Source organism: Durio zibethinus, chromosome 28 (genome assembly GCF_047325235.1).
Source record: "Durio zibethinus cultivar Kanyao isolate XHJ-2024 chromosome 28, ASM4732523v1, whole genome shotgun sequence".
Taxonomy (NCBI): domain Eukaryota; kingdom Viridiplantae; phylum Streptophyta; class Magnoliopsida; order Malvales; family Malvaceae; genus Durio; species Durio zibethinus.
Genome location: NC_143189.1, coordinates 4,737,718 through 4,793,604, shown reverse-complemented (window position 1 = coordinate 4,793,604; position 55,887 = coordinate 4,737,718). Strand labels below are relative to the sequence as shown.

General features: G+C 29.0%; 5 protein-coding genes and 1 pseudogene across 18 annotated transcripts; 4 read left to right on the top strand and 2 right to left on the bottom strand.

The window, feature by feature from the left end:
- Window positions 1-11,850: 11,850 nt before the first annotated feature.
- Window positions 11,851-13,911, bottom strand: LOC111280712 (protein ELF4-LIKE 4 pseudogene; annotated as a pseudogene). Of its 4 annotated transcripts, none has more exons than XR_016335159.1 (2): window positions 13,281-13,911; window positions 11,851-12,511 (listed from the first exon to the last, which is right to left on the bottom strand). The product of XR_016335159.1 is annotated as a protein ELF4-LIKE 4 pseudogene, transcript variant X3 (transcript). The 4 variants fall into 4 exon arrangements; XR_016335157.1 differs by having other exon boundaries at window positions 13,353-13,909; XR_016335158.1 differs by lacking the exon at window positions 13,281-13,911 and adding an exon at window positions 12,685-13,257.
- Window positions 13,912-19,253: 5,342 nt separating this feature from the next.
- LOC111280840 (transcription initiation factor TFIID subunit 12b-like) lies at window positions 19,254-25,537 on the top strand. 6 transcript variants are annotated; one of them, XM_022868354.2, is made up of 9 exons: window positions 19,256-20,087; window positions 21,044-21,250; window positions 21,973-22,494; window positions 22,604-22,678; window positions 23,315-23,393; window positions 24,032-24,093; window positions 24,446-24,481; window positions 24,571-24,819; window positions 25,254-25,537. In XM_022868354.2, the coding sequence occupies exons 1-8, from the start codon at window positions 19,353-19,355 to the stop codon at window positions 24,751-24,753; spliced, it is 1,899 nt and encodes a 632-aa protein (XP_022724089.2). In that variant the 5' UTR covers window positions 19,256-19,352; the 3' UTR covers window positions 24,754-24,819; window positions 25,254-25,537. The 6 variants fall into 6 exon arrangements, with proteins under 6 accessions (XP_089612997.1, XP_089612998.1, XP_022724089.2 ...); XM_022868353.2 differs by having other exon boundaries at window positions 21,955-22,494; XM_022868352.2 differs by having other exon boundaries at window positions 21,925-22,494.
- A 3,427-nt stretch (window positions 25,538-28,964) lies between these two features.
- LOC111281192 (transcription factor MYB1-like) lies at window positions 28,965-31,010 on the top strand. The gene is made up of 3 exons (XM_022868839.2): window positions 28,965-29,309; window positions 29,405-29,534; window positions 29,825-31,010. The coding sequence occupies exons 1-3, from the start codon at window positions 29,177-29,179 to the stop codon at window positions 30,435-30,437; spliced, it is 876 nt and encodes a 291-aa protein (XP_022724574.2). The 5' UTR covers window positions 28,965-29,176; the 3' UTR covers window positions 30,438-31,010.
- A 2,540-nt stretch (window positions 31,011-33,550) lies between these two features.
- LOC111281193 (ubiquitin-like protein ATG12) lies at window positions 33,551-35,755 on the top strand. 4 transcript variants are annotated; one of them, XM_022868841.2, is made up of 6 exons: window positions 33,555-33,697; window positions 33,873-33,931; window positions 34,196-34,264; window positions 34,353-34,415; window positions 35,232-35,331; window positions 35,454-35,664. In XM_022868841.2, the coding sequence occupies exons 1-5, from the start codon at window positions 33,664-33,666 to the stop codon at window positions 35,289-35,291; spliced, it is 285 nt and encodes a 94-aa protein (XP_022724576.1). In that variant the 5' UTR covers window positions 33,555-33,663; the 3' UTR covers window positions 35,292-35,331; window positions 35,454-35,664. The 4 variants fall into 4 exon arrangements, with proteins under 4 accessions (XP_022724577.1, XP_022724576.1, XP_022724575.1 ...); XM_022868840.2 differs by having other exon boundaries at window positions 33,556-33,697; window positions 35,457-35,664; XM_022868842.2 differs by lacking the exon at window positions 35,232-35,331 and having other exon boundaries at window positions 33,551-33,697; window positions 35,457-35,755.
- Window positions 35,756-35,988: 233 nt separating this feature from the next.
- Window positions 35,989-38,266, bottom strand: LOC149510676 (transcription factor MYB114-like). 2 transcript variants are annotated; one of them, XM_089757190.1, is made up of 4 exons: window positions 37,610-38,266; window positions 37,399-37,528; window positions 37,097-37,293; window positions 35,989-36,878 (listed from the first exon to the last, which is right to left on the bottom strand). In XM_089757190.1, exons 1-4 carry the CDS (start codon window positions 37,773-37,775, stop codon window positions 36,853-36,855), a joined length of 519 nt encoding a protein of 172 aa, XP_089613316.1. In that variant the 5' UTR covers window positions 37,776-38,266; the 3' UTR covers window positions 35,989-36,852. The 2 variants fall into 2 exon arrangements, with proteins under 2 accessions (XP_089613316.1, XP_089613315.1); XM_089757189.1 differs by having other exon boundaries at window positions 35,989-37,293; window positions 37,610-38,258.
- A 12,613-nt stretch (window positions 38,267-50,879) lies between these two features.
- Window positions 50,880-54,796, top strand: LOC111280994 (AP2-like ethylene-responsive transcription factor AIL1). Its single transcript, XM_089756981.1, has 8 exons — window positions 50,880-51,299; window positions 51,566-52,199; window positions 52,309-52,391; window positions 52,692-52,780; window positions 52,892-52,965; window positions 53,076-53,126; window positions 53,361-53,437; window positions 53,780-54,796. The coding sequence occupies exons 1-8, from the start codon at window positions 51,140-51,142 to the stop codon at window positions 54,346-54,348; spliced, it is 1,737 nt and encodes a 578-aa protein (XP_089613107.1). The 5' UTR covers window positions 50,880-51,139; the 3' UTR covers window positions 54,349-54,796.
- Window positions 54,797-55,887: the final 1,091 nt, after the last annotated feature.

Sequence of the window (55,887 nt, the reverse complement as noted above, 5' to 3'; positions counted from 1 at the left end):
TGTGTGTGAATTTTTTTCTTTTTGTTTTTGAGTTTTTTTTTACTTTTTTTGTTGAAAATGAAAAATAAAAATCTAAAAAACTGATTATAGCTCTTTAAATCAAAATTTGAGGATAACACAGTTAATTTTGGCCTGACTCTCAAAAACAAATGACATCTCCAGTGGAGTCGTCAAGTTGTCGTAACGATTTTGGAATAGCCCGACGAATTTGGAAACGAAAATAAAAGAACGAAAAATAGAGTCGTCACCAATCTTTTTTGGCTAGGGGCGATTGGCCACTTATTAAAATTTATCTTTTTAATAAGATTTTAAAATTAATTAAAATTTATTAAAAAGATAATTTTATGATCTGCGAAACAGTCTGGATTCGAAAATCGATTACACGTGGGGAAGGATTAGCACCCCCACAGCACCCATTTAAAAATGGTACCACTTAACTATGTGTTATCCATTGATTTTAATAAAAACATTCTTATTTTCGATGTTTGAAAAATAATTTTCTTAATTTTTTTTATTTATTAGAAATTGGTTTTTTTTTAATTTTTTTAAAAAGTCTATTATTCAAATTTTATTCGAGAAAAATAAATCAAAACATTTTTATTGAAATAATTTTTAAAATGTTTCAATATGTTGGTAACATTGAAAGAACTCTTTCTCACCTAAAGATTTTTTAGGCATCGCTTCTCAAAATACCATAAAATCTCATTTTCAGAGGTTTAAATTTATTTTTCATAAAAAATTTTATGTCGTGCATGCAATGCAAATGATAATACGTTAATGCACACATTTTATTTTTTTATTTAGAAATTTTATTAATTTTTATTAATATTTTCATTTAAAAAAAAAAAGAATTTTTATTATTTGAAGATTTTCTATAAATATTCCAATACATTGGTAATATTTTAAAAATATATTCTCACCTAAGGAGTTTTTAAAGCATCTTTACTCAGAATACTTTTATAATCCCATTATTTGATAAATTTTCTCTTTTTTTCATTTTTTATTACTTATTCTTAATTTATTAATTAATTTTATTTTTTTATTATTAAAAAAAAATTATTGTATTGAAAATTTTTTATAAATACTCCAATACACCGGTAGTATTTAAAAAAATCTTCTCACCTAGAGATTTCGTAAGTATCACTACTTAGAGTACCTTTGAAACTCATCATCGAATAAAAATTTTATTTTCTAACAATTTTTATTAATTTTGTATTATTATTAAGTTTATTTTTTTATTTTTAAAGTTTATTTTAAAAATAAAAAAAATTTAACTACATATTTCATCATTTAATCTAACAAACATAATTATTTTAATATGCATAAATATTATAAAAATAATATATAAAAAAATTCAAAAAAAAATTTTTTTTACCTGAACCAGACCGGTCAACGGTCAGGTCAAAGCGAGTTCAATCTGATTGGTTCGATGGTTTGGGTCCGATCCGGCTCGATCTAGGTCGGTTCAGCTGGATCGATCAAAGGTTAAAAGAAAATGGGCCATCGGGTCAGTTGCGCGGACCTTGAGTCGGGTCGACTAGTTGACGCGTAGATCCTGGGTGCTTAAAACGATATTGTTTTGGGCCTTTATTGAAACGACGTCGTTTTGGCTTTGGTAGTTTCTATAAATGTCCAAAAAAAATATTTTTAGCTCATTTTTCTTCTCCCCTAAAAAAAAACTCTCTCATTCTTTTTTTTCAGCCCAATTGGGGCCGGTGGCCGTTGGTCGTGGCGATCGCCGTGGTCCTTACCGGGGGCAAGCTTCGACCACCGTCGTCGATGTCGAAAAATTTTAAAATCCCCCAGGAAACTCATTACAGCCTTTTGAGTCCAGATCTAAACTCAGTTCTACGAAAAAGGGCTCCAAATTACATAGATCTAGCCTGAAAAATTCAGCCAAAATTTTGTTTTTTTATGTATTCTGACCCTCTTTTTATTTTACTAACTTTGCTTTCCTTTTTTGCAGGTGATCTCAGCGTTGGGTTTCTTGTTCCAGGAGACTAAATTGATTTTTTTTTTGTATATTTTTTTTGTTATTTTTCTGGCAGAAAAGCTTTTCTTTTTTTTTGGCAGGCTATCTTCTCCTCTTTCTTAGTCTGGCATAGAGCTCTATTTATAGAGCTCCGATCATGCCTCGTGCCTGGCTTGGCAGAAGGTTTGGCAGGGGGTGTCGTGTACAGTACCCCAAACACCAACCCCTTCTCTCTGCCCCCTTATCATTATATGCTATCCAGTCTTGGAGTATGATGGCAATGAGCATAGAGCGTGGGTGTGAACAGGGATGAACAAGAATGAACAAGGGGTGGCAGTGGTGTCGTGCACGGCACCCACTACCACCAGTCATTTGTTTTTTTCCTTTTGTTTCTTAGCTTTTGTTTTTTCGTTTTTATATTTTTTTTGTTTGTTATTTTTTCATTTTTCATTTTTTTGGTGTATTTTGTTTAATTTTAAAAAATAAAATAAAAAATAAAAAAAAAGATAGGCTGAGCCTAAATAACAAAATAGGCTTCAGGCCCGATCAAATTTGGCCTTCTAGCCCAATCGAATTGAAATTGGACCTCAGCCCGATTGAACTTGGGCCTCGACCTTAAATTTCGAGGATCTTTACTTAAATTTTGTATAAATTTGGTGTTTATATTCTATATCGTTGAACATGAAAACATCTATATGCAAGGTCCCAAAACTATACTAAAGCTCTTATTAGCTGGTTTTTCATTGGCATTTGAAGGAGGGAAGCAATATAACCATATTTTTCCTCAAAAGCCATATTCCTAGGAGTTGTTACACAACACCAAATTTTGACTAACTCAGAAATGTCATTTTATTGAAGCCTCAGTTTACTTTTTTCAGGCAAAATTTCCTCTTTAAATTATTTCATACATTTTTTTTTATTTTAAGCTTCAAAGATAGAGTTATCACCACATAAGTCTCTTGACACACAATGGGCTTCGAAGCTGAGAATATCATGATAGTGTTTTCAAAGCAAGACTAAAAATCTTCTTACTGATATTAGCACATTGACAAGTACATCCCATATGCAAATGTTTATGATGATGTATGATCATAAAACAAAAAGAAAGCAGAACATATTAGGGTTAGTAATCGTATTAAAATAAATATTTTTCTCATGTATCCTAATTTAAGGTACAATCTATAAAAATGGTATAGCTTTATTTAAGGTTGTCTTTTTAAGGTTCACTATATACAAGGTTTGATAATTAACACAGGCTAAAAAATTCCTAAATTGATCCCCATTGTCGTCTATTCTGTACTAGTAAGGCCTTCGATCTTCAATCATAATGAGTTATAGAAAAAAAAGGTTCAACTTGAGTGAAAGTATTTTGCTAGCCCAAGTGGAGGCATTGCAATCTTAGGAAAGCATAAATACTTTACTCCGTCTTAAAAAGGGATAGATTTGAGAGCTGGGGTATAAAGTTCATTCATAAATGCAAATGTATGCGTGTGTGAGGGAACGTGCCAATTATTAATTAAAATAAAATCAACAATATAATTAGCAACAATATAAGACAAGTAAAATAACATAACAAAACTAAATGAAACCATCAAAATTTTACCTTTTTTTTTTCTTATTTTTGTTCTAAGATAAGATAAGAAATTAAAATTAAATATAAAAAAAATCATAAAATCGAAGTTTGGATTACACATATTTAATTTTACCTTAACTCTCTAGCATCTCTAGCGAAGTCGCCATGCTGTCATAATGACTTTTCATCGGGAGGACTTGATAACTAGACTTGGTGAAAAATTTCGGAGTTGTTACCAATCTTTTTTGGAATATGTGATTAACCACCCAAAAATATCATCTTTTAATAAAAATCTTAAAATTAATTAAGATTTACTAAAAAAAATTTAAATCTACGAAATCAGGGTTGGGTCAGAGAGTACGATTACAAATCAGAAAAGATATTAGTACCTTCACATCACTCGTTCGAAGAACGGTACCAATTAAACGTATGTAATCTTTTAATCTTGACAATATGATTTTTTTATATTTAAATTTAATTTCCTTAAATTTATTTAGGAAAAATATTTTTTATTGTGAAGTTAATATTATTATTATTTTCGTATTCTTTTAATCTTGTCATCATTTATTTATTTAAATAAATCTTTATTCAGCAAAAATATAACTATTTGGATTATCCCAACTCTTTAGTAAAATTCAAAAATATTTTTTTTAATAATTAAGAGATTTATTTAATGAATTATTTTTATTTTTTTATTATCATTTAAAAATATATATATATGTATGTATGCAGAAAAGAATAATTTTTAAATTATCATGACTCACCATTGAAATCTAAAAATATTCTATTTATTTTTTTACTTGCATTAAGAAAATTTATTATTATAATCAATTATTATTATTATTATTATTATTATTATTATTAAAACTGATTTTAGGATTATCCCAATTCTTTAATGAAATCCAAAAATCATTTTTCTAATTAATTTTTTTTTTTTACTTTTAGAATTTTTTCGACTTTATAGCTAGATCCTAAAAATTTTAAACTAATTTTAAGATTATGACAACTTTTTGGCAAGATCCTAAAAAAACCTTTCTCTTTTGTGATAATTGAATTTTTCTTGTAATTTTTCTTAAAATTCTTACTTAAGATATTTGATTAAACAATTAATTTATTATTTATTATTTTGTTTTGGCCAAAGTAGGTGTCCACATTAGTAATTAAATTAAGACTATGTTATTTGTTAACATTTTAGTTACATGAGTGCCCATTATTTTATTGAAAAAATATTTCATATATGCAAAATTTTTAAGTCTATACAGGGAGAGTTATTACATATTTTGTCAAGATGTATTTAAAATATTAATAAATTAATATAATAAGTAAAAAAATTTATATTTGATGTACTGTAGTTAATCAAATGATGTCATTTCATTGACGAATATATCATTTCATTAACGAAGTACATCAATAATACCATTTCATTAATAAATAAGTTTTTAACTAATATTACTTTTTTATAAATTTATTTTAAGGAATGATATTTATTTATTAATAAGATAGTATTATCTAATTAATTAATAATGTATAGAATCTATACATCGATAATGTATCAAATATAAATTTTAAATAAAAACACATGATAATATTACAAACTTACTTATAAAATTTAAAATTTTAATCTAGAATAATAATCCTATTTTATTACTTATAATAATTATGGGAGAAAAAATCCAAAAAATCAAAAATTAATTCGAAATCGTAGTGTTTGATTGAATTTAGATTAATTTTTTTATTCGGTTCAGATTTAGTTTAGACTTTAAATATATATAAATTTGAATATTAATATATATATATATATATATTAAATTCGAATTGAATTTCGGATCGAAAAGTAAAAAAATAAAAAATAAAAAATAAAAATAAAAACTAATTATATATTTTTATTAGCTTTTATATATTTTAAATTTTTACAAAATTCGGTTCGAATCGAATCAATTTCAAGAAAAAGTCAGTTCGAATTTGGATTAGATTTTTAAATTTCATAATACTATATATTATCTGAAAAAATTGAACTAAATTCGATCCAATTTGAACCATTATCACATCCAATATTAATAATTGCTTTAAAAGTTTTAGAATTAATATAATGAATAAATTTTAAAATATAGTGAAATATTCATTATGGTATCTTAATTTTAAAAATCAATAATATGATATATGAATTATAAATCTATTAATTAATGTGGTATTTAAAGGATTGTTTATTCATCACGTATTATCATTTAAAGTTAGTCATGTTAAAGGTGATTATACTATTAATTCATAGATTTATAAATCATGTATCATATTAAAAAAATTTTAAATTCAAATATCATATTAAATATTTTATTATAATTTAAAGATCAAAAGTTTTAATTTGAAACATTAAGAGTTTTACTAATAGGTACTCTTAGGACATTTTTTAAAATTAATGAATGTTTATTTATTTGTAACTTCAAAAATTCTTTTATTGTAAAATTCTTTCATTAAATGTTGTAGTTGATAATTAATAAACTGATTCCTAATATATTAAAAAAATATTTTTTAATATTGTAATATTAAAAAAAAATCCTAAGAACAGCTTTAGCAAAATCCAAAATTTAAAACAGTTTTTTTTTCCAATCCCAATTTGTTGTAAACTTTAATTCATTCTACTTATAGTGTATGATAAATGCAAATAGAGCACTAGAATTTCATGGTGGAATGTGTTCTTCATGCCAAGAAAAGTTTGTTGTTGGGATTCGTGAGAGTTGACTGAGAACAGAGGTAACTGCGGGAAGCCCACAAGGAAAGCCCAATAAAGGCCAAAACTGTCATCGAAAACAATCCAAGAAAATTAGCTGAGAAAGATGAATCACTGCTGATGGCTTTAGGAATTCCATACACCATAATTAGAGCATGAATGGTGCAAAACTGTGGTGGAGAAACACAAGGTTTCAGCTTTGAAGAGGTATTTGTAGGGTCGATAACACAACTCACTTATGAAGGATTTTAATCCGATCCAATTTTATAGAATCAATTTTTTTTAAATAAGATTTTAAATCGGATTGGATCAAGTAAGGTTATAAAAATTGATGTGAAATTGAGCTCGAGTTTTAGATAAACACAATTTGATTCGACTCGATATTATATAAAAAATTATTTTTTAATTATTTTATTTATATATTTATATAATTATATATTTAAATATTTATATTTAAAAAATAATATTTTATATTTAAAAAAATAATATTTTATTAATTTCAAATCAAGTCAGATCAACTATGATTTATACAGTATTGAGTCGGATCGAGTTCGGATATAAAAAAATAAAAAAAAAATTTTTAAGATCAAGTTTGAGTTTGATGAATATAAAATCAGAACAAATTCGAGATAAATAAAAACTCATTCCATCCCGGTTCGACTCAACCTCTCATCATCCCTAAGTATTTGTTTAGTCTTCTCATAGGCCGAATACGCTACGTTATATTATTGGTACTCATCAGTATGGGTGTAAATGATATATTAGTACTCGCAAGTTACTCGGATTCGATTCGAAAAAAACTCGAATTCGGTTCGATTATTATCGAGTCGAGCTCGAGTTCGAGTAGCTCGCGAGCCTAATCGAACTTTTATATTTAAATATATTTTTATTATTTTAATTAATAAAATATTTCAAGTTCAAGTTCGAGTTCGAGCATGAATAATCGAATTTTTGTCGAGTATACGAATCGAGCTTATTTTTACATATTAATCGAGTTTAATCGAGCGAGCACGAGTAGCTCAAATTCGATCACGAATCGAGCTCGAGCTTCAAAAATAAAACTCAATCAAGCTCGAACTGAGTATCGAGCCCCAAGTTATGAGTCGAGCTCGAGCTCGAACTTTTCACTATTCGGTTCGACTTGGCTCGTTTACAGCCCTACTCACCAGTAGTCTTCTTGCAGTTAACTAGAAATTTGCAGTAGTCAGTGATTGGAAAAAGCATGGCCTTTTGCTTTATCCTTTTCGCATATTCATATGTGTATTCTTTGCGTTAAATATATGTAAAATATAAAAATTTTTATGTTATAATTTGTATAAAACTCGTCAAACATAAAATATATTTTTAATTTTTATCAAATTTATATGTAATTTTTATTAAAATTTTAAATCAAACATTGGACACGACTTTCGTATATTTTTTATATTATTTTTATATTATGATAAAATATCATATTTAAAATTAATAGATTTAATAACTTCGTAGCTAAGACTTTTTCCTTTGTAACTTGTTCCTAGAAAAAGGCAATTCTGACAAACTTAAGAGAATCTAGAAGCAACTGTTGAAACTTGAAATTGAAACAATTTAATGTCAATACTTAATAGTAACTGGATTCAAATCTTTTTACTAACCAATAAATAGAAAAGAAACTTTAAAAGGTTTATCAGATGCTCATTTTCAATCAATTTTAGTGAAGCTTGTTTCTTGACTCTGTTTGCTGATTTTGAGAGCGCAAAAGAACAACTTTTTCATTGTAATAGATTCAGACGGAAGCACTAACAATTCGTACAAAGCTACCATTGACAGGGTAGTGCAGCAAGTGGAAGCCATGGAGGATACTGCATCTACATGTCTGGCAGCACTTGAAGTAGTCCCACAACCAAGATTCACATTGATTTGAAGTCTCTGAATAAGCATGTCTGCTTCTGTTAAGGAAAAAAAAACATACCCATAATATATCTAGTCATTCTCTGAATAGTTCATACCACTGCTACTTCCTAGTCAAAGGTTCTGAGACAACTCTCTGCTATTTTTCATCTTTTTTATTCTTGAAATTCTCAGGATCTGAGTTTTGATCACTAACAGATCATAATCTAGTATTCTAACAAGAGATTTTTCCTTTTATTTCAGGAATAAAGGCAGACTGGTTTGAGCTCTCCATCTTGGTATTCTAGAACAATTAGTGATGTCCAATTTATTCTTTGTCATTCATGATTTTACAGCTGTTCTTTCAAATGCAGAGATTCCTAAATTCATTAAAAACAAAATAAAAAGATTTAGTCATTGCAATAAAAAAGGTAGTCATCAACAAGACGATGTCTGAATTGAAGTGGGAACAAATAATATCTGTACAATGTGTGGTGGAATCGTTCAAAAGGCAATGCAAGAAAAGCAATGGAATCAGTGATTATTTATGCACAAACATTTAAATTTCAAACCACCTTTTTCTTTTTTATTTTCTCTTAATAGGCTGTAAATGGAGGAGACAAGGAATCAGATTGGAAAGAGTATTTGACTATATTGATGGAGAAAGCAGAGCTGTAGCTGCCATAAGCATACTCAAGCTCCTGTGATGTTTTCAGGCTGGTAAATTTGTTTCTCCTGAATTTGAACTGCAAAAGTTTACATTGAAGTTGATCTACTGAAATTTTTACATGGTAATTTTCGTAGTAATTTTCATACCAAAATGAATGCTGATTTTGAGGGCAAACTGAAAGGCTTGGCCTAAAGCAGCTACGATAATCTCATGGCAGGTTCATTTCAACATCATAGTTTTCATTTTCATTTATTGCTACAATTTTGGCTTGAAAATTTTAACTTAAATGATAGTTAATTTCTTTTAAAGAATCCTATGAAACTTTTCAATTAGAAATTGAAAAGCTCTCACCGCATAAAAAGGATACAATTATAAATCGCATCTTCTGATATTAAAATAGTCTTCCCAAATTTTGAAACGGACCCTTAAAAAATATGTTAACAATTATGGATTTTTTCATGGGTTAATTAAAATCTTTAATTAGAGTTTTATTTTTTACTTTTGACACTGTTCCAATTACAGTATTGCCAAAATCAAACTTTTATCATTACAACTAACATTCACCAAAAATGAAGTCCTCTTTTAGTGCGATATATAAAATTAATAAATGAAGAAAAAAATGGAAGAGAACAGGGACATAGAAGGATACAATGGAGTACGGACGCAATCTTTCATTCTTTATTGTTTGATTCCTCCACTGTAAGTGCAGAGAGCATGCCCAACTTTTTAAAACCAAAAATCCTCATGTCTTCTCTCTCCCACCTTCCTTTTCAAAAGCCCTTTAGATTCCCACATTTGGGTCATTTACCTTTTTCTTTTCCACAATGCTGAAAAGGAAAAAAAAAAAAAAAAAAAACTATGTTATCTTTGGAATATAATTTATTCACGTTATCTGTTTTTTAGCATAAAATTGACTTTGATTAGGTTAGGAGGAGACCCATTGATTTCATTTTATTTGAAGTCCACAAAAGTTATTACCCCCATTCCTTTTTCTTTCTCTAGGTGAGTCCTTTGCAGCATTAAACCTTCAATTTCATATTTATATTTGATATTTGATGCATAAGAAGTCAGCTAAATGAACCCTTTTTAATCATATCAATAATGCAATATTTCTTTTAACTGACCGTGAAATTTTATTGATATACTAATAATAAAATTTTTTTAATTTTATAAATGAGATTAAAAAAATTATCACATGTTTTATTTTTTAATTAAATTTTTATAGTTTAAAATAGAATTTAAGGAAAATGTATCTTTATGGACGTGATGGACGGGATAATTTCACTGCAAACAAGGCAATGCATGTCCTGCTTCAGAACGTGATTCAAGCTGAGTGGATAGAACAAATATAGGCAATGATTTAATTAAGTTTCCTCAGAATGGACAGCCGCAAAAGTTGAAAGTAAGTTCCCCAAAATGGGGTACCAGCCTGATGAGCCTGACAGATAGTGCTAATCAGCCTAATTTAATGTTCAGGATGCAGCAAGTTTTTTTTTCTCTGTGATCCACTATCTGCAAAAACTTTATAAAAGTGATCAAAGGATGAAGGCATTATTGTTGTGCCAATCCAGATGAAGGAGCTCATTAAAGTAGTATTAGTAGTAGATTATCTATTCTGATCACATGTTTTGTTTCAGACAGTGCTATCTGGTTTTGTCCTAGCTGTCACCAAGCATAACTGATCTAATCTTTAATGATCACCTTAAACAAAAGCAATATGTGATCTGCTTTTATTGTATGAGCTATGGAACCGGTGCAGCTTCCTGCAGATGCCAGAAAAGAGTTTTCACATGTTGCCTTGATTGGTGGCTGGAAAATGGATGTTAAGGTCAATTAATATGGGTAGAAAAAGTTGTCAGGAAAGACAAAGATCAAGCAAATATCCAAGGATTAAACTTTAAGTCTTTAACCATTGTACAGCAGAGCCCACAAGCATTGGGATAGTCTCATTTGTTTTGATTTACAAGATTTCACTTCACTTGAGCACCAATAATTGGAGTAACACCTATGTCAACAATGTTCATTTCTTCCTTTTACTTTTATTTAAAGGCAACAATGTTCAAAATTTAAACAAGAAACTAGCCATTCACAGCAAAACATTCACATGGGGTCCTCCACCCAAATCTAGGAAAGTGATAAGTGGTTCTGGGAAAATAACAGAAAGGAAAATGCAACGAAAGTCCAGGGCTCCACTAACAAACGTGTTTGTTCTATCAATTGCCTGTGTCTGTGGACAGAAGATGGATAAATGAAAACTGTAATGACATCACAAAAAATGCAATAGAAATCAAGTAATCACTTGACCCTGACCTTTGTTGTCTGATTTTCTCTTTCTCTAAGTGCTGGTGCTTTCTTTTATACCACCTAGGGTGGAGTCTTCTCTATTATTAGCACTTAAGTTTCCTTTTTCTCAACAGAAAGGATGCGTAAGACTTCCAAGTGATTGCCATTGATTAGGACAATATAGTAGTCCAAAGGACAGTCATCATGTCCAATTGGAGGTTTAAGCTTATGGTGTTTCAATCAAAACAAAATGAAATAAACCCAAAGCTAAAGCTGCTTTCTGCACTTTGTTCCCCATAGCATCTTCAACCGAAAAAGGCATATAATTCTCAAGATCATTGCAGAATTGTATGTTAGTATTTTACTCAGTTCCCCGCAGGGACACAAAGCTGAGAGAATATGAACACGAGCTTCTAAACTTAAAGAACCTGCAATCTGAGGGATATAAAAACAGTATATACCAACCCCTTCACTGCAATCTACAATACACAATCAAGAATCTCTTTTGACAGACATCGGGAAAGAATAAAGAGGGGTTGTTGAAAGTTCCCATCAAAAGTAGATCAGTGGAACTGAAAATGCTTCAAAACTGTTTTTAATGACAGTTAAGCACTCAAGCTAGGTCCATTAAACAATAATTAAAGATGCAGACTGAGTACGGATAAGATAACCTTATACTAATTTATTAAACAAAGGTACACGTAGCAAAGAAAAAAAGAAGAAAAAAAAAAAAAAACAAATCCACAGTAACATAGCCAGAATTTTGCGGATGTTGAACAAGATAATGCTCGATTTCAACAAGATAGCATAGTTATACATGATTACAAGGGTAAATTTCTAGGATGTTATTTCAATGGAAAAGGTGAAGACTGAGGATTATTTTGATGCTTCAAAAACCTCAGATGCATTTCACGTTTTCATTGAAAGAGTTACAGAATACTATCAAAAAAAAAATTTTCCAGTTCAGTATAAAAAATACTCCTCTTATTCCACGGTGAAAGAGAACAGAATTATACCAAAAGCTGAGTTTGATCAAATTTACCCAGATCTAATTCTCTTCTGAGTAGCTTTTCCATCAGATTTGAATGTCCCAGCTGAATCGCCTTCTGATGAAGCCGCCATAGATCTGGTGAAAGAGCTGGAGAGATCTGCATAGAGATCAACAACTCTTCTAATGTTGTTATTCAATTCTTTAATTAATCCCACGTTCCTGCTCAAGTTATCAGGGATCTTAGACTCATGGTTTTGGTTAATCTCGTTGATTAGCAACCTGTTTTGACACAGGATGTCTTGAACTTGCACAAAACTCTTTTGAAATGTCTGCAAAACCTTGTCATCTACTTGAGTTCCATTACCAAATCCTGAAAACATATCACCTTCCATTCCAAAGTTACTTCACTTCAATCAAAACCAGACTTATTCCTGCAACAACAACAACAATGGTGCACATCCAAATTAGGAAAGAGAAAAAGGATGAAAGTTCGGATGGCACTCATTATTGTTTTATCTATCTCATCTCTATTCCTTCTAAAAGATAAAATTATTATACGACAATACATAAAAATGCAACATGGAAAGGCATGGAACAATCTAACCTCTATTTGTTTGCTGAAGAAAATGAATGTAAAAGAAAGAAAATCAAAAGTTTTAACACCTTGACTTTTCAGTTTGGATTATGGGGGCAGAAAATCTCACCAAAGTTAACAAAGTCAAATAGTTTAACAGTTTGGCTAGGATAAAATCAGTGCTAAAAGATTTTCCTTCGCCTTTCTCCACCTTTCCTCAGCAACCAAGCAGAGGACTGTGAGTGTGTGCATAAGAGACAATGTGTTAACACACACACAAACAGAATTTGGAACTGTTTTGTGTCGAAAAAGCAAACTCCTTTGCCCATAAAAAGCAACCTTATGTTTTCCTGTTATCTTCTTAAAAAAAAAAAAAAAAGAAGGAAAACCTAAGTTCTCATTTTGAAAGACCCCCACAAAATCATTCACCTAAATCTTTAAAAAAACAAAAAAACTGGAGACAAACAAATCTTGGTGTAAAAAAGGGAAGCATATTTCTTTTTGCTGTTGTTCATATATAGAGTTATAAAGAGATATCCATATCCCTTGAAGAAAAGAGTTAAAAAAAATGACAACTTAAAAGCAGGTAATATATAGTTGATTTATCAGGGAAAAAGATTAATTACCTTAATTACCATTAAAAGAACACAAATATGATAAAACAAAATCTGGGTTGCTATGCATTTTCCATCTCTTACCTTGAAACAACAAGACGTGTAGGGACAAGACACAGAAAAAAGCAGCAGAACTGAAATCTTAGAAAAAAAAAAAAGGGGATTTTGATTTTGATTTATTTTTTCCCAAGAAAAAAAAAAACAGATATGAATAGTTTTACAAAGATTGGAACGGAATCGTCTATTGTTTCTGGAGATGGATGAGAAAGAGATAGATTATATTCAACAGACAGGTCCTGAAATCATGAAACCACCAAAGAGACAGACAGATAGACAGAGACAGAGGGAGAGAGAGAATATAAGAAGGAAGATTTTATTGACACGCTCAGAAAGACACAACTATAAAATCGATGTTGTTGTTGTTGTTGTTGGTGTCTCTCTCTGTTTTGTCTCTCTCAAGAATTTCTAAGAGAAGGGCACGGCAATTCAGAGGCATAGAAATTTCTTCTTTTTTTTTTTTGTGGTTTTTTTATCTTTCTTCTTTACCTAGTCCTCTCCCTGTTTAACTTTATCAGGTGCAATATTTTTTTGGAGGTTGCTTTGGTTCATTGATTGTCCTGCGTCTGTTTTGGAATGCTGAGTTTTATACCTATAAGATTGGAGTAGATCCATATAAATGAATGATGAGGTTGAAAATAATAATGCAAATGAGATTAAGGATTCTTTTAAATAAACGATTAAATTTAAAATAATGATAAAAATAAAATTATTTATTATAATAATAAAATTAATAATTAATAATTTATTTAAATATAAAAATAATAATAACGATGAATTATAATAAAAAATAAATTAATTATTAATTATATTAAATTAAAATATATATAATTAAAATTTTAAATTATTTAATATTTATAAAATTTATTTATTATATAAAAGTTGCTAATAAATAATAAAATTTATTAATAAGTAATAAAATTTATTTATGATATTAAATTAATAAAAAAATTTATTTTAAGACTTTTAAATAAAAATTCATAATAAAAAAAATTTATTAAAATTATTTCAAATGCATAATATGTATTCATCTATTTTAAATTATTAAATACGATATTTTTTATCTTGATTGAAGGGATCGACCAATTTATTTACTTCAAAATTTTTCTCCAGAAAAAAAGATAAATTGAAAAAAAAAAATCAATAGCCGATCATCGACTGTGGTAAAAATGACTAGTTGATGACCGACATTTCAGCAAACGCACCATTAAATCATTTGGGGAAAAAACCTCGAGTGAGCACATCTGCCCATGGCAACTGCTCCTCACTTCTTCTTCAACTGCATCCAAGGGCCTAATTATTTTAGCTTTTGAGATTAATTCTTAAAGTGATGAGATTAAATTTAGTAATGAATTTAAACACAATGATAAAAGTAAAGTAAATTATAGTGAAAAAAATCATTAAATGTATTAAATTAAAATTTATATGTAATAAATATTTTAAATGTAATAAATATTTTATAAATGTAAAATAATTTAAATTTTTTGTTTTATATAAATTTTAATATAATATATTTAATATTTATTTTCTATTTTCATTATACTTTATCTCACTTAATTATATCCAAACACTTAATTTATCATTAATTTTAATTACATCATTACAGTATTTAATTTTATTATTATAATAATTAATTTCATTATTTTTATTATTTTCAAATTCATCGTCTATTTAAATAATTCAAAATTAAAAATATAAAAAAAAAAAAAAAAAGTGCAGTGGGCCACATGCCTTTTCCCATCAGTGGAGTTTAAGTTTTTCATTTGTGCCACGTACGCATGATTCAACCGTGCTATTGTTGCCCAAACAATTAAATATGGCGCAATTACACTAAAAAGTTGCCTAAATGCACTGAATAGTAGCTTCAATTCATTCCAAATGGGGCCTCAAACTTGTTTTCCTGCCGACGCGAATTCTTCGAATTGTTTGGGGCTTCATCTTCACCACTCGTTTAGATTTAGGTTGCATTTGTATATGACTTGAGTCCCGTTTCATTATTATTTTTTTTTTTGTAATTATTTGGATATCATATTATCAGTGTGATTGAAAAAAAAAAAAATCTTATCGTGCCTCAAAATTTTCACTGGACAGAAGGGGGCCAAGTAAGAATTTTCATTCTCACTGCAGTTCCATTTTCCATAAAAGATCCTATTTTATTTTATTTTTTACTTTTGAAACCACAGCGCACTCAAGCTTTTTTTTTTTAATTTTGTTCATTCTTTTTTTTTTAATTTTATTTTAAACTAAAAATAATTATTATTTTGATATAAAAACAATAATATTAAATTTTAATTATTTGTTAACTTTATAAATACCAAATATATTACAAATTTTATTATACATCAATTTTAATCTAATATCTATAATGATAAATTTTTTTATTATATTTTATCTTACCATCATCGTTACATTTACATATAAATATATATTTTATAATTATTTTTAATTATATCATTATAATATTTAATTTTATTATTATAATAATTAATTATATCATTATTATTTTTTTTAATCTTATCGAAATTAATTTTATTATCTATTCAAATAAACTTTTTAAAGGTTTAAGGAGCTGTTGGATATGCTGCGGGGTGGTAACAATGATATCATAGGTATCAAAGCAAGGATGGATCTAAAATTCTTTTTGAAAATACCCACTAGTGATATATATATATATATATATATAGTAACGAATTTATTAATTTTGTTAATAAAAAAGGTGTCCGGAATAAAATTTTAAGAGTGTTTGGAGGGAATTTTTCTTTAAATTATCTTATTTTTTTATTTTTAAAAGTATCTAGAATAAAATTTTAAAGGTGTCTAAAAAAATTCTCCTTTAAATTTTTTTTATTTTTAATTTTTAGGGTGTCCACAACTCCATTTACATCTGCTCTTATATTAAAAAGACGAATTACCCATTGAAACTCGAAGGTTTCTTCAATATTTAACTATTTTTTAGTTAAAATATTAAATTCAATAAATAAATTTAAACAAAAAATAAAATTCATTTAAAATTAAACTCATCCAGGTTCAAATCTAACTCGATCTTATTTAAAATATATATTATTTTATATTTATATATTTTGTATTATATAAAAAATAAATACATAATATTATAATGTAAACATTAAAAAATATTTTAAATTATCAACGTTTCAAAACTTAACAAAAACAAAAATACTAAAATTTAAATAAAAATTATATTTTATCTTTTGCTTAAGAAAAAAAATATGAATAGCCTTAAACAGGCCCAAACTGACCATTTATTAATTTAGGCAAGCTTAGGCACAATTTTAAATTTCAAATTATCTGGTTGAGTTAAGCTCAACAAACATAAAATATTGATATTATGCTTAAGAGTTAAGTTTACTCAAATTTGACTTAATTCGATCACGAACACTTTTATATATCATTATATATCAATACGTAGTTTGTTAATTTATTTTATTTTTATTGTCTAATAATATTGTCTTTAAGAAGACATAATGACATAATTTATAAATAAATTAAAATGAAAAATAATTATATTTTGTGTTTATTGAAATACAATATCAAATAATAATTATACTCAATTTTTGTACACGTGGAATTTATTGAATTTTAAGTAATGTAAGAAATTTCATAAAAAATCATTACTTAACAAAAATAACTCTCTTATCTATAACATTTATATGTCCTCATTAAGTCCAATGTAAACACTAGTCTAAAACTTTTTTTGTAAAAAAAATAGTAATAATATAAAATACTTTTATTATTTTAAATATATTAACAGGTCTGGGCTTACCAAAATATAGGGCCAACAAAGTTCAGTCCAAACACGGCCCATGGCACATCTTATTTAGAAGACCAATTATCAATTCCGGACCAAGCTGGCTATCTAACGACTGGGCCCAGTTAGAAGCTGCAATTTTGTTTGCTTGTCATCCCGTTGAAGCAGCGGTATACTAAACAACCAGTGGCGGTGGCCCCCCATTCCCCCCCCCCCCCCCCGAAATTTTAAAATTATTTGCTTATACAGGGTGTTATGTGAATTTTTTTTTAAATATATCTTTTAAAATAAATAAATGTACCTTAAAATATAATTGTTTTCAATTAATTTAACTCATTGAATCTTAAAAAAAAAAATTAAAATTATCATAATTTTTTTCAAATTTTAATATTTAAACTTTGTTTTATCTAAAAATGAAAAATCTATATGAATAAAAGGAAGGATTGATTTATTTCAGTGTAAAACTAAAAAATATATATATTATTTGAATAATTGATTTTAGTGTATCATAAAGATAAAAGAGACATGTGAAAAAGAAAAAAAAATTAATTTCATCAAATATATTAAAATCAATATTAAAAAGTATGTAAAACATTTTTATGTGAGTTGATCCCTCCTTTATAAAAAATAGCTTTTAAATTTCATATTTTTATAAGTTGTAAGGATTTTTTTTACATAAAATGATTTACTCATTTTTCTAAAAGTATCAATAAATAAGCTAAACACTTTTGATTTTGAATGAAGTAATTAAAATTGGTGAAGAATTATGCAATAATCATTAAGTTGAATACTCGAGTAACGTCTCAATCCCACATTAAAATAATATATGGATAAAAAATGATATGTATATAAAGATTTAATTCAAAATTTGTGAGATATCTTTTGTGAGATAAATTATGAGACTTTCAGATCAAAACAAATAATACATCTCAAATTAAATACGAATTTTCATAACTCGAGTGTAAATAAATTAAACATTTTAATAATAAAAAATAAAATAACAAAATATATAAATTTTTAAGTAAAATTCATGAAGTTCACGACTAAAAACAAGTTATTTGAAGATTATGGATGAAAATCAAAACTAATATTCATACAATAATTTAAGAGCTTTGATTAAGTTATTTGCTTGATGATTTTAAAAACTTTAAAGCTACAATGTATTTATGTATTTATTAAGTTCTATTAATCTATCCATTTTAATCTTTAAAATTTTTTACATTATTTTTATTAGAAACTCCCAATATTTTATGAAAAGTTATATTTAATTAATTTATCTTATAAAAAACATTTAATATTAATTAAAAAGTCGACTTAAATAATTATTTTGAATTGATAAAAAAAATAAAAATAGAGATAAATAACATGAATTGATAAAAATAGATTTTTACTTAAATATTTGCTTTTATTTTAATTTTATGTATAAAATATATCCATAATATATATATATATAAATGATTATGTACTCGTATATATATATTTGCCTCCTTCTTAGTAGAAATCATGGCTCCGCCACTGTAACAACAATGGCCGGAATTTTCCAAATTTTAAATCATATTTTATATAATTTTCAGATGTCAGAAGTAATTACAGTTTCTTGTGTTTATAAGAAAAACAAAGCTGGGTAATTGATGCAACCACGTTAACATTTTTCAAAAATAGATAGAAACTTTAAAATGAAATATAATACTGTATTTCTTTCTCTTTTAATTTGAATTTAATTTAATTAATTTATACAATAATTTTTATATGTGATATTTAAAAGATTTAAATTTTAAATTTATTATATATAATTTTTATCTTATAATTAAAAAAAATTAATGGACTAATTTAAAATCTAGAATTATGCAATAAACTTATCATCAATAGATTCAATACTCAATGCCCTAATATTGTATTCCTTTTTGTTTTCTTTTTATTTTTTAAAGATTCATGAAAGATTCCATGAAAACAACCAGGCCTAATGCCTAGTCCTACATAGAAAGTGGAGTGTTGTGGACAGGCACAAAATCTATGCTACTTGACTACTTATTACAGATCTTGGCTGTTCCTCAATCTAACCAAAGCCACGTGTTTTTGACCTCTGACTTCTTCTGCCAACTAGATTCCACACGTGTACAGTCCAGATTCCCTCTCTTCTCTTGAAATATCCTGCAAATTTCACCAAAAGAAATTAAAAGAAAGAAAATTAAAATTTGAATTCCTCCATGGATTAGCAATTCGAGCACCCTATAAAATTCACCCCAAAAAAGAAACAGAGCATGGCTGAAACTACATCTTCAACATTATCACCCCTTCAGTCGACAAATCCCATGATGATGGACCCTTCATTATCAACTGCGACACCGATATCATCATCGGCGACGACAAATATTAACCCAACGCCAACACCAACACCACCACCGACGACGACGACAACGTTAATGCCAGCACCCTTAACGAATACCTTAATACTTCCTCAAAGTAACAACCCTTCTCTGCAAATCCCTCCTCCTTCTCCTTCCATTGAACCCTCACTGCAAAATCCACAGCAAAGTTTACAACAACAACAACAGCAGCAGCAGCAGCAAATCTCGCAAATTTCGTCTCCACCTCTCCTACCTCTTCCCCAACAACAGCAGCAGCAGCAGCAACAACAAACGCAACAAAATGTTGCTGTTTTATCCAATTTCCAAATCCAACAACTTCAAAGATCCCCATCTATGCAACGCCTTAACCAACTCCAACAACACCAAAGCCAACAGCAGCAACAACAGCAACAGTCTCAATATGGCAACGTTTTAAGACAACAAGCTGGGTTATATGGGCAAATGAATTTTGGTGGGTCAACTTCAATTCAAGCAAACCAACAACAGAACCAGCAGAATCAACCGATGGGCAATCCCAATTTATCAAGGTCAGCTTTGATCGGGCAAAGTGGTCATTTGCCTATGCTCAGTGGTGCAGCTGCAGCTGCTGCTGCTCAGCTTAGTTTGCAGTCTCAGCTTTTAGCTTCGGTATGAATCTTTCTGGAAACCTTTTTGGGGGAAAATGATTTTTTTAGCTTTTAAAGGCATTTCCTTTTGTTGATTTTACAGTTTAAAAGTATAAATTTTAATGAATTTGTAGCTTGAAAGTGGGGAAGTAGTTTATAATTATGTAATTGCAAATTTGGTTCGTAGTTTTGCTATGAGTTGGATGTGTTGATGCTCAATTGTTGCTTCATTTGATGATTTGGGTTTTTATTTTTGGAAATATATTTTTTTTCCATTTTGGATGCAAGTTTTTCCTATTGCTTTTATCGTGTAGAAGTAATGAGTTACTAAAATAATTAGTATGTTATAAAAACCAATGGATTTATGCCAGTATGAACTAATAAATTTTTCGTTATAAATTGTTATTGAAGAATTTTGGAGTGCAATCCGCAATTTTTAAGTGTTATTTTGTCTCCTTTCTCCTTTTTCCTTCCCGCAGTGTTGGGGAGGGAATTTGAAGAGAATTATGTATTTGTAAGTAATTTAAGTAAGTTAAAATTGAACTTGAGATCTTACTGATAGCTAAAGTTGGAATTTATCAATCATTGCCAATGTTTCTTTTATTTCCAAAAGATAATCGATACCTAGTTAATGGTTATTGTTGATGAACATCTCGAAGTCAAGTATATTTAGTGCTAATGAGTGCTTTCCTTGCTTTTCAAAACTAACAATTGCCTGCTTAAGCAATTTGGATTTATTAAAGGGTATATTTTTTCTGATATCCTTTTTTGCTCTTGAGCAATTTATATCATGTTTTAACTTTTAACCATCTAAAGTTATAATGATTTCTTGAAATAGATCTAGTTTTCATATTAAATTCCTTGTAATTATTTTTTAATGGTATTAATAATCTGATTATTGCAGAACAGATTACTAGATATGGCTTGCTTATAGATATGATTATTCTTTACTATGAACATTTGAGGTTTTTTATGTAGCCGAGGCAGAAAGCTGGCTTGGTGCAAGGGTCTCAGTTTCATTCAGGAAACCCAACCGGCCAATCTTTGCATGGGATACAGGCAATGGGGATGATGAATCTGAGCTCACAACTAAGGGCTAATGGAGCTCTTTCTGCTCAACAGCGGATAAATCAGGGACAGATGAGGCAGCAGTTATCGCAACAAACACAACTCACATCTCCTCAGGTGTTCTTTTTCTTCTGACGATGCTGTATTTACCACTTTCCCCTTGATAGATCTGTAAACTAAATGCTTTTTTCCTATTTTTCTTCTATTTTAATTGTTCAATTTGAGAAATCATTTTCATCTATAGGTGGAATTTGTCTAGGTTATCTATAGGTATGGAAGTTAAATTTGCACTGATATAGAAGTTACTGTATGTTTTAGTGGACTCGTTAAGCTATGATGTAATTTTGAGACTTCAATCTGCTGATGTTAAGTTTGAAGGAGTAGAGTATTTTCTTACATCTCAATCCTCTTTAGTTTTTGGCAATGTGCAATATGATCCTCAGCCAATGATTGCACTTCTTTTGGTGCATATTTATTGTATTGAATTTTCTTAAAATGCTTTTATTTGGAAATGGCCTAATATCCCTTTTGCTATACTGGGAACAGATGCAAGATTTACCCATGGCATGCTATTTTAGGTCCATTAATAAAGCAAAAGTAAATCCAAATAGTTATGTTATCCCTTTAAATTGATTTCTATTTCTCAATCTCTCATTATGCCATTGCTACCTTTGATCAAAATTTTCTGGGGGTAGGCAATATTTAAGAGATTTTGTCATGTTTTAATGCATTTCTTCAAATTAATTTGTTTGCATGATCTCAGTGTGCGATATCTCCTATGTAAACCACAGGTTCAAAGCTTACCTAGAACATCTTCTCAGGCATTTTTAAACTCTCAGTTATCAGGGCTGGCTCAGAATGGACAACTGGGTATGATGCATAACACTCTCTTGCCACAACAGTGGTTGAAGCAAATGCCGTCAATATCTGGTCCAGGCTCACCTTCCTTCCGCCTTCAGAGGCAGTCACAGGTCCTCTTGCAACAGCAACTGGCTTCTTCTTCTCCTCAGTTGCAGGCCTTGAACCCTCAGCTAGTACAACAACAGTCACAAATGGGACATCCTCAAATGCAGCAGCCACAGCAACATCAGCAGCAACAGCAACAGCAACAGCAGCAGCAGCAGCTACAACAACAACCTCAACAACAATTACAACCACAACAATCACCATTGCATCAGCCACAACAGCAGCAGTCTCCAAGGATGCCAGGACCTGCAGGCCAGAAAACTCTCAGTTTGACAGGATCACAGCCTGATGCAACTGCATCTGGTACAACCACACCTGGGGGAAGTTCAAGCCAAGGAACTGAGGCAACCAATCAACTTCTTGGAAAGAGAAAGATACAGGATCTGGTTTCACAGGTTTTCCTGCTTTTAACTATGTGTCTTTTGTTCTTCTTCAGTTAGTTTCCTATGGTTTTCTTCCTTCTTTTGTGATAAATTGTGGCATTCATTGTTTGGCTGTGCTCAGGTTGATTCGCAAGGAAAGCTGGAACCAGAAGTTGAAGATCTACTTCTGGAGATTGCTGATGATTTCATAGACTCTGTAAGGCTCTCCTAAGCTAGAATGCATCTTCTTTAAAGGCTTTTCCTTGTTGTTATTGCTTTTCTGTGTTTGGGGTTTTGGGCATGTGCATGTGCCACTCATGTTTTTTAGTTTCTGGTCATAATTAACCACAAATTATAATAAATAATCTCAGAGGCTGAGCTGTTACAAATAAAGATATTTTAGCATTAGGGTACTTTTTTATGTCAAATATAGCTTGAATACTGCAGAATATTTTTTAAGAACTACGTGACATTCTTCCTGCAATATTTTGTTCTTAGCCTGAAAAGAAATTGAATATTTTGGGCTCACAGTGGATGGTTCAGAACCCGATGAGTTTATTTAAGTTATTTGATTTCTATAACTACATTTAGAGAGGGAAAATAGTGTTTTAATTGTTATAACCTAATACTGTGTTATAAAACTATAACTTTTCCTTCAGTTAGTGCTAACCAACCATTACTCCTAAACTGTACAATTAAACAATCCCTATGTATTGATGTATTGTCTTTCTTTATTTCTTTCTTTCAATCTTTCTTCTTATTTTTCACTGTTTCCTCCGACTTCTGGGTACTCATCAGCAGTGAAGAAATGGTCTTGTTGGTTTAAAACTTATATTGTTTCACTGGTTTTCAGGTGACTACTTTTGCATGCAGTTTGGCCAAGCATCGGAAATCATCAACATTAGAGTCCAAGGATCTCTTGCTACACTTAGGTTGATGCTTCATTATTTTGCATTTCTTTGGAATAGTTAAACATAATGTAAGGATACAAAACATACATTCAGTTAGTGCTTTTATTTTTTTATTTATATGGGGTAAAATTCTGGAATCATACTTAATCAAGTGAGCTACTTTTTGCCATCATGAAATCTGCATTCTCTGATCTTTCTCCTCTCTTTACAAAATTCTGAAAAGTTGCTTTGTGCATTCTTACAAGAAAAAAAAAAAAAAAAAGAAGTTTTAAGTTTAAATTTAGAACTAAATATATTGCTGGTGTTATGGGCTGAGACTAAAGCTTCAGGCCTATGTGGTTCTTGAACCATGGAATTGACTCTTCAGAGATCCAAGATCAGCCCTCCGGGTGTGGACCATGACACTGGCAGCCAGTAGAATTTCTGAAACTTACTATAATATATGTATAATTTTTTTTCCTTCCCAAGATTGGCTTCCTATGCACTTCCTATGTTGTATATATTATGTTAAATTATGTATTACTTTACAGCCAATAGTGCTGCATTGCAAAAAGTTTTTCATGTTGAATCTGTGTAAGATAGCCCGTTATAGTTTCTTCTTTAATTTTAAGTGAAACTGATGGAGCTTTAATGAATGCTGTACATGGGATTATGTGCAGAGAAAAACTGGCATTTGACTATTCCTGGATTTTCAAGTGAAGAGTGGAACCGAACAAGACCTGTGAGGATTTCTCTTTATCATTTTTTGAGATGTCAGTGCACAAAATGTCTTAGAATCTTGACTTTAATGTATGTGAATTCAAATTTCCTTTTCAGGATATTTTTTCTTTATTTAGGAACTCTTAGCTCAACACATATCTATGGTTGTCAAAAGCTTTTCTCTCAGTATTAATCTTTTGCATTTTACATTTAACTTTGCATATTAAATTGAACCTTTTTGAGCTATCTTCTCCGGTGTATCTTCTGATGTTATTAGCACAAGCAGCTTTTATTGTATATGGAAATCTTTGGTTATTTGCAAAATAAGAAAGAATACAATTGATGAATTTGAATCCTGTTTCTAAAACATGCAGTCATCAAGTGACCTCCACAAGAAGCGTCTTGATATGGTAAGTGAAATTTTCAGTGCAAAGTATATCTAATGTCCTACTCTACTAAAGCATTAAAACTTTTACTTCTATGCAATTTACTTGATTAGATACGGGCGCTGATGGAATCATCACAGCCTGAAACAAATGCAAATAATCCTAAAGAAATGATAAGACAGGGGCTCGGCAACCCAGTTAGTGCAAACCATTTAATGAGACCTTCGCCAAGTTCCGAGCAGTTGGCTTCACAAGCAGCTGGTTCACAAATGCTGCAGCAAATAACTCGGTATTGATGGAGAGAAGTTGCCATTCATAATTTGGAGCCAAATTCAATGTTAATGGCTATCTGGACATTGCAGGTGAGCAACATGGTTCATTTGCATTAATGATTTACTGTCTACTCATCTATGCTGTATCTTGAGCTTATAGAATCCATGCTAGAATATATCCCATGTCTATTATCTGTATATCAATGAGACACGTTCTTCACATGGTAGGGTTATAAGCTGAAGAAAAAATCCACATGCATTATTCAATTTTGAAAGATGAAATATAAATCATTTCATTGCCGGGCAATCATGCCAACCTCCTTTAAGCATTATTATTAAAGTCATTCTAACATCATGCTTTGGTCTAATGAGCTGAGTAAACCTACCAGATACCACCTCTTAAAAGTGGCTGCATTAACTAATTGAGTTAAGACTTGGTCCATTTTTTGGCATTTGTTCAATATAGACTTTCATTCCCTATTTCATACTAAATTAACTACCCTTGTCAGCTGCCAACTTTGCAGGTTATGGTAACTGAAGCTTAAGCTCGAGTGGATTGACAAAAGCAAAAGCTATAATTACTTGGTAAGTATCAGAGACTTGGAACTAGGGGAAAAGATTACACCATTTGAACATCTAATTTATCATTTTCTGTTCATGATATATGTTGTAAGTGAATTTATCAGTGAGGTCTATGCGGAGAGTCTGTTCCCCAGTTCAAGCTTCTCTGCCTCGATGGCATATAGAGCTTGGCCTGGATGCGCGCAGATTCTTCTTTATTATTTATTTAAAAAATTATTTTTCATGATTTTACTTGATCCCTCATTTGGGTTTTAGACATAAACTACTAGGCTCTCAAAGCACATTGATTCAGTGATTGTTCTGTTAGGGTAAGTTCTTGTCATAGAATGGTGCATTCTTGCAGCATGTCTTGATTTATGGGATTGAACTACTGTTCATTATTAAAACACTATCTCAAGCTTTAAAAAATTAATAATCATGAAATTATCATATGCATCCCATTAACCAATTTCTCCATAAAACATCAAGTGTTTGCTATGCATCATCCTGCACAAAAACCACCTAACTATGTTAATGGGATTTGTTGAGTTTGGTAAAGATCGAATATTTCGCTTATAAAATCTTGATCTTAATCGACTGTTTTTTTTTTTTAAAGACATCCTGATCTTAATATTAAATGAACCATATATAAAATTGTCAACGATAATAATTTTCACAATTACAATTAATTTATTCCAAAAAATAATTCGATGTAGAAGTCATTATCAATTGATTATTACCCTCCCATCGACAATCACGCACACCTTTCATCTCTTAAGCTATTGCAATAGCCAACTACAATAACAAAATAGGGAACCATGGTCATTAGAATTTTTTTAAAGCCATCAGGACATATATATATTTTTCAGATTGGATTTGGATTTAATTATTTTTCACAAGAACAGCAATTTTAAGATGTATTTTTTCACATCAATTGATGTATTAAAAATTTTATTTTCAAAATATTTTTATGAATCTAACCTTATTGGCAAGAGAAATTTTTAAAACGTAAGCAATTGGACCGATATTTTATTTGCTACAAATTCTATATACAGACGAGCAAAAAGCATAAATGGCCTTATTTAGCAAGTTGGATTATATTATACTTAATTAACTAAGAATAGCTTCTGGAAAGCATACGCACTAAAGGAAGAACGAAGTTGGAGAGTTAGTAAGAGGAAAGAATTCAACTAAAATCATTTTTTAAGTTCGGTTTAATAGATGGTTTTATATTTGGTTTATTTTTTATTTATTTTTTTTCAAAAATATCTATCAAATGAATTTTAATAATCAAGAATTTAGACACATAATGTCCAAAAAGGTTGTGGAAGGAGATGACAATTAATATTCTAATTAACTACTTATAATTATTTTTAAGGCTAATCATGAGTATGCATTTAGTATTTTTTTTTTCAGAATTGCTTTTAGTATTTGTTTGAATTAAAAAAAAAAATTATGATCAACCTTAAAATCAATTATTAATTTTCCGTGTCAAAGTGAATGACATTGTCTGCTACCAATTGTCATACTTGCCTTCTACAATTAAGTTACCTAACATTTTTGTTGTCGGTAAACATCATCTTCAATTAATTTACTGTAATTTGAGGCTTCATATAATCTATGTTACCTGTGGGAAATAACCCTGCAGGAGTTTGAGTTTAGATTTGATCCAACAATAAGAAAAAAAAAAAAAAAAAACAGATCAAAAGGTTGAAGAAAGTCATCATCATTTCCTTAATCCCTGGGATAAGAAGATTAAAAAAAAAAAAAAAAAAAAAAAACACAGAAACGTGATCGAATTAAGGCTGTGACTGTGAACATGCAGTTGATATTCTACATAATTTAAGGGCATAATTTTTGAGCCCAACGAAGTCTCTGCCATTCTGGAGATTGGCTTTAGTCTGGAAGTATAATATATTATATATTATTGTTCATGTATTAAAATAATAGTTAGGTTTCCATGCACCAAGGTTGAGGTTTGGGACCATTGCTTTTTCTTTTTCTTTCTTTTCAATATTTTTATCAAGTTGATGTTCATTAATATTTAATAGAAGAGATTCTCTACTTTATTACCTTTGTCCTATGCCCCAATTTTCTTCCATATGCCAGTTAGCATATATGTATTAATTTCAACAGTAGAACTCTTTCGATGGTTACTTTTCCAATATATTTGCTAACTTCGTAGGGTTTTCGAGATTTCCCAAACATTTCTGCGAGTTGTTAGAATCAAGAAAATAAATGAAAAATGATAATTGGAGAGAGGGGCGGGGGGGGGGGGGGGGGTTGCTGCAGCTATAGATTCAATTTCAGAGACGAAGCACATAATCTGATTCTTAATGCTATTCAGTAATCATGGTAATATTAATTTTTCAGGTTGTTAGCATCAGCTGATCATCAGCATTTGTTTCTTTACAAGGATCGATGGATCCATCAATTATAAATGAAAGTTTCTAGAGATACATGGCAAAGGTGTATGTTAGCTTTTATTTATATATTTATTGCGAGATGGTTTAGTTTTTCAACAAACTTTCAAGCTCATGAAAGAAAGTTAGATTGGGAGGTAAGCAGCCAGGACCTGATGAAGAGAAAGGCAGATGAAAAATGTAATATAGTACAAGGTCAAGTGGAAGGTCTATGGATATATCATTATCATCACCAACATCCAATTAATATGCAAATACATGCTTCATGCTTGTATTTACTTATGTAATTTAATAGTCTAATTTTTTAATTGAAGTCTCGTAATGTGAATGTTCTAGAATTTAATTATTAGATACAACATATATGCAATCATCATCAAAATTTTTTTTTATTTAAGTGTTATTGGTTACATAAGTGAATTTATTTTTTTAAAAATTATCTTAAACTTGACTAATGATTTTTTTTTATCCTAATCTTAATAAAAAGTTCTTAAAAAATATAACTGAGTTCAGGAATTCGATTATATATAAAAAAAAAATTATAACACTCCCACAATTTTCATTTTAAAATTGTACCAATTAATCTTAATTTATCTTTTTAACTTTAATTGACATGGTCTTTAACTTATTCTTATTATTTATTATTTTTATTAATTTTAATATTTAAATATTAGAAATATTTTTAACTTTTCTCTAACATCTTAATTTTTTTTCTGTATTTTCTTGCTTTTCTGCTTTTCTTCCTATTGTTGATTAATCTCCCTGTTGCTTGATTAAGGTTTTTAAATAGGCATTCAAACTTAACCTACACAAAACAAGATTTCCAACAGTTTTTTTTTTTCCACCAAAATTTAATCATAGAATCCAACTTCAATTCTTGTTCAGCTATTTCCTCAAAAATAAGGCTAATTGCATTAGCCTAGTATTTCAAGTCAACTTAATATAACAATTTCAATCTAACATCCTTTCGGGAATTTTAATCCTTTTCTATTTTTTTTATTTCAGGTAAATTCTATTTTTTTTCTTTTTTTTCATAATATAATAAATCAATAACATAAATAAAATAAAAATAAGAAAAAAAAAACCTAAAATCTAAAAATTTAATCGCAAAATATGAATTGAAAATCGGATTAAATAGGGTGTTTAAAAAGGTGATTTGATTTTGTCATTTATTATAATACTATTGAAGCCCCCTTTGCACATGCAACTAAAGCCATTCAATCGTATATAATTTGATAAATGAAGTGAGGATTTACAGATCCTGCACGGTCTTATATAAATAAGAACAACGTATCAAGTGTTAGCAAAACCAGATACACACTCTATCTTTTCTCTTTTCTGTCGCCGCCCAACTCCTTGGAAACTAGTAACAAAAATCACTGAGAATTGTCCTTGCCCCAACTCCTTGGAAACTAGAAACAAAAATCACTGAGAATTGTGTATTCTTTGAAGGGTGTTGCTTGGATATGGGGAGGAGTCCTTGTTGCTCAAAAGAAGGGTTGAATAGAGGAGCATGGACAGCAATGGAAGACAAAATTCTGACAGACTACGTTAAAATCCATGGCGAAGGGCAATGGAGAAACCTTCCAAAAAGAGCAGGTGAGGGAGCATTTTAATTGATTAGGTGAACTTTGAACTAATCTGAAGCTTCAACTTAGAAGAATTTGTTAAAGCCAATATGGCTGATCATGCAGGTCTTAAAAGATGCGGGAAGAGTTGCAGATTAAGGTGGCTAAATTATCTGAGACCTGATATCAAGAGAGGGAACATTACTCATGATGAAGAGGAACTCATTATCAGGCTTCACAAGCTCCTGGGAAACAGGTTTGGAATTCTTTTTTCTTTTTTTTTTTTTCTTCCCTTCCCACCCATTTATTAGATGCAAATATTTAGTATATATTGCAGTATTGGGCAAGGCAATCAAACTTCTGGCAACTATGAGGAATCTTGGAAAAAGTATTGCACTTTGCATGCATAATAACAATAATACAGATGCCTTCAAAACAGATCTAAAAGCCTAGTCTCTTTTCTTTCTCTTCTCTTTTTGTGCTATAAGGAAAATGGAACAACGCACATTAATTGATGTATGTTGATGGAAATAGTTTTGTGTGCAGATGGTCCCTTATAGCTGGGAGGCTTCCAGGGCGAACAGACAATGAAATCAAAAACTACTGGAACACCTACATCGGCAAAAAGTTGCAAAACCAACAAAGCCACTCTTTAAGGAACCATAAACCATCAAATCAATCCCAAAACAAGGCTAAGCCCTCCATTGAAACATCCTTTAGGCCGCCTTCTAAAGCAAATTCAAATTCATGCGTGATCAGGACCAAGGCAACAAGGTGCACAAAAGTCTGTAGTCACAGGCCAGAACCACAACTTGAAGACTATAAGCTATCACAGCCACGACCCTTTTCGTTACCTGAGGAACCCGAGTCATCAGAACATGTTCCCAAGGAGGATAATGATCCATCGAATTTCTTGATCGATTTAGAGGTGGATGAAATTTTTTTATCAGAATTTCTCAACTCTGAATTGTCACAACTACAGCCATCTCATTTTCAAAACAAAGGAGATCACAGTGACAGTAACACTGTCAGATGTGAACAGGGCCAATATTCATCAACACATGTAACCACAATGATTCAAGACGTGGATTTTACAGCCATGGCTTCTTTAATGGAGTCTGAATTGGATTGGCTCCAAGACCAAGCAGATCCAAATTAATTTGATAAACTACCAAAAACTCTATCTGCAGAATACAAGCATGTTACTAGAAGTATTATTAAATATATCATGTCAAGTGGTTTTCTTGATTATGATCTGGCCCCTGAGACCATTCCTGGTTAAACTATTCGTACAAGGAATCTTTCTTTTGGTCCCACTCTTTCTTAGCTGTTACTGGCGGCACTTTAAATCATCATTGCAAAAATGGGAGTCGATTTTGTGTATGTACGATTCCAATGAAAAGGCTTGCATGACATCATATCTGTTTGTTTCCTTTTTCTTCATTTTTCTCTTTTCCTTGTCCTTTGGATCTTATTGTTGGTTGATAATAAATGTGGCATGGACACAATTAGAATTAATAGCTTAAGGTGGAGCAAGGTTAATTTTGATAAAATTGAAGATCCATAACTAGTATGATCCCGGCGAATTTGATCAAGAATCAAACCCCTTATAATACATGAATCAAAAACTTAATTAGAAGAAAAGAAAAAGGAAGCCTATAATGTACAATCAAAAAGAAAAAATAAGATAGAAGGAAAAAGCATAGTTAATAGAATATAAAGTTTAATTCAATTAATTTATATAATTAATCTTAAAATATAATATTTACATATTAAATTTATTAGTCAAATACCAACATTTATAACCTCTTATCCCATTCTAAAAAATTTACTTATAAATGAAGAGAGATTTAAACTCGATCATTTAGGCTAACATACATGTATGTATCATGATGGCATTTAACAATAAATTCAATTCACGGGCAGAACAGATTATAAGGGTTTGGCCTACTAGCAATGTTACCAAGCATTCACCCCACCCAAAATGTGATAGATGTCCTTTTAAATTTTCCACTCTATGTACATTGCTTGCTCTATTGTGATTCAAAAGTTCAAAATCAGACTAAACTATTATTTTATTCTAAAAATATTTTTAAATTTCTCGAGCTCAACTCTTTTTTATTTTTAATAATATTTATCTATTACATGATAATATTATGTATTTAGCATATAAACCGCATGAATTAAATCATACAGTTATTATAAATATTGATGAGAAGGAGATCCAAAGCACCATAAAATTAATTATTTCCCAAGCAAAAAAAATTGTATATATTTTTCAATGTATAACAAGTATTCGTAAGAGTACTCAATAATAAAATTTGATAGGTGAGATTCTGCTAATAATTTTTGTGCATATCTTTAAGGTTTAAATTATTAAGAAAAATTAAGGACATTTTATATTCTATACTATAGTTAATAATTTACAAGACCATATCTTTTCCATTTTTAAATCTTTATTAAAAGAAAAAAATATTTTGAAAATTCCAATCTTTTTTTTTCTAATGTAAATAATTTCATGTTTGATTGTCTAAAGCATTTATATCTAGAGGTAGGTGCATCGAGCAAATAATAATTTTTTTTATTTATCAAACTAAGTATATAATAACTAATTAAAGCTTTATTAGACACGAAATAAAAAATATGAAAAAAGATGGGTCAAATAATAATTTTATTAAAAAAAATTGAGTATTATTTTTTGTGGGATAAAATATTCTATTATAATGGTGTAAAAAATATTTTTGAGAGGACCCTAGCCCCTGCTAACCTCCTAGCTATGCCCCTAAACTTTATGATATTGTCGGGAATAGTGGCTCAACCTATCATTTTCATGTCACCAAATCTTCTAAATTTGGTGGAAATTTATATGATAAATTTAAAAAGAAAATTGATTTGTAGAAGAAAGCTTGTAATTATATATATTTTTTGCTTTGACAAACCCTAAACCTTAATTAACCTCTAATGAAACCCAATATACTAAACTTTGGAAAACAGTCATAAACACTATCCTTACTAATATTTATTAATGTTTAAAAAGTTTTACATCAATATTACAAGCAAGAGACATATAAATTTCTTTAATTAATTTTTTATAAGAAATATTTTTATTATATTAATTTCATTTATAAAATTTAAAATTTTCATTAATAATAAATAAAATAATTGCTTATCTATCTTGCTTTTATTAATATTGTTTAAAATTTTTTACAATTGAAACTTTTTTTATCAAAAGAACTTTAACATGCATTATTGCCCTTTGTTTCCCTTCCATGCTTACTTATATTTATTTAATGCTTAAAATGTTTTACATCGATATTACAAGCAATAGATATATAAATGTATATTAATTTCGTTTATAAAATTTAAAACTTTCATTAATAATAAATAAAATAATTGCTTATTTATCTTTCTTTTATTAATATTGTTTAAAAAAAATTTTACACCAATATGATTGACACTTTCTTATCAAAAGAACTTTAACATGCATTATTATTCTTTGTTTCCCTTCCATTATTATATCATATGTGACAACATAGGCTAATTACTAGGCAAATGATAGCTTCATTTAGGATTAGGTTTTGGGGTTAGGTAAGTATCCTTTTTATCTCCACTTAATTAACTTTTGAATAAAAAAGTTAATTTTAAGGTAATCAATGAAACTTAGAACTTTTTTCCCATTTTCTCCCTAAAATGGGACTCACTTTTATATATATTTTTTTATTTTGATGTCTTTTTACATTTTCACAAACATCATATCACACAAGGTAATCTAATTGGTGAAGAAAAAATAAATCACTAATAGCTTTAGGATATCCTTAAAAGATGCAAACAAAAAGAAATATTTATCTATTTTATATAGTTATTTAATTAAACTAATGATTTGTTATTGGAATTCATAACGATAATTATTTCATTGGACATGCTTTTTTTGTTTTTTAATGGATTTATAATTTTTTATTAATGAAAAAGTTTGGATGTAATGATTAATAACTCAAGTGGGTTATGCTTTTTTCTATCATTTAAAAAAAAAAAACTAAAATTATTATTTTATATAATGAATTTTTAAATTTTACAAATAAAGTTTGAGAATTAATACATATTTTTTAATATAATTAATTTTTAAAATATATTATAATGATAGAGAATGGATTCAAAATTGGAGAGGTTAAATTTAATAGTAATTTTTAGGTTTAAAAAAAAAAAAAAAAGAAAACCTATGAAGTGGATAAAATTGGGCGGGCTTACATTAAGCTCAGTTTTGTAAAAAAGATCGGCCCAGTTTTCCCCTTGGAAACTTCAAAATCTACCCTGGAATTAGCAATTTCTTCAATTCGCCCCTTAAGGGCTAAAACTCGTATCCTGTCTCATGTTTAGCTCATGTAAACATGGCAGCTGAGTCACCCAGTTCTGTTCGAAAAGGTCAATCATCTGAACCATTCTTAAAAAACCCATGAACCTTAGTTTTCCATCCCATTTCAAATCTTGAAAACACTTTAATTGCGCTTAAAATTTTGAGTTTCTCGGTTTTCTTTTTTTTTTTTTTTAAATCACATTTCCCTAATTTCTTTTATTTGGGTTTTTCAATTTGATGCAGTTGTTGTTCATTTGAGAGCAACTGGGGATGCCCCAATTCTAAAGCAAGCCAAATTCAAGGTATTTCTTTGATTTTTGTAGGATTTTTAGTTGTTATAATGAAGCATGGGCATTGCAAAAGTTTTGTACATCAGTGTGAAACCATTCCTTAAATCATGTTCTTGAGTGTGTTTTTGTCCATTATTTTCAGGGTTTCCATGTGAAACACTTATAATAATTGATGCATGTTTTAAGCCTGATTTTTTCTTTTAATCACTTAGTGCGTGTAATTGTTTTATTAAATGAAATGTATCTTTCTTTTTTTAAAAGCTTTTGACTTGACAGATACTTGGAGCTGATAAATTTGCTAAAGTTATTGATTTTTTACGCCGACAACTGCACCAGGATACACTGGTAATTAATTTATTTATGTTGTAGTTTTGTCAAATTACTTTCAATCTGTTGTTTGCATAGTATTGATTTCTTATCCCTTGTTTTGTAGTTTCTGTATGTCAACAGTGCCTTCTCACCAAGCCCAGATGAATTGGTGATTGACCTGTATAATGTAAGTCATAATACTTGCACACTTTTTCTTGCTGGTTTTAGTTCTGTGAATTACTCTTGTGGGAGTATTTGTAGATTTCTGTATTGTGCAATTGATTCGGTGTATCTTCATTCATGACTAGATGTTTGTCCAAAAACAAAAACCTGAATAGGAAAGAACAAAGATGTTTAGCTTAGAAATTTACCTTTTTTATGCAAATGTGTCATCCTCAGAGACACAACATGTTTTTCATTTATATGGTGATAATGTCAAAGAAATTTATTTGGGCATAGCATATTTAACTACTGACTTAGATGGGATGCTTTTTCTGAATGTCTGTATTGTTTTCATGTATAGAGATAATTATTTATCTTAAATTTGCAACTACTTCCCTTTATTTAGCATATCATTTGGGCCCTGAATGACAAAATTAGATGAGTTTTCACATGAAATGGTCCATTGCTTCACGGGCTCAGTAGCTTGGTCTGTGTACTCTGACAGAAATGTTTTTTCCATTGAAAGTAGATTCTTTTTTACACGTCTATTCTATTCACCATTAAACACTCTAGGTATTTATAAGAACTCCTTGAAGATGATGACTGCTATATATCAGCTGCTGCGTATTGGAATTGAAATCAAGAGAAGTTTTCTTCTCCTTGTTGCATGATCACTGAAAAATGGACTGAAAATTTTTCTTAGGGAGGATGCCACTCCATGACTTGCTTGTGTCTCCTAATAGAGTTGAAAATACACAAAAGCTATGTGGAAAACTTAATTGGTTATCTGGTCTTGTCTATGCTTATCTTTTGTCTAACTATTGCTGCCTTTGCATTCCAGAATTTTGGTTTTGATGGTAAACTTGTGGTTAATTATGCCTGTTCCATGGCATGGGGATAACTCTCGATGATGGATCTACTGAGATAAAACTGTCAACTCTGTAATACCACCAGTTCATTTGTGTCCTTCAATTCTCCATTACACAGTCCTTGTAGAACCATCCTCTTAATCTCTGCTTTTTTTTTTTTTTCATTTATCACTGAAACAATGGTGCTTGTATAGCAGATACTAACTTCTTACTTCCACACGAGCAAGGGAATGTTGTTGCTGGTATTATGAACGTTCTGATCAAGGAGACGATTGGAACAGCAGTACACGTGCATCTATCATTTTGTTTTTTCTTCTTTTTTTTTGTTGTTGATTTCATTGACTTATGCATGTTGTACATTCCAATTTGTTTATAATTCAAATATAGAAAACATATCTTGGTTCACATGCTTCAAGTACGTTCTGTAAATCTTGGAGTTATGCATCTTTTGTATAATTGGCTGCACTTGTTGAATATGTTCTGTTGTCAAGACAAATTGTCCTTGGAATTATTGCTGCTTACCTTTGCCCCCTTCAGAAATTATTACTCTTTAGGGCTTGCCATGTAGAACTTTATAAAATCTTTGCCATGCATTAGAAACTTCATCAAACGTGCTTCGCATGCGTAAGATATGTACCCATCATGGCTAACAACTTAGTAGTTCAGAGATGCCATTTTTAAGCAGTAGATGATTCTGAGAGGGAATTCAGTACTTCATTTACACTTGACCCTATGGGGCTATCCTAGCAATTTATGACACTTATACCTTATCACCTGCTTAATTGATCAGGTTTTTTTCGGGTGGGAACCGTTAAACTTTGGGGGGAACTCTTTTGTTATTTCATTCTCATGGTACAGAAGTAAATGGCTAATGAATATTTTTGTTGATTTTTTTATGCTGGAATCTGAATTCGCATTGCATATAAACAATGACTCAAAAAGAGAAGCACATGAGTCTGTAATTTAAATTCGTTCCTTTAGATTAAAGGGCCGAGTAGTTTTCAGGAGATTGGGATGGAAAGAAGTTTTCAGGAGTAAACTATGTCGTCTTTTTTGAACTCTGAACATTTCCTTCCAAAGCACGGTTTAGGTCTCTGCAGGACTGCTTATTGCCAGGCATTAAGGCAATCTAGTATCTATGGATCTTGCCCTAAATCTTTCCTAAAGAATTTGGGGGGCGAGTGGGGGATGGAAAATTTGTAAGGTTAAACCAATCGAAATCAGGAATCTATGCCCACTATTTCTGTACGATATGCAGTCTTTGTCGTCTTGGAACTTACATTTTAGCACGTTTGAGGCAAAGTTCAGTTCACTTGGTTGAGTTGGAGTAACGTGTATCACATAGCTTTGCCCTGGTGGTCGGTCATAACATTCGCTTTAGCTGGACGACTGATAAATAGAAATCAACCATGGTCTGTCTCAGCCTTACTTTTTGGTCTGTTTTCTTGTCTGCCTTTTCCTGTTTTCTTTTACTTTTTGGTATGGTGAGTTTTCAAAATCAGGTTGGGGAAAAAAAAACTGAAGGATATTCCATTCACTAAAGTGATTAGGACCAATCAAAAGAATCCTGCTGCAGTTTCACCATTTCAACAACTAGGAGAGCTGACACAACATGAATCCTGCCAAATTCATGAAGAGATAACAATGTTTTACAGATCAGTAAGGATTGCATCAATTCATGATAGTGCAAGGAGATAGAAAACAAAAGGTTGCATTTCCATAAAGTTTCAATTAAAACCCTCATTAAGAAATCTGTTCATCCACTCCAAGTTCTGGGGATCCTCATTGGAGAAATCAAAGAACTCATCCACATCGAAGCTGATATTTGAGTCCTCACCTCCAGTAGATGTATTATCTTTTTTCATTTCCTCTTTGGCATTCTCCACTAATCTCTTTTGAGCTTTGCAGTTTCCTCTTGCTGAAGCACCAGTCTGTCTATCTTTTTGGTTTATTTTCTCGCTCAAATGAGAATTCCAATAGTTCTTGATCTCGTTATCTGTTCTTCCTGGTAATCTTCCTGCAATCAGAGACCACCTGAGGGAAAGCCATCAGATAAATAAAAGCTGTTCAATCACTGATACCAACTTGGAATATATCGATTGCAATAATCCAAATTCATATTTATAATTCTGAATTAACCTGTTTCCAAGGAGTTTATGAAGCCTAAGTATCAAGTCCTCTTCTTGGTCTGATATATTTCCTCTCTTGATGTTAGGCCTCAGGTAATTCATCCACCTCAGTCTGCAACTTTTACCACACCTACTCAAACCTGCAAAAAAAAAAAAAAAATCGGCAAACACCCCCTCAAGTCTTAAATCAATCAAATAGGGTACATCAATTACTTAGTTACCTGCTTTGATTGCAACTGTTTTCCACCTTTTAGCACCATGAACTGCAATAACCTCAGCCAATTGTCTATCTTCTTCTGCTGTCCATGCTCCCTTGTTGACTAATTCTCTCTTACCAGACACATTTTCTTCCATTTTAATGGTCTCATCTAATGTCACAGGAGCCATGATTAATCTTTTTTCTTTTGTTCGAGCACCAGCTATATATGATCAGAAGCTAGTAAGAGAGAGGCTGTTGCTTGCTCGAGTTCACTGTGTTATCTACCCTTCTTGGTGTTCGAGAAGAACCTCAACTACCACGTATATATATATGTGAAAGATATAAGCATTGAGAGCATTTCACTTTGGCAGCAGCAGCCATCATAAAAAAGGACAGCGATGATGATTGAGTAATGAGAATGCCGTAAAGTTTGCACAAAGCTGCAGATTACTACAAAGGCTGCTGCTAGCGGCAAGGCCATTTAATTTTTTTTTTTTGACAGATTAATGTATTTATATAATATATAATACATAGTGCCCTGTCACTGCTTTTAACAAAATAAGAAAAAAAAAAAAAAGATGGCTTTGGCATTGAGTAAAAAATGTCTACAGTTGATGGCTATGGAATAGTAATCAGAACCCCCATGTACAAGCAAGTTTTGTCATGTAGTTGCAAATGGATGGATAATAATTTAAATTTGACAATTTCAGATAAAAAAAACCAGAAGTGTAAAGCTATGAATAAAAAACTGAGGTGAATACAATTATTAAAATATTAATTAAAAGATAAGAAGAAGTATAATTGTCTTTAATATTATTTATTTTTCAAACCCATGAAAAAGAAATACCAAACCTTAATAAAAGTGAGTGCATAAAGAATAACTGTGACTGGCTAGCAGTTGGACTTAGCTAGCTAAGCTACCTTTTATTTTATGTAATTTTCCTTTCAGCAATGCTTCGGAGTATCTGTCCTGACTGTTGATTACATGTTTCTAGACACATATATCCGACAATGGGATATATATCAGAATTCAACTTAATAATTCTTATATTTGTGTCGTTTAAAATATTAATAATTGAATAAAATATATAAAAATAATTTATGATCTAAGATGAATTAAAAATATTTTTTGAAATTTAAAAAATGACACTTAATTATTTTATAATTTATGTTATTATTTTTTTACTCAAAATCATCAATTTGTTCTCTCTCTAAAATAAGATAAATTGTCTCTCTAAAACCAAACAAAGGAAATTCTTCATCTTTTTTTTCATCTTTTCCTTCATTGTTTCCAACATTCATAAATGTTTCTTACTCTCTTTCTACCTCCAAACATTTGCAACTTGTTTTTTTTTTTAAAAAAAAATTTTGGTGAATCCCAAATCATACCGTATGCATTTGTGATGAAATTCTAAATTCTAATCTTTTTTTTTTTCACATCTTTTTAATTTTTTCACTTTGTAACAACAAAATGTATATTAATCATATCTTGTTGTCTCAAAATAAAAAAACTTGCATATTAGAAATTTCAAGACCCAATTCAACGATTCATTGAAAAGCAAAGTAATTGAGTTTGGTGGAAATAAAGATGACAGCACAATTAAGCAATCCATTATTGTTGTTTTATTTCATTAGTGATAGTAAAAGAATCGAACCCATCTATCTTAATTTTGTTTTGTTTTTTAATTAAAAATTTATCAATACATTAGGTTCTATTAAAAAAAGAATTTTTAATTTTTAATTTTGAAGAAAAATAAATCTGGGTAAGATTATTAGAAGAATAAATTATGAAAAATGAGATTCAATAGATGATTTTTAATTGTTGGCCGTTATCAAATTTGTAAAATGAAAAATAAGAGAAGTGAAACAAAGGAAAAAAAATATTTTTATTCAATTTGCTTAGCATAATAGTATTTTTCCTCGTATATTTGTAAAAAAATTTGATGAGTATGGAGGAGGTGTATATGAGTGATGGCTTGATAAGTAAAATTTGAAAATGGAAGGAGAGAAAGCTTGAGAGGATGATGATGAATGGTGGGTTGGTGGCCTCATGGGTAAAGTTAGGAGAAGAAGGAAAAGAAAGGCTAACGGAGCTTAAGATAATGTTAACGGAGTAAAATACAAGGGGGTTAAGTATAATTTTTTAAATATCAGGAGATAAAATTATTTCGGCTTGATTAAATGTTTATATATAATTTATCTTTAATAATTTATAAATTTATATTATATTTTATATGAAAATTATGTATCATAATTTATATTCATATAAAAAATATAAAAAAAATTTTAAATTTTTTATAAACTTGTATATAATTTTTGCTAAAATTTTAATATATCACTTTCATATTTTTGTTATATCAATCCTGATCTGGTAGCTAACTGGTTGCAAATCTTGTGTTTTTCATTTTCATGATCAGGTATTACCTGCTTGGACCAAAAATATAGTTATTTACTTGCAAATCTCTTAGCCTAGTATAAGCTCGTAGTTTGGAACATTATGGCATGCTGGATCTTTTACAGATTTCCATGGGACGTGCTCGTCTTTGATTCATAGGAAGAAAGAGACGTGTTAAAATAGTGGTTGTAAAGTCTTTAATGATTCGGAATCATTCAAGTCAAATATGGCATGATTTGTCACATGCATGACAACATTTTCTTGGTCCTTTAACACTTAAAAAGAGAGAAATATCACATGCAATGTGAAAGGAAAGAGCTCATATATAATCGATTGGGTTTGAATAGATAAATATTAAATTTGAGTTTGAGTTTGGTTTGAAATTTAAGATTTGAAATTCGATTTAAATTTAATTTAATTTTTATTTTTTAAATTCGAGCTTGATTCGAGATAAAAATCGATTACTCAAGTTCGCTCACTCGATTAATATATAAATATAAAACTCAATTTTCATATTCGATAAAAATTTGATTATTTATACTTAAATTATAGCTCAAGTTTGAGATGTTTTTTAATTAAAATAATTAAAATATATTTAAATATAACAGTTCGATTAATTTTACGAATTATTTGAGTTTGGTATCAAAATACTCAAATTCAACTCGATCGACAAGTCGAACTATTCAAACTCGAGCTTGAATAAATAATAATTGAACCAAATTCAAATTTTATTCGAATCGAATCTAAATAACTTATGAGTACTAATATATCATTTATATTTTTAGAGCATATTTTCATCATTTTTTATAAGTTTGATTAAAAGACATTCATATATATGGGTTAAATAAAAAACAAAAATTAACCTATTTTCTTTTTTTTTTTTTTTTTTGCATTTTTAATATAACGGAGGATAGTGCAGCTTTTGCAATGATGTCACCATGAACCATGTCCATGTTTTGCGATTGGGAATTTGGGATGTTGGGCTGAGTGGTTTAAAGTATTGAAAGGCTTGCTGGCTGGGTAGTAAAAGAGGGTCCAATTTATAGCAACCAAATAGCACAAAACCCACAAGGTATAATTTTATTATGCTTCTAAAAATAGAAAAGACAATGAATTACACCTTTCACTTGAGCACTTGTTGATATTAACGTAAGATCATAGAAGCTCGGCCCAATGTACTTTTTATCGATGAGAGCTCTTGGACATGGATGCCAAAATTTTGCTCCTCAACGATTTTTTATATGGACATAATAATCTAATCTAGAATACGATATTATGGTATAAGATAAAAATAATTTAAAAATATAAAAATAATATAATTTAAAATTTTTGTAAAAAAAAATTATATATGAATTTAATAAATTCAAAAGATATGTTTTATATTTTCATGTCGATATAATTTTTATATAAAATATGAGATGAATATATAAAATTTTAATATTTTACATTATATTAATATAATAATTTTTATATCTAATTTTTTATATTGGACTAAAGATTCGAACTTAATTATTTGAAAAAAAAATCATCAACAATTAAATTAAGATGTGTATTTCATAATTTCAAGAAAAAAGAATGAGTATTCTATAGGTAAAATATTAAAATTTTTTCTATGAGATTAAAAGATTGTCATATTTTTTATTATATTGATTTTTAATTTTTTACAATATATCTTAAAAGATGCCTCCATCTAATCATAAACTTCAACTATAATATATGTTAATAGACGTGAGATAATATTACGGAACAAGTCCCGTCATGCATAAGTAAAAAAATATGAGTTTATCACCTAACAAGTTTGGAAAATATAATTTTTTAAAATCAATTAACATTATATCATATTAAACATTTAACTTAAAATTAATTAATTAATTATTTTAAATTAACAATTATATATTCTTAATAATTGTTAAAAAAAATAATTTTTTGTATTTTAAACTCTTAATTGTTTGTGAAGACAATATTATATGCTAGAAAAATAACCCGGCTACGTCCAAGTTGTAAATTTTTTTATTTTGATGAAATTTAAATTTTTAAATTTTTTATTCAATAAATTAAAAATTAAATAATTTTTAGTATTTTGTTGGGTTTTTATTATTTATTTTTGAAAAATATAATCTCTTGAAAAAAAAATTGATACTCTAATTGTATCACTCAAATATAGTTGGATAGGTGTTAGCTTCTATTTTAAATGAGGGAGACAACTTTAAAAAATTTATATATATTAAATTCAAATCCAATAATAGATGCATGATAATCTAATCTATCGATACAATATGTACTTATTATCAATATTGATTGATAATTAAATTCAAACTCATTTATCCATGAAATTAAAGGCCACTAATATCATCACCCATTCAATTTAATTTTTTTAAAGAAAAACAATCAATAATTTTACTATGGTAGGAGGGGTTCTATAATAATTTTGACTAATGATAATAGGAAAGCATTTTCGTAATTATGACTAGAAGGGTATTATAGTAATTTTGATAAATTATGGTATGAAGGTATTTCAATAATTATGATAGGATAAACATTATAGTAATTTTAATTTATTATAGAATAAGGGGCATTACAGTTACTTTAGACATGTGTCGTTCAATTGCCAAGTAATCAAAAAGGCAATATGGTCATTTCTAAATGAACTACTTTCATATTATTGTATAAATGTTAAAATTTAACATGTAATTATGAAGTAATTAAAAGACATTTTTCTAATTATGATAAAAAGGGTATTATAGCAATTTTGACCAATTATAATATTAAGGGTATTTTCAAAAATTTTATAGATTATGCTCGGAAGTCTTAAATATTATGCACGGAAGTCTTACAAATCGTAATATCTTTAAGTGCTCCTCATATTAGATGCATTGAAACTTTGAAAATTTAAAATCTTTTGCCTGAAGGTCTTATAAATTATACCAAAAAGTCTTAAAGATTATGCTTAAAGGTTTTATAAATATTAACATCATTGAATGCACCTCATATCAAAGGAGTTGAAACTCTGAAAATTTAAAATTTCTAAAGAAGAAAATTAAATGTGTGCATCAACATATTATTATTCACATTGCATACATATTTTTACAAAAAACATTTCTGAGCCTCCGAGGATGAATTCTAAAGTATTATGAAAAGTAATACCTAAAAAATCTTACAAATATTACTAACGTATTGAAATATTTTAATAATTGTTTTAATTTTTTCAAAATTTTTAAATTTTTTATTATTTTTTTGTTATTTTAAATATTGTTAATGATATTTATGCATGATAAAATTTTAAATTTGTTAGAATAAATATTTGATTTTTTTACAATAATAAAATAATAAAAATAAATAAATAAATAAATAATGAAATAAATTGTTAAAATTTTTGATAATTTTGTTAATTTTAAAATAAACTTAATAATAATAATAATAAATGTAAGGGAAGAAAATTTTTATCCGACGATGAGATCAAAGGTACTTTGAGCAGTGATACTTACAAAATCTCTAGGTGAGAAGTTTTTTTTTAAATACTACCAGTGCATTGGAGTATTTATAAAAAGTTTTCAATATAATAAAAAAAATTTTGTTATAAAATAGTAAATAAAAATTAATTAATTTGTTAAAAATAAAATGATAAAATAAAAAAGAGGAAAAAATTTTTTTTATGACGGGCTTCTAAAAATATTTCAAGTAGTGATATTTTATGAAATCCCTAAGTGAAAAGATTTTTTTAAATATTATCAATGTATTGGAGTATTTATAGAAAATCTTCAATATGATAAAATTTCTTTTTTCTTCAAAAATTTAAATAATAATTTAATAAAAAAGGCAATAAAATTTCTAAAAGTAAAATAAAATATGTGCATCAATATATTATTATTTGCATTGCATGCCTAAAATTTTTTTCGAAAGGTGAATCCAAGCCTCTGATGATGAGATTCTAAGATATTTCAAAAGCAATGTCAAATAAATTTTTAAGTGAAAAAAATTACTGTCAATGTTACCAACGTACTGAAATATTTTAAGAATTATCTCAATAAAATGACTCTAATTTATTTTTCTTGAATAAAATGAAATAACACAAAAGGAACAATAAATACAGAATAAAAATAAAAAAAAAACAAAAAAATTTTGATAAATAAGAAAAATCAAGGAGTTTTTTGGAATACTTTAATTTCATCCTCAGAGGCTCAAATTTACCTTTCATAAAAATAAACTTGCAATACGAATAATAATATGTTGATGCACATATTTTTTTTTTTTCTTTGGAAATTTTAGTTATTTTTTTTTATTTAAATTTTTGAAGAAAAGATGAATTTTTATCATATTAAAGATTTTCTCATACATTAGTGGTATTAAAACTTTAAAAATTTAAAATGTTTTACCCGAAGGTCTTAAGGATTATGCCCAGAGATCTTATAGATTGTGTCTAGAGGTCTTAAAAATATGTTTGGGTGACAACATAATTGGACTTAACTCTTATCTTGTATCATTTCTTTTTTTTTTTTTTCATTTTTTCAACAATCCCTCTGCTTTTTGTAGATCTTTTTTTTTTTTCAACTTTATACCTTTTCATTTCTTTTCACAAAAAAAAAAAAAATTCAAACAATTTGGAACCAAATGAGCCCTTTTGAACTATGCGATCATATTTGAAACATCCTATGTAACCTGATTTTTACTGTCATAAAAACTTTGAGTGAAAAATAATAAAGGGCATCAGTCACAAAAAAATAAAATAAAAAGATGCCTTTTATCTCATTCTCCAATAATTTACTTTTCTAACCAAGTGATCATGTTTAAAATAATGAATGATCATCTTTTTTTATCCTTTTTATATAGAAAAATTATCCACTTATTACCCATTTTGAGCCTATTAAATTTTTTGTTCCAAAATAAACCCTGACCAAGGATCGTCTTCTACATTGGGGGTAGAATAAAGATGTTTTCAAAAGTCTAACTTCAAAGAAAGTGTTTGATATTGAGAGCATTTAACATACATCTAAAATATGAGAGTTTGCGGTAAATAGTGAGCAAGGCTTTAGTTGGAATCTAAATAACTCAAGAAAGTAGCTAAAGTTAAAATCATGTATTTCCAAGAAAGAACAAAAAAGAAAAGCATGCACTTCAGAGATGAGAATCTTAGGCAAATAGTGAATGAAATTTTAGTTAAACAAAAAAAAAAGATTAAAGCAAAGAAAATAAAAATATGTACCTAAAAGATGAGAATTCATGGTGAAAAATGAATAAAATTCAGTCAGAATCCTACGTAAAACTTTAAGAAAGTAGAATGTTGAAGTTAAAGTTATATGTTTCAAAAAAAAAAAAAAGAACAAAGAAAGAGAGACATATGACTTTTCATTTTGAGAATGCTCCATTAAATCCTTGGCCTCATTGTCCTGAATAACATATTTTAAGCCTACTTATCCGTTCTTTTAGAATCCCAAACCTTGACCTATATTACATACCTTAAAATTTTTATTTTGATCGAATGTGAATACTTGAATTAAAAAGTTATGTCCTTAAAAATTTATATGTACTTGTTGGTATTTGGCAAGATTTCACCAAGTTCTTTATTGTTAGAAAATATAACTCTAAAGTAAAAAAAAAAAAAAATAGTTTAGAGCTAAAGTCATTCTTAAGGCCTAAAACAAATTTTAGAGTTTCATGGTTCTATCCAAAATAAAAAATCTTGATACAAAATCTTTTGAAGGGTCATAACCCAATAAAGACTTTGCATTTCATCAAAAGGTGAGAATAAAAAAAAAAAAACCAACTTTTTTCTCTTCCCAATTCTTATTCTAAAAATAATGGCTAGTTTTAACACACATTGAAGTATCATTTTTTCAATAGAAGAAAAATATTTTAGAAAATTATCTATTTCATTAGCCCAAGAGAAATCTTTGCAACCCTCGATGAGCTTTTCATAAGAATTGCCCACCAATGAAAAAATTGTCAATTACCCTTATCTACAAGCATTTCAAATAGTAATCCTCAATTTTCAATAGATTCAAAAGTCATGAGTTTTAAAATTTCTCATTGATTATAAAAATACTTTATATGAGGCAATTTTGTGATCACTTTTGAAAAGTTCAATGATTATTTGAACATTTTATACTTAATACTAAGTTTATTTTTTTTCATGAAAATTGAAACAGAGATCTTTTGAAAAAGAAGCAAAAAGAGTCTTCGTATTTGTATCACGTGCATTATGGGAAAAAACATTTGACTTACATGCTACAAAAAAAATCACATTAGCTTCGCTTGCACGTGCATTATGAAAGAGACATTTGCATCCGTATGTACATTATGAGAAAGAACTTGAATACATAATAAAATCTTGAAAAAAAAGAAATAGATAATAAAAGAATAGCATTTTCTTAAAAAATTTTTTCTTTCTTTTGACATGTATTTCATTCATATTGCAGTTATCTAAAATTTGCATTTTCATAAAATATTTTAGAATAAAATGAAAATTTTTTAGCATTATCTAACAAGCATAAAAAAAAATAAATTTTCAATAATTTAAGTTTTTTCTTAAATTCTTTGGTTATTAGCTAAATAAAAATTAATTTTTGAGTCATAGTCATTCTGTATAAAAGTTAGACTTTTGTAGACGTCCTTATTTTACCTCCAATGTAAAAAATAATCCTTGGTCAGGGTTTATTTTAGAACAAAAATTTAACAAGCTTAAATGGGTAACAAGTAGATAATTTTTTTATATGAGAAAGATAGAGAAAAATAACCTTTCGTCATTTTCAACATGATCACTTAGTTGAACAAATCATTGAAGAATGAGATAAAATGCATCTTTTTTATTTTTGTTATTTTAAATTTTATTATTAATATTTATGCATATTAAAATATTTAAATTTGTTAGAATAAATTTTTGTTATTTTTATAATAATAATAATTAATAAATAAATATAAATAAATAATGAAACATATAGTTAAAATTTTTGATAATTTTGTTAATTTTAAAATAAATCTTATAAAACAATGATAAAACAATAAGAAAAAAATTTTATCTAATGATAAGATTCTAAAAGTATTTCAAGTAGTGATGCTTTATGAAATCTTTATGTGAGAACATTTTTTTAAATATTACCAATGTATTGGAGTATTTATAGAAAATTTTTAACATGATAAAAAATTTTTTTTCCTCAAAATTTAAATAATAATTCAATAAAAAAGTTTAAATTTGCTAGAATAAATTTTTTTTGTTTTTATAATAATAATAATAATAAATAAATAAATAAAATAAATAATGAAATATATAGTTAAATTTTTTAATAATTTTGTTAATTTAAAAATAAACCTTATAAAATAATGATAAAAAAAAAGAAAAAGGAATTTTTATTCGCTGACGGGATCCTAAAAGTAATCAGTGTAGTGATGCTTTATGAAATCTCTAGAGCGTTGATCAAACCATTGATCAGTTCAATTCAGGTAAAAAAAATTTTTTGAATTTTTTTAAATTTTATTATTAATATTTATAAAAAATTTATTCTAGCAAATTTAAACATTTTAATATGAATAAATATTAATAATAAAATTTAAAATAACAAAAATAATATAAAATTTTCAAAAAATTCAAAAAAAATTTTTTTACTTGAACCAAACCGATCAATGGTCCTACTTTTTTTCTTTTTTTGCAAAGCATTTTCATTTTATAACTTTGGACATTAATTATGTGGGACTTTTATTTAAACAAATGCATAAAAATAAAATTTCATTGAAAAATCCAAAGTTAAGATGGTGGCAACAATTTACTTTTCGTAAAAATATGCATGCAATGTAAATAACAATATGTTGATGTATACATTTTATTTTTTTTAGAAATTTTATTATTTTATTTATTTAAAATTTTGAAGAAAAGATGAATTTTTATCATATTTAAGATTTTCTAAATTTTGGCGGGGTTTACTTTTAATTATAGTTATAAATACATAATTTAATAAGAGTATTGAAATATTTTTGTCAATTATGATATGAGAAATATTTTCATAATTATAGTAGGAAGGTCGTTATAGTAATTTTAGCTAATTATAATAGGAGGACATTTCTATAATTATAATAGTATGAAAAATTTATCAATTATGATAGAAAGACATTATAGTTTTTTTGGTTGATTATAGAAAAATGGACATTGTAATAAATTTGTACATGTGTCAAGCAATTAGCAAATAATTGAAAGGGTATAATTGTGTCTATTGTATAATGATATATGCTTTCATTATATAATTATAGATAAGACATAAGGGGTATTATAGTGATTTGATATTTATAAAAAAAGTATTTTTATCGTTTATAGGAGGGCATTGTCATTTTTTTTTACATATGTCTAAGTAATTAAACAAAAATTGAAGGGGCAAAATTGTTATTTCTTTGGTATATTACTTATATATGTATATTTATAAATGATATGTGGCATTATAGAAATTTTGATCAATTATGATAGGAAGAGTATTTTTCTAATTATAATAAGAAGGGCATTTATACAATTATGGTAGTGAAGGCGTCATAGTAATTTTGTCAAATTATGATAGGAGGGGCATCATTGTAATTTCAAGTAATTTATTGTAAGAAGGTCATTTCTATAATTATGGTAAGAAAATTATCTTTTAGGACACGTGTTAGCTCTTAATCAAAGAACCATAGGGGCAATTTGATAATTTGAATGAGATTAATAGTTTAATATGTAGTTAATTTTATATTATATTAAATTTTAATATATGTAATTTAAAAAGAGTATTATAGTAATTTTCAAATAAAATTTCACACATTAAATTTATATAAAACGATGACTAGAGATGGCAATGGGTTAAGTCTATGTGAGTTTTTTCTTGTCACGAACCCAATCCGATTTTATATGCCTAATATCAAACTCAATATTAAAATATTATTTTTTATTTTAAAACCCATATTGATATGACCTGAAATTAATAAAATATTATTTTTAAATATAAAAAATTATTTTTAATATAAATTATTGTTTTTTAAAATATAAATATAAAAATGAATTAATATAAAAAAAATAATTAAATATAATTAAATAAATAATATATATATATATACCAATTAGGTTAGGACAAAACGGGTTTGCCTAAAACCTAAGCTCAACTTAAAAAAAAAACAAAATCCTACCTAAAATTCGACTTAAAAAAAATTGTATAGGGTCGAATTGGGTCGAAACCTATCAAATATGGGTTGGATTATCAACCCTAATGATGACAAATGTATTTTAGTAATTTAATATATGATTAATTTTTATATTATTATGTTAAAATTTAATATGTAAATTAAAAAAGGTATTATTATAATTTAAAAAAAAATAAATGTCAACTTTTTATGAAGCAATTATAAGGATATTTTTTATAATTATGGTAAGAAGCATTATAGTTCTTTTAAGCAATTTTGATAAGAAGATATTTTTATAATTATGATAAGAGAATATAATATCAATTTTGGTCAATCATGATAGTAAAAGCATTTTTATAATTATAGTATAAGGGATATTGTAATAATTTTAACAAATTATAAAATCATAAGTATTTTCGTAATAATGACATAAAGAAATTATAATAATTCATCATTTATAAAAACAGTATTTCTGTCATTTAATATATAAGAAATATTATAACACATTTATAAGAGAGATATTTTTATTATTTAAGAAAAAGGAGGTATTATAGCATTTTATTATTTAAAAAAAAAGGATTTTTTTATCGTTTAATACAAGAAAGGCATTGCCGTCTAAAAAATCAAAAGGGTAAAATGGATATTTCAACGAAAATTACTATCTAGATATTGTATAGACATGCAAAAGATTAATTTAAAAGAAAATCAAATTACATTGTAATCACATCGTAGATTACAATAATTACATTAACATTAACACTATCCCAACTCTTGTAAATTTTGTTTTTAAGGATTGCTAAAACAAATTAAACATGGGCAGTGAGTAGAGGTGGAGAAAGATTTATATGAAAATTTTAATTGAAATTCGTGAATATTTTTATTATAAATAATTAAATTAAAATTAAAATAAAAAATAAATTTAATAAATTAAAAGGTTTGTTATATAAATTAAATATACAAAATTTTAAAAAATTTTAATAAATTTTGATATATATTTTTAAATAGATATTTTTAATAAAATTATTGATAAAATTTTTTCTATTGAATAAGTATTTATCAAATTTGAATTATAAATAATATTTTTAAAATTTTTTACATATTATTAATTTTTATATTAAATTTTATTAATTTGTCAATATAAAATTTTTATTAAAGTTTTTATTAGATAAGTTATTTTGAGGAAGAATTAATTTATATTTTTATAATCATTGGATTTTAATATATAGAAGCGATGTGATTAAATAATGTTTTTTCATTTTCACTTGTCTGTCTTTTTCTTTTGGTTTATTCAAATTAATGATTTAAAAAATATAAAACTAATTAATTGTATAACAATATAAATTGATCCTTTCCACGGGTCCGTGTAATCTTGATACTACGCTCCTGTAGTATGTGCTGCTTACATTACATGCCACCAGCTTTACTTGGACCGATTGTTGACAAAAGCTCTAAAACTTTTTTAGCAGAGATTTGCTGCTTTTCAAATTTCCCCTAGACCAAGGCTACCTAAACTCCTGGCGGTCCATCAAAATCCGATTTAATTTTAGTGAATCATCAGTGTCGAAACTTGAAGAATCCATGGATCATCGTTGTAGCAAATTGGAGGCCTAAATGCTTTGGCCATATCCCAATTTCATTTTTGTCACCATAATAATATATATATATTTATGTGATGGCCACCTCTGCAAAAACTGAGAAGGAAATGAAAGAGACGGCACGAAATCCAACGCATCCATTAGCAAAACAGATGCAGATGCAGTGCTGAGAATATAAGATGAGAGAAGAGCGTTGTTTGTGTGAAGAAAATTTTCTAGTTTTTTGAACTCTGAGCTCTTTCACCACCCAAAGTCACGGTGAAAGAGAAGAACAGCACTTATAACATTTTTATAGAGAGACAAAAAAGACAAAGCTGAAAGAGAAAGAGAGAGTGGGAGAACTGCCTCTCTATTTTTTTGTGTGTTGTTTTTTCGAGAGAAGGGTGTGCAAAAAGAGTAGTAGATTGTGTTGATAAAAGAGATCATCATCACCATCATGAGTAATTGGTTGGGGTTTTCTCTGACTCCACACCTTAGAATCGATGAAAGCTTTGGCAGACAAGACCATGGAGGTTTCTCCTCTGTCATGCCTTTGCGTTCTGATGGCTCTCTTTGTGTTGTTGATCCTTTTCGTCGCTCTTCTAATGGCGCTGAAGGTTTTTTTGCTTCATTCTTTCACTAATCTTTACCTTTCTATATCTTTCACAATGAAATAGTATCTAGTAAACCATATATGTTACTTTAACTTTGCTCCATGCATGTTCGCTTTCAATGGTTAAATTTTGGTTGCATGCGAGGAAAAAGTCTCTTTACTCTCATCTTTTTCATTTTTGGAGCTATAAACTTGAAAAGATCGAATAACAAGAAATGGGTCCTCTTTTTTTTTTTATTTTTTATTTCTTTTCCCAACTCTGATTTGCAGATTGGAGATATGAAAATGGTATTCGAAGTGCAAATGAGGAAGGTCCTAAACTTGAAGATTTCTTGGGGTGTTGTTACTCAAACTCTCCATCTGAGGAGACCAAAGCTTATTGCCAAACCCAAGAAGACCAAAACCAAAACAGTATTTCTGCTAGAATCAATGTCAATGTAGCTCCAAGTTATAACGGTAATGGGGATATGGAAACTGGAGAGAATTTCACAAATCCATCTTCTTTGATCCAAACTTACCACTTCAACGGCAACCCTCAAACCCTAATGGCTAGTGATCACAACCTCCAACGGTGTGATCCAAACCCTAATCATAACCAAAACAATGGCATGTACCATGTGCCTTTTGAGAGTGCAGCTTCAGTTTCAGGGTTCAAGTCCTGGTTGAGAGAAACTCCATTTTCTGGAGGGAGAACTTCAGGTGAAGCAAGTAATAATTGTAATTTTCAGTCGCTCTCTCTTACCATGAGCCCAAGCTCCCAAAATGGGTTGGTTGCAATTGCACCATTGGAACTTGTTGAAAACCGTAAACGACCCGTTGGAAGGACCCTAGCCAGAGAACCAGTTCCTCGCAAATCTATTGATACTTTTGGTCAAAGAACCTCTCAATATCGTGGTGTTACGAGGTATTTTTGCCTTCTAAATTTCCTTGTTATCGGAATTTCAAATATCGAGAATCTAGTTCTTTTCCCCCTTTTTTTATTGTTGTCTATTTGTGCATTGAAAACTTAATAGGCATAGATGGACCGGAAGATATGAGGCTCATTTGTGGGATAATAGCTGTAGAAAAGAGGGACAAACAAGGAAAGGGAGGCAAGGTGAAAGCAGCAAAAATATTCATTTCAATCACTGTTGACTGTTGTTTTTCTCCATTTTTTTTTTCTGATTCTTATTTATTTTTGCTTATGTTTCACTCACTTTCCTGGTTCTCCCATCCTTCGATTCTCTGCAGTTTATCTTGGTAAGCGAACTCCCATATCCTTTTGCGAATCTCTTCTTTATTGAACATTTTAGGAGTAACTTTTTTAAAGTATTTAACTATAAGAGCAATGAAACATTGGGTTCTGTGCAGTTTTTTCAATCGTTTTATTCTTTTTGTTTAAAATGTGGATTATCAGGTGGTTATGACAAGGAAGAAAAAGCAGCAAGGGCATATGACTTAGCTGCTCTGAAGTATTGGGGTCCAACAACTCATATAAATTTTCCTGTAAGTTTTTTGCATTGGGCTTTAACAGTTGGTTTCATGGGCAAGTACCGAGCAGAATCATTTATATATATTATAGTACAAGAAAGTAATTCTTTACTGCTGTCCTTTTAGTTGATTACTTATGAGAAGGAGCTGGAAGAGATGAAGAACATGACCCGTCAAGAATTTGTTGCTCATTTGAGAAGGTACAAGTCTTTTATGAGTCTTCTCCATTTAAATTCAAAGATAAAAGGAAAAAAAAAGAAGACAGACAAAAGAAGTTGCAACATTGATTAACATATTACTCTTTTGACAGGAAAAGCAGTGGTTTTTCAAGAGGAGCATCAGTGTACAGAGGAGTGACAAGGTAATGGCAGAAAACGACCTCAATTATAAAGTTTTCCATTATTTACTGCAATTATGCAGCCTTTTCAATTCCATAGTAGGCAATAATAGGCAAACAATATTATATACATGCAGATAAATCTCAAGTATCAAATGTGTATATTCTTGCTTGGTATACATTATTTCAATGGCCATCCAACTTTATATCTATCAATCTTTCCTTTTATGTGTCAAGCTCTTTTCTGTCTTTGGGTAGGCACCATCAGCATGGAAGGTGGCAAGCTAGAATAGGAAGGGTTGCTGGAAACAAGGACTTGTACCTTGGAACATTTAGTAAGCTTCAGTACTTCCTTTTTTTTCCTCTCTTTTAACTTTTGTTTCAGTGTTTAGATTTTGCCATGTCTCAACATCTCTCATGACTGTTCAATTAATTGAGTTATTATAGACTTTGAAGTTAATGATTATAGGTTTCTAGTTCAATGGGGTTAATAAATAGTGTTCTCCCAGTTGGCAACAATTTATGATGGAATCAGTTTCAGTTTATCTTTCAATTCCTGCATTAAGTTTCTTTACCAGTTCCACCAGATCATGTCAGTAACTTTTGTTTTGCTGTCAATTCCCAAAGAATCCTAACTGTGATATACATTCAATAATAACTTTTGTTATACATTATAGCCACACAAGAAGAAGCTGCCGAAGCTTATGATATTGCTGCAATTAAGTTTAGGGGGACTAGTGCAGTGACCAACTTCGACATAAGTAGGTATGATGTAAAGAGAATTTGCTCAAGCTCCACTCTTATTGGGGGTGACCTTGCAAAACGCTCACCAAAAGAGTCTGCCTCCATCGCTCTTGAGGATTACAATTCATGTAATTCATCAACAGCTGCTCAACCCCTGCTAGCTATATCAAGTGGTGAAGCATCTGATGAATTGGCTGGCATGGTCTGGAGTGCAAATTCAGATGATCAGCAGCAGCATCAAAGTAATAACACTAACAATGATGCATCCTTGGCAACTTCAAATAGCCGAAATTCCTCTAACCCCCAAAGTCCAAAATGCTCAGTTGGATTAGCTAGTGATCAGTTTGGCATTGGTGGAGACCACTCTCAGGGTCAGGGCTACTTATTACAGAGTCCCAAGTACGAAGATGGCAACAATGGGACTGAGAATTCAAATGAAAATCGGCTAGGCAATGTGGGTTTAGTTCACCAGGTCCCAATATTTGCACTTTGGAACGAGTGATCCACATTAAATTGTTCAAGAACTTCAGAGACGCTAATTGATGAAGGAAAAGTGGTTTAGTTTCAACTTAGAAAACTAGCTAGAAAGAGGCTAGGATATGTCACACAGAATATCATGGAATTCAATGGTCGTAGGTCTTTAATTAGTTTCAATATGAACTAACTGTTCTCTTACCTTATCAAAAATCTAATGGAAAGATAAGGCCTTTAGTTTGTTATTTTTGCCGCCTGACTCCATTTATCAATACACTCTAGCTAGGAATCTAGTCTAATAAAGTTGAAAGCAATGGAATATGGAGCTTGAACCGAAGGCCAGCAGAGATGCTACCTGATGATCTACCAATCATTCTTCTGTTTTTTTTAATCTTTTTCAGCGGTTTAGTTGGTCTTTTTTTTTTTTTTTTTGAATATTTTGGTTCCTTTTTAATTAAAGAATGGGATTTTTGGACATGAAAAAGACAAAATTAAAAGGTAAAGGTTAGAGAAAAAGCAAAGTATCGCCTGTTTGGGGAGCATGCTCAATTTCATTTCAAAGTCATTCAGCTATCTAGCAAATGGTCCTTTTTCTATCACAGACAATACAATCACAGGCTCACAGTACCTCTACTACAGTGCTTGTAGGGAGAGAAACAGCAGGCCGACCAGCCTTTGATTGTGTAATCTGAAATCTTTCACTAATTGTAAAAATTTTGGGATTGATCTCGCTTTCATCCGAAATAAGATTTTAGTCTTCACATTAACAGGGTAACGGCGGAAGATTAGTGTTTTAAACCTGTTAGAATAGAAGAGAGATATAGAAGTTAGTCATTATGCTAGTAGTTAAAGAGTCAAAACTGGATACCCTCTGACTCAGATTTGAGAAAATTTTTTTGCCTTTGGAACTAAGCTTTGACTCGTTTGAGAACCGAAGAGAGAATTGAAAGCCTGCTTGCTCTGGCTGGTGAAACAAAAGGGTTATTCCTTAACTTGCGTGCCTTTGTGCTGTTTGCGTCTCTCTCTCTCTCTCCCTCTGTGTTCTAGCTAACTCGACGCCCTCTTCATGCCACGAAATCGAACCTCCAACCAGGTGACAAAAATATCTTCTATGTGGGTTCCGGCTGGCTCCTCTGATTTTTGCCACGACGGTGAAACATTGGAATCACCATTGTTTTGGTCCTACTATATACCAATGAATATAGTAGGTTTATTGCATTTTTATATTGTTTGGGAATAAAAGAAAAAAAGCTTCTGTTTTAAACCTGAAACTCTGTAAATCAAGTGCATGAGATAAGATCGATAGAAAAACAATAAATATTGCAGAATGGAAAGATGGAAAACATCGGGATTTCGGTGATTTCACTTTGCATACCAAAGTTGGAGAATATTTACGGACTGAGAGGGTGTTGCAGTGAGAAAATTTAGAGATAGATTCGGCGCAGAAAGGGATCAACATAAATCTAGCAGAACAAAAAAAAAAAGAAGAAAAACCTGGCAGACTTGAACATTCGCAAGAAGAAAATAAAATTCACAAGACAAGATACTTCATGCAGAGACATTTCCC

Coding starts and splice junctions, on each gene's coding strand:
- LOC111280994 (XM_089756981.1), top strand. CDS start 51,140: ATGAGTAATTGGTTGGGGTTTTCTCTGACTCCACACCTTAGAATCGAT. Junction 52,966..53,075: donor TTTGTTGCTCATTTGAGAAG/GTACAAGTCTTT, acceptor CTCTTTTGACAG/GAAAAGCAGTGGTTTTTCAA. Junction 53,438..53,779: donor CTTGTACCTTGGAACATTTA/GTAAGCTTCAGT, acceptor TATACATTATAG/CCACACAAGAAGAAGCTGCC.
- LOC111281193 (XM_022868841.2), top strand. CDS start 33,664: ATGGCAGCTGAGTCACCCAGTTCTGTTCGAAAAG. Junction 33,698..33,872: donor ACCCAGTTCTGTTCGAAAAG/GTCAATCATCTG, acceptor AATTTGATGCAG/TTGTTGTTCATTTGAGAGCA. Junction 34,265..34,352: donor AACTGCACCAGGATACACTG/GTAATTAATTTA, acceptor CTTGTTTTGTAG/TTTCTGTATGTCAACAGTGC.
- LOC111280840 (XM_022868352.2), top strand. CDS start 19,353: ATGGCTGAAACTACATCTTCAACATTATCACCCCTTCAGTCGACAAAT. Junction 23,394..24,031: donor GGATCTCTTGCTACACTTAG/GTTGATGCTTCA, acceptor GATTATGTGCAG/AGAAAAACTGGCATTTGACT. Junction 24,094..24,445: donor AGTGGAACCGAACAAGACCT/GTGAGGATTTCT, acceptor TAAAACATGCAG/TCATCAAGTGACCTCCACAA.
- LOC111281192 (XM_022868839.2), top strand. CDS start 29,177: ATGGGGAGGAGTCCTTGTTGCTCAAAAGAAGGGTTGAATAGAGGAGCA. Junction 29,310..29,404: donor AAACCTTCCAAAAAGAGCAG/GTGAGGGAGCAT, acceptor CTGATCATGCAG/GTCTTAAAAGATGCGGGAAG. Junction 29,535..29,824: donor CACAAGCTCCTGGGAAACAG/GTTTGGAATTCT, acceptor TTTTGTGTGCAG/ATGGTCCCTTATAGCTGGGA.
- LOC149510676 (XM_089757189.1), bottom strand. CDS start 37,775: ATGGCTCCTGTGACATTAGATGAGACCATTAAAATGGAAGAAAATGTG. Junction 37,529..37,609: donor AACAGTTGCAATCAAAGCAG/GTAACTAAGTAA, acceptor TTTTTTTTGCAG/GTTTGAGTAGGTGTGGTAAA. Junction 37,294..37,398: donor CATAAACTCCTTGGAAACAG/GTTAATTCAGAA, acceptor GCTTTCCCTCAG/GTGGTCTCTGATTGCAGGAA.